Source organism: Anomaloglossus baeobatrachus, chromosome 9 (assembly GCF_048569485.1).
Source record: "Anomaloglossus baeobatrachus isolate aAnoBae1 chromosome 9, aAnoBae1.hap1, whole genome shotgun sequence".
In the NCBI taxonomy this organism is placed as follows: domain Eukaryota; kingdom Metazoa; phylum Chordata; class Amphibia; order Anura; family Aromobatidae; genus Anomaloglossus; species Anomaloglossus baeobatrachus.
Genome location: NC_134361.1, coordinates 17,398,229 through 17,470,317, shown reverse-complemented (window position 1 = coordinate 17,470,317; position 72,089 = coordinate 17,398,229). Strand labels below are relative to the sequence as shown.

General features: G+C 52.0%; 5 protein-coding genes across 9 annotated transcripts in view; 3 read left to right on the top strand and 2 right to left on the bottom strand.

Annotated features, from left to right (window-relative positions):
* The window catches only part of MARK4 (microtubule affinity regulating kinase 4), a 41,180-nt gene extending 29,427 nt beyond the window's left edge, over window positions 1-11,753 (top strand). Inside the window, exons 13-18 of one of the 4 annotated variants that reach the window (XM_075323118.1) lie at window positions 1,053-1,267; window positions 2,467-2,570; window positions 2,627-2,881; window positions 4,767-4,846; window positions 6,707-6,751; window positions 9,084-9,241. In XM_075323118.1, the coding sequence (XP_075179233.1) occupies window positions 1,053-1,267; window positions 2,467-2,570; window positions 2,627-2,881; window positions 4,767-4,846; window positions 6,707-6,751; window positions 9,084-9,148 (764 nt within the window). In that variant the 3' untranslated portion in view covers window positions 9,149-9,241. Of the gene's footprint in view, window positions 1-1,052; window positions 1,268-2,466; window positions 2,571-2,626; window positions 2,882-4,766; window positions 4,847-6,706; window positions 6,752-9,083 lie in introns of all 4 variants that reach the window. The other 3 variants (XM_075323119.1, XM_075323115.1, XM_075323117.1) reach the window with 3 other exon arrangements.
* Window positions 11,754-18,096: 6,343 nt separating this feature from the next.
* On the bottom strand, window positions 18,097-24,178 carry CKM (creatine kinase, M-type). The gene is made up of 8 exons (XM_075323114.1): window positions 24,074-24,178; window positions 21,823-22,035; window positions 20,817-20,971; window positions 20,482-20,614; window positions 20,226-20,397; window positions 19,805-19,928; window positions 19,528-19,717; window positions 18,097-18,555 (listed from the first exon to the last, which is right to left on the bottom strand). The coding sequence occupies exons 2-8, from the start codon at window positions 22,013-22,015 to the stop codon at window positions 18,377-18,379; spliced, it is 1,146 nt and encodes a 381-aa protein (XP_075179229.1). The 5' UTR covers window positions 22,016-22,035; window positions 24,074-24,178; the 3' UTR covers window positions 18,097-18,376.
* Window positions 24,179-51,159: 26,981 nt separating this feature from the next.
* Window positions 51,160-70,241, bottom strand: ERCC2 (ERCC excision repair 2, TFIIH core complex helicase subunit). 2 transcript variants are annotated; one of them, XM_075322410.1, is made up of 23 exons: window positions 70,095-70,241; window positions 68,183-68,282; window positions 67,825-67,902; window positions 60,617-60,679; window positions 60,430-60,543; window positions 60,245-60,361; window positions 60,042-60,158; window positions 59,844-59,967; window positions 59,679-59,775; window positions 59,400-59,533; window positions 58,607-58,775; window positions 58,361-58,479; window positions 58,214-58,283; window positions 57,953-58,022; window positions 57,769-57,870; window positions 57,602-57,665; window positions 57,414-57,535; window positions 57,230-57,322; window positions 57,090-57,162; window positions 56,814-56,884; window positions 54,555-54,698; window positions 52,423-52,566; window positions 51,160-51,485 (listed from the first exon to the last, which is right to left on the bottom strand). In XM_075322410.1, exons 1-23 carry the CDS (start codon window positions 70,097-70,099, stop codon window positions 51,393-51,395), a joined length of 2,283 nt encoding a protein of 760 aa, XP_075178525.1. In that variant the 5' UTR covers window positions 70,100-70,241; the 3' UTR covers window positions 51,160-51,392. The 2 variants fall into 2 exon arrangements, with proteins under 2 accessions (XP_075178525.1, XP_075178526.1); XM_075322411.1 differs by lacking the exon at window positions 68,183-68,282.
* Window positions 52,598-53,395, top strand: LOC142251322 (uncharacterized; the record flags this gene model as incomplete). Its single annotated transcript, XM_075324010.1, has 1 exon — window positions 52,598-53,395. A coding segment is annotated over one exon (798 nt), but the record flags the coding sequence as incomplete, so codon positions are not given.
* Window positions 53,432-54,505, top strand: LOC142250295 (uncharacterized). Its single transcript, XM_075322433.1, has one exon. It carries the CDS (start codon window positions 53,432-53,434, stop codon window positions 54,503-54,505), a length of 1,074 nt encoding a protein of 357 aa, XP_075178548.1.
* Window positions 70,242-72,089: the final 1,848 nt, after the last annotated feature.

The following is a 72,089-nucleotide window of genomic DNA, read 5'->3' as shown; positions in this document are numbered from 1 at the left end:
GACGCCGACACTGGGGGTACAGGATAATGACGCTGGGGGTACAGGATAATGACACTGACACTGGGGGTACAGGATACTGACACTGGGGGTACAGGATACTGACACTGTGGGTACAGGATACTGACACTGTGGGTACAGGATACTGACACTGTGGGTACAGGATACTGACACTGTGGGTACAGGATAATGACACTGAGGGTACAGGATAATGACACTGACACTGGGGGTACAGGATAATGACACTGGGGGTACAGGATAATGACACTGACACTGGGGGTGCAGGATAATGACACTGGGGGTACAGGATACTGACACTGACACTACGGGTACAGGATAATGACACAGACACTGGGGGTACAGGATAATGACACTGGGGGTACAGGATACTGACACTGACACTACGGGTACAGGATAATGACGCCGACACTGGGGGTACAGGATAATGACGCCGACCCTGGGGGTACAGGATAATGACGCCGACACTGGGGGTACAGGATAATGACACTGGGGGTACAGGATAATGACACTGACACTGGGGGTACAGGATAATGACACTGGGGGTACAGGATAATGACACTGACACTGGGGGTACAGGATAATGACACTGGGGGTACAGGATAATGACACTGGGGGTACAGGATAATGACACTGGGGGTACAGGATAATGACGCTAACACTGGGGGGACAGGATAATGACACTGGGGGTACAGGATAATGACACTGACACTACGGGTACAGGATAATGACACTGACACTGGGGGTACAGGATAATGACACTGGGGGTACAGGATACTGACACTGACACTACGGGTACAGGATAATGACGCCGACACTGGGGGTACAGGATAATGACGCCAACACTGGGGGTACAGGATAATGACGCCGACACTGGGGGTACAGGATAATGACGCCGACACTGGGGGTACAGGATAATGACGCCGACACTGGGGGTACAGGATAATGACACTCGGGGTACAGGATATTGACACTGACAACAGCCGCCATTTTGTGGATGGCGCTTCCCTTGTGATGATGTCATGCTTCCTCTATAGGTGGTCCTGCACCCACTCCCTCCCAAGCCAAGCGCAGTCCTCCTGGGGCAGTTGATGATGGCGCAGTCGGGGAGCGTCTTGCCCCCAGGAGGGGCAGTGGATCTGTGAGTGGGGGTAGCCGGCCTCCCCCTCCCTCCAGCCCTATGGTTAGCCACGCCCACAATCCGAACAAGGCGGAAATTCCTGAGCCACGCAAAGAGGCTCCACCCACAACTGTAAGGATATGACTTTGCTCACTTCTCACCATTTTCAAGAACTCTGCTTACTGCCAAGCTGTGCTGAAAACCCGCACTGATCTCATCCAGTTTGTGGTTTGCTACGATGTGTCAGTGCAGGATCCAGCTCACCATGGATTGTGCGGACACATTGTAACAAGCCGTCAGCTGTGAGAAGCTCTGGGCGGGTTCTCGGCCTATTCTGGGCGGGTTCTCGGCCTCCTGTGGGCGGGTTCTCGGCCTCCTGTGGGCGGGTTCTCGGCCTCTTCTGGGCGGGTTCTCGGTCTCCTCTGGGCGGGTTCTCAGCCTCCTATGGGCGGGTTCTCGGCTTCCTCTGGGCGGGTTCTCGGTCTCCTCTGGGCGGGTTCTTGGCCTCTTTTGGGCGGGTTCTCGACCTCCTGTGGGCGGGTTTTCTGCCCCCTCTTGGTGGGTTGTCGACCTGTTTTGGGCGGGTTCTTGACCTCCTGTGGGCGGGTTCTCGGCCTCTCCTGGGCGGGTTCTCGGCCTCTCCTGGGCGGGTTCTCGACCTCCTGTGGGCGGGTTCTCGGCCTCTTTTGGGCGGGTTTTCGGCCTCCTCTGGGCGGGTTCTCGGCCTCTTTTGGGCGGGTTCTTGGTCTCCTCTGGGCGGGTTCTCGGCCTCTTTTGGGCGGGTTTTCGGCCTCCTCTGGGTGGGTTTTCGGCCTCCTCTGGGCGGGTTTTCGGCCTCCTCTGGGCGGGTTCTCGGTCTCCTCTGGGCGGGCTCTTGGCCTCTTTTGGGCGGGTTCTCGACCTCCTGTGGGCGGGTTTTCTGCCCCCTCTTGGTGGGTTCTCGACCTGTTTTGGGCGGGTTCTCGACCTCCTGTGGGCGGGTTCTCGGCCTCCTCTGGGCGGGTTCTCGGCCTCTCCTGGGCGGGTTTTCGGCCTCCTCTGGACGGGTTCTCGGCCTCTTTTGGGCGGGTTCTTGGTCTCCTCTGGGCGGGTTCTCGGCCTCTTTTGGGCGGGTTCTCGGCCTCTCCTGGGCGGGTTTTCGGCCTCTTCTGGGCGGGTTCTCGGCTTCCTCTGGGTGGGTTCTCGGCCTCCATTGGGCGGGTTTTCGGCCTCTTTTGGGCGGGTTTTCGGCCTCCTCTGGGCGGGTTCTCGGCCTCCTCTGGGCGGGTTTTCGGCCTCCTCTGGGCGGGTTCTTGACCTCTGTCATGTGCTGATTTCTCTCTGTCTGACAGATGAACACTCCCCCGGGTGTGATGGGGCGCAGGAACACGTATGTGTGCACAGACCGCCACGCTTCAGAGCGCCATTCCCTGCTCCATAACGGAAAGGAGAACAGGTAAGTGTTGGGCTGGCGGGATGTGACCGGATGACGCCGCTCCTTCTGACCGCCAGCTCTGTCTTGTCACTCAGCTCCACTCCTTCTCGCCCGCCCGCACCGTCGCCCTCTACGCAGAGCATCGCAGAGCGCAGCTGCCTGTCCCGAGGATCCAATGTCCGCAGCACTTTCCACGGCGGCCACGTCCGAGATCGGAGGGGTCAGAATCCACCTCCCAGCTCACCGACGCACCCCCACGAGGGGCTAAATCAGAGCCGATCCCGAGCCACCTCCAACCTGTTCAGCAAGCTGACCTCCAAACTGACCCGCAGGTAAGGCAGAATATGGAGGGGCCCGGGAGACCCCGACAGACCGACCCCGGCGAAATAGGTGACGTGTTAGTGTAGATGAAGGCATGATGGGAGTATCCGCGAGGTGGGCCGCACTGTGCTGAACATGAGGACCCCTGGGGCAGATATAACTGCGACCAGACAGGACGGCAGATGTTCGGCCCAGTCTGCGCCCGCTGCGGCCGTCGGGTACACATGTGCTGCTGACTTTACACCCTCTTAGTCCTTACACGGTACATTACCTCCTGTCCTCATTGCTCAGATCGCCCCTATCCCTAACCCAAAAATGTAAAAAAAAATTCTATTTGGTGTCGTCCTATTCCCAAAAAATTGCAATCTTTAAACTATAAAATAATAAAAAAAAGCCAGAGATTAGATTTGTCGGTCCCCAGGAACAGGAGGAAAGCATGAAATTTGGCCACAACGGGAAAGGGTTAAACTTGCTTTTCCCTACAGATCCAATGTCGGTTTTATCACTTCCCAGAGCGTCAGGGGGCTGCAAAGTCCCAAATGTGCAAAGGTGTCTCTGGGGGGTCCGGACGCGCCTCTGCCGTCTCATCCTGTGGGTACAATCACACCCGGCCATGTCCGAATATCGCCATTGTACCCACAGGATGAGACGGCAGAGGAGCGTCCGGACCCCCCAGAGACACCTTTGCACATTTCGGTGGTCAGTGCGGTTGTATTTCGGCCTCACCTGATCAATAGTCTGAGACTGACCGGAAGGGTTTTACGGGATCACAAGAGGAGGTTTCAAAAAATGGTACAAATTCTTCCAGCGGTGTGTAAACTTATCAGAACAACTGCACATTGTGCCTGCTTCTCTTAGTTGTGTTGCACCCGGTGAGCACAATTTCATTGTACCCGCGGCTGTCAGTTGTATTGTACATACTGCGCTCGGTTGCATTGTACCCGCTTTCAGTTACATTATACCCGCTGCGCTCAGTTGCATTATACCCGCTGCGCTCAGTTGCATTGTACACGCTGCGCTCAGTTGTATTGTACCCGCTGCTATCAGTTGTATTGTACATACTGTACTCAGTTGCATTGTACTCTCTGCTTTCACTTGCATTGTGCCTGCTGCGCTCAGTTGCATTGTACCCGCTTTCAGTTGCATTGTACTCACTGCGCTCAGTTGCATTATACCCGGTGCGCTCAGTTGCATTATACCCGCTGCGCTCAGTTGCATTATACCCGCTGCGCTCAGTTGCATTGTACCTGCTTTCAGTTGCATTGTTCCCATTTTCAGTTGCATTGTACCCGCTGCGCTCAGTTGCATTGTACCTTTCAGTTGCATTGTTCCCATTTTCAGTTGCATTGTACCCACTGCGCTCAGTTGCATTGTACCTGCTTTCAGTTGCATTGTACCCGCTGTGCTCAGTTGCATTGTTCCTGCTTTCAGTTGCATTGTACCTGCTGCACTCAGTTACATTGTTCCCACTTTTAGTTTTATTGTTCCCATTTTCAGTTGCATTGTACCTGCTGCGCTCACTTGCATTGGACCTGCTGCGCTTAGTTGCATTGTTCCTGTTTTCAGTTGCATTGGACCTGCTGCGCTGCGCTCAGTTGCATTGGACCTGTTGCGCTCAGTTGCATTGGACCTGTTGCGCTCAGTTGCATTGGACCTGTTGCGCTCAGTTGCATTGGACCTGCTGCGCTGCACTCAGTTGCATTAGACCCGCTGCGCTCAGTTGTGTTGAAATCTCGGTATCTGTAGGTGGGTGACACAGTTGGGGGACACTAGTGGACTGTACTGGCCGTTGCTCCCCTTTCTGCTTTCCTCCTTTCCTATCACCTGCCTTCTGATAGTTTTTCTCCCCCCTCCCCTCTGTCTTTCCCCCCTTTCCTTTTCTGGCTTTCTCTCCAGGGTCGCTCTTGACCCCTCTAAGAGACAGGCGTCTCACCGCTGTGTGTCTGGAGTGTCTCTCCCTCAGGACAGCAAGATCAGTAAGTGTCTCCCTGTAATAATCCGTGGGCCGAATCCTTCGTCTGGTGGACTCCATTGTCCTGCAGCCACGTAACAACCTTCTGCCCCAAAAAGTGCAACGTGACTGGGTGAGGAGGGGCGCTCCAGCTCTGTGCCTGGTGTCCATGAGAAGAAAGGTGTAGGCCTGTGTGTGGCCCCATATCGCCTGGCCTTGTAGTCCACTCTCGGGTCTAGTCCTTAAAGGTATTAGTGGTGTCCGGCCGTGTGGTCCGCGCCCGGGTCTGGTCCTTACAGGTATTAGTGGTGTCCGGCCGTGTGGTCCACACCCGGGTCTGGTCCTTACAGGTATTAGTGGTGGTCGGTCGAGTGGTCCATGCCCAGGTCTGGTCCTTACAGGTATTAGTGGTGTTCGGTCATGTGGTCCGCGCCCGGATGTGGTCCTTACAGGTATTAGTGGTGTTCAGTCATGTGGTCCGCGCCCGGATGTGGTCCTTACAGGTATTAGTGGAGTTCGGTCATGTGGTCCGCGCCCGGATGTGGTCCTGACAGGTATTAGTGGTGTTCAGTCATGTGGTTCGCGCCCAGCTCTGGTCCTTACAGGTATTAGTGGTGTTTGGCCGTGTGGTCCGCGCCCAGGTCTGGTCCTTACAGGTATTAGTGGTGTTCGGTCATGTGGTCAGCGCCCGGATGTGGTCCTTACAGGTATTAGTGGTGTTCGGTCATGTGGTCAGCGCCCAGGTCTGGTCCTTACAGGTATTAGTGGTGTTTGGCCGTGTGGTCCGCGCCCAGGTCTGGTCCTTACAGGTATTAGTGGTGTTCGGTCATGTGGTCAGCGCCCGGATGTGGTCCTGACAGGTATTAGTGGTGTTCAGTCATGTGGTTCGCGCCCAGGTCTGGTCCTTACAGGTATTAGTGGTGTTTGGCCGTGTGGTCCGCGCCCAGGTCTGGTCCTTACAGGTATTAGTGGTGTTCGGTCATGTGGTCAGCGCCCAGGTCGGCTTCTTTATTATGGTGATATTGGCCACTTTTTGCTCATGAATCTCTCATCTGCTCTCGTGGCTCCAGGATCTTCATTCTTGGTCTTGTTCTTTTGCCTTTCTCTTTGCCCATAAGATGGGAATGATGATACATCACAGCACGACCGCCCTCATTTCCTTCACCCCCATATTTTTACCATCGCCTCCCCGCACCATTACACCATCTGCTACTACATAATGCAAAATAACACCTGCTCCTCCTCCTGCACCATTATACCATTACTGCACCATTATACTATCACACCTCCTCCCTGCACTATTATACTATCACACCTCCTCCTCCTTCCTGCACCATTATACCATTACTACACCATTATACTATCACACCTCCTCCCTGCACCATTATACTATCACACCTCCTCCTCCTTCCTGCACCATTATAACATCACACCTCCTCCTCCTCCTGCACCATTATACCATTACTACACCATTATACTATCACACCTCCTCCCTGCACTATTATACTATCACACCTCCTCCTCCTTCCTGCACCATTTTATCACCATTACACTGAGTGTTGATCAAGTTGTTCTTGGTGAATTTGAGAAGAACCTTTTGGTTCTCTTGGATTTTCGGACTCGTGCTCCACATTAGAGGTGATCGCAGATGGTCGCTGTGACTTCTGGTGCAATTGATGACGTGTGAAGCTGACGCTGTGGAGCGGTCCAGTTGGTGAATGATGGTGTCACCATTGCTCTCCTAAGTCCTGCGGTTCCCCCTCTGCCTGCATCACCCAGTATAACAGCCCCATATTTCCTGTAGGGCCCGGTGTGAGGGTCAAGCTCTAGGACGGGTCCATTAACCTTGTCTAATTCTTCATGGTATCATCACCTTTATTTCCAGGGTCACAGACGAATCTGAGAGAGTCCGGAGACCTGAGGTCACAAGGCAAGTACTCATCTATTCCTTACTACCACCCCATTATATCAGGAGATAACGCAGCCTCCACCATGGAGCAGTAGTGAGGGGAGGAGATAATGGAGCCTCCACCATGGAGAAGTAGTGAGGTCATGAGATGACGCGTCTCCACCATGGAGCACTAGTGGGGTCAGCAGATGCTGGGGCCTACACCATGGAGCAGTAGTGAGGTCAGCAGATGATGGGGCCTCCACCACGGAGCAGTAGTGAGGTCAGCAGATGATGGGGCCTCCACCACGGAGCAGTAGTGAGGTCAGGAGATGATGGGGCCTCCACCATGGAGCATTAGTGAGGTCAGGAGATGATGGGGCCTCCACCATGGAGCAGGAGTGTGGCCAGCAGATGCTGGGGCCTCCACCATGGAGCATTAGTGAGGTCAGGAGATGATGGGGCCTCCACCATGGAGCAGGAGTGTGGCCAGCAGATGCTGGGGCCTACACCATGGAGCAGTAGTGGGGTCAGCAGATGCTGGGGCCTCCACCATGGAGCAGTAGTGTGGCCAGCAGATGCTGGGGCCTCCACCATGGAGCAGTAGTGTGGCCAGTAGATGCGGTGGCCTCCACCATGGAGCAGTAGTGTTGGCAATAGATGCTGGGGCCTCCACCATGGAGCAGTAGTGTGGCCAGCAGATGCTGGGGCCTCCACCATGGAGCAGTAGTGAGGTCAGCAGATGCTGGGGCCTCCACCATAGAGCAATAGCGTGGTCAGCAGATGCTGGGGCCTCCACCATGGAGCAGTAGTGAGTTCAGGAGATGATGGGGCCTCCACCACAGACCAGTAGTGTGGTCAGCAGCTGCTGGGGCCTCCACCATGGAGAAATAGTGTGGTCAGCAGATGCTTGGGCCTCCACCATGGAGCAGTAGTGAGGTTAACAGGTGATGGGGCCTCCACCATGGAGCAGTAGTGAGGTCAACAGGTGAAGGGGCTTCCACCATGGAGCAGTAGTGAGGTCAGCAGGTGATGGGGCCTCCACCATGGAGCAGTAGTGAGGTTAGGAGATGATGGGGCCTCCACCACAGACCAGTAGTGTGGTCAGCAGATGCTTGGGCCTCCACCATGGAGCAGTAGTGAGGTTAGCAGGTGATGGGGCCTCCACCATGGAGCAGTAGTGAGGTCAACAGGTGATGGGGCTTCCACCATGGAGCAGTAGTGAGGTTAGCAGGTGATGGGGCCTCCACCATGGAGCAGTAGTGAGGTCAACAGGTGATGGGGCCTCCACCATGGAGCAGTAGTGAGGTCAGCAGGTGATGGGGCCTCCACCATGGAGCAGTAGTGAGGTCAGCAGATGCTGGGGCATCCACCATGGAGCCATAGTGAGGTCAGCAGATGCTGGGGCCTCCACCATGGAGCAGTAGTGAGGTTAGCAGGTGATGGGGCCTCCATCATGGAGCAGTTGTGAGGTCAGGAGATGATGGGGCCTCTACCATGGAGCAGTTGTGAGGTCAGGAGATGATGATGGGGCCTCCACTATGGAGCAGTTGTGAGGTCAGGAGATGATGATGTGGCCTCCACCATGGAGCAGTAGTGAGGTCATGAGATGACGCGTCTCCACCATGGAGTACTAGTGGGGTCAGCAGATGATGGGGCCTCCACCATGGAGCAGTTGTGAGGTCAGAAGATGATCGGGCCTCTACCATGGAGCAGTTGTGAGGTCAGGAGATGATGATGGGGCCTCCACTATAGAGCAGTAGTGGGGTCAGCAGATGATGGGGCCTCCACCATGGAGCAGTAGTGTGGTCAGCAGATGATGGGGCCTCCACCATGGAGCAGTAGTGTGGTCAGCAGATGATGGGGCCTCCACCATGGAGCAGTAGTGGGGTCAGCAGATGATGGGGCCTCCACCATGGAGCAGTTGTGAGGTCATGAGATGACGCGTCTCCACCATGGAGCAGTAGTGTGGTCAGCAGATGATGGGGCCTCCACCATGGAGCAGTAGTGGGGTCAGCAGATGATGGGGCCCTCCACCATGGAGCAGTAGTGTGGTCAGCAGATGATGGGGCCTCCACCATGGAGCAGTAGTGTGGTCAGCAGATGATGGGGCCTCCACCATGGAGCAGTAGTGGGGTCAGCAGATGATGGGGCCTCCACCATGGAGCAGTAGTGGGGTCAGCAGATGATGGGGCCTCCACCATGGAGCAGTAGTGTGGTCAGCAGATGATGGGGCCTCCACCTTAGGGCACAGTCAGTCGACTGTATGACTTAGAGCCAGCGTGGCAGTTGTGTTGGCAGTTGTGTCCAGCAGGGCAGCCATTTTCCCCCTGTGCTCCCTTCTTTTCATTTCCCTTTCTCTCTCTTTCTGCAGTAGCTATATACCTTGGAATAAAGCGTCGGCCCACTCCGGCCTGCTCCGACCTTCCGGGGATGTGACAAAATCCACCCGGCGCCCCCCCTTGAATTCGCCAGCCCCCTCAACTGCTCCCAGTGAATCTTACCCAGTGGGAAGACCTCGGCCCTTACCAGGCAAGCTCCGCCCACTTGTCACCGTTGGGACGCTGGGACTTTAAGAAGGGGATATATTCGTTCCGTGGAGTCCTCTAGGATGCTGCTGTAGCTTTTTGAAGCTGGGACAAGCCCCATCGGGGGTGAAGCACGACTAGTCTGGGGCAGCCACCCCCTCCTGTACTGTTGGGACGCTGTGCCTTTAAGACGGACGCCTCCTGGTCTGGATTGCTGCACCTGTAGGGATTTGTCTGAGGATCTGTGGCCGAAGCAGGAGGACGACGTCCACTCCACCCATGAGACGCCCCTTCTGGACGTGCCATGCCCACTCATGTACTGAGAGCCGTGCCATCAGTGGCGGGGGAGGGGCGGTGATTTTTACTCGGGGTTTTGCGCAGTGTGAACCTGATGCTGGATCCGAGACCTTATTAACAGTTTCCTTCCCAAATTCTCTCCCATCTCTGGCTCCGCCCACTCAAATAACGGACAATATATTAGCCCCTCCCCCGACATATGTGCTATGTTAACCGGTTTTCCATGACACTTCCCAGCCCCGCACTTTCGTCACCCCCTGATGAATCAGAAGCTCCTCCCCCTGCGCTCATAGACCGCCCGTCACGCGGAGGGCCGGTGTGTATATAATGATATGTGCAGGTCACGCAGATGCCTGGTGGGGGGAGGTGTTATTTGGGTGCTGCCATCCTCAAATATAATATCGCCTGGTGTAGTGCCCACCTACCAAACCCAGCACTGGATTGTTCTGCACCCTCCTCATCACTGTAACCCCGTCTCCATCTAAAACCCACTTGCTTTACTGCATCTTCATCACTGCTGCAAAACCACCGCCTAGCCTTGAAATATCACTGCACCGCCATTACTGCAAAAGCTCTGCTTACACCCCACCCCGACACTGCTGCACTGCACCCTCCTCATCACTGCAGCCTCCGACATCATCTGCACCCTACACCCGAAACTGCTGCACTGCACCCTCCTCATCACTGCAGCCTCCGACATCATCTGTACCCTACACCGATACTGCTGCCAGCACCCTCCTCATCACTGCAGCCCCCGGCACCATCTGCACCCTACACCCGAAACTGCTGCACTGCACCCTCCTCATCACTGCAGCCCCCGACACCATCTGTACCCTACACCCGAAACTGCTGCACTGCACCCTCCTCATCACTGCAGCCCCCGACACCATCTGCACCCTACACCCAAAAACTGCTGCACTGCACCCTCATCACTGCAGCCCCCGACACCATCTGCACCCTACACCCGAAACTGCTGCACTGCACCCTCCTCGTCACTGCAGTCATCCCCGGCACCATCTGCACCCTACACCCAAAACTGCTGCACTGCACCCTCATCACTGCAGCCCCCGACACCATCTGCACCCTACACCCAAACGGCTGCACTGCACCCTCCTCATCACTGCAGCCCCCGACACCATCTGTACCCTACACCCGAAACTGCTGCACTGCACCCTCCTCATCACTGCAGCCCCCGGCACCATCTGCACCCTACACCCGAAACTGCTGCACTGCACCCTCCTCATCACTGCAGCCAGCCCCGACACCATCTGCACCCTACACCCCGAACTGCTGCACTGCACCCTCCTCATCACTGCAGCCCCCCGGCACCATCTGCACCCTACACCCGAACTGCTGCACTACACCCTCCTCATCACTGCAGCCCCCGACACCATCTGCACCCTACACCCGAAACTGCTGCACTGCACCCTCCTCATCACTGCAGCCCCCGACACCATCTGCACCCTACTCCCGAAAACTGCTGCACTGCACCCTCCTCATCACTGCAGCCCCCGACACCATCTGCACACTACAACCCAAAACTGCTGCACTGCACCCTCCTCATCACTGCAGCCCCCGACACCATCTGTACCCTACACCCAAAACTGCTGCACTGCACCCTCCTCATCACTGCAGCCCCCGACACCATCTGCACCCTACACCCGAAACTGCTGCACTGCACCCTCCTCATCACTGCAGCCCCCGACACCATCTGCACCCTACTCCCGAAACTGCTGCACTGCACCCTCCTCATCACTGCAGCCCCCGACACCATCTGCACACTACACCCAAAACTGCTGCACTGCACCCTCCTCATCACTGCAGCCCCCGACACCATCTGTACCCTACACCCAAAACTGCTGCACTGCACCCTCCTCATCACTGCAGCCCCCGGCACCATCTGCACCCTACACTGCTGCACTGCACCCTCCTCCTTAGAGATGAGGGAACCTGAGGTTCGATGTTTGGGTTCGGAAACCGACTTCCAAAAAAACAAGGTTTGGGTTCAAAGTTCGAGTGAGTTACGAGTGCAAACCACTGAAGCGATCAGCGCGGAGCTCGGGTGTGAGGGATGCTCAGCCGGTGTGAGCCGTGCGCAGTGTGTGATCGGCTCGCACTGGGGGTAACATCAGCGCGATCAGATATCAGATATAGGGTGCAACAAAAACAAAAAAATATGTGTGTGTATATATATATATATATATATATATATATATATACATATTAAAAAATCCTGACCACCCGCCCCCGGAAGTGTTCTGCTTCTGGCTGGCAGCACGTGGATGGAGCCACGAAATGCCCAATTACTGACTTCCATTGAGGTTTGAATCAAGTCGGGGTCAAAACCAAACTTTTTTAAGGTTCGACTGTTCCTACAGAACTGAACTTCCAAAGGTTCGCTCATCTCTACTCCTCCTCATCACTGCAGCCAGCCCCGACATCATCTGCACCCCACACCTGATACTTCTGCCCTGCACCCTCCTCCTCATCACTGCAGCCAGCCCCAACATCATCTGCACCCCACACCTGATATATCTGTCCTGCACCCTCCTCTTCATCACTGCAGCCAGCCCCAACATCATCTGCACCCCACACCCAAAACTGCTGCCCTGCACCCTCCTCTTCATCACTGCAGCCAGCCCCAACATCATCTGCACCCCACACCTGATATATCTGCCCTGTACCCTCCTCTTCATCACTACAGCCAGCCCCAACATCATCTGCACCCCACACCCAAAACTGCTGCCCTGCACCCTCCTCTTCATCACTGCAGCCAGCCCCAACATCATCTGCACCCCACACCTGATATATCTGTCCTGCACCCTCCTCTTCATCACTACAGCCAGCCCCAACATCATCTGCACCCCACACCCAAAACTGCTGCCCTGCACCCTCCTCTTCATCACTGCAGCCAGCCCCAACATCATCTGCACCCCACACCTGATATATCTGCCCTGCACCCTCCTCTTCATCACTACAGCCAGCCCCAACATCATCTGCACCCCACACCTGATATATCTGCCCTGCACCCTCCTCTTCATCACTGCAGCCAGCCCCAACATCATCTGCACCCCACACCTGATACTTCTGCCCTGCACCCTCCTCTTCATCACTGCAGCCAGCCCCAACATCATCTGCACCCCACACCTGATATATCTGTCCTGCACACTCCTCTTCATCACTACAGCCAGCCCCAACATCATCTGCACCCCACACCCAAAACTGCTGCCCTGCACCCTCCTCTTCATCACTGCAGCCAGCCCCAACATCATCTGCACCCCACACCTGATATATCTGCCCTGCACCCTCCTCTTCATCACTACAGCCAGCCCCAACATCATCTGCACCCCACACCCAAAACTGCTGCCCTGCACCCTCCTCTTCATCACTGCAGCCAGCCCCGACATCATCTGCACCCCACACCCGATTATATCTGCCCTGCACCCTCCTCCTCATCACTGCAGCCAGCCCCGACATCATCTGCACCCCACACCCGATTATATCTGCCCTGCACCCTCCTCTTCATCACTGCAGCCAGCCCCAACATCATCTGCACCCCACACCTGATATATCTGCCCTGCACCCTCCTCCTCATCACTGCAGCCAGCCCCGACATCATCTGCACCCCACACCTGATATATCTGCCCTGCACCCTCCTCTTCATCACTGCAGCCAGCCCCAACATCATCTGCACCCCACACCTGATATATCTGCCCTGCACCCTCCTCTTCATCACTGCAGCCAGCCCCAACATCATCTGCACCCCACACCTGATATATCTGCCCTGCACCCTCCTCCTCATCACTGCAGCTAGCCCCAAAATCATCTGCACCCCACACCCGATATATCTGCCCTGCACCCTCCTCTTCATCACTGCAGCCAGCCCCACATCATCTGCACCCCACACCCGATTATATCTGCCCTGCACCCTCCTCCTCATCACTGCAGCCAGCCCCGACATCATCTGCACCCCACACCCGATTATATCTGCCCTGCACCCTCCTCCTCATCACTGCAGCCAGCCCCGACATCATCTGCACCCCACACCCGATATATCTGTCCTGCACCCTCCTCTTCATCACTACAGCCAGCCCCAACATCATCTGCACCCCACACCCAAAACTGCTGCCCTGCACCCTCCTCTTCATCACTGCAGCCAGCCCCGACATCATCTGCACCCCACACCCGATATATCTGCCCTGCACCCTCCTCTTCATCACTGCAGCCAGCCCCGACATCATCTGCACCCCACACCCGATATATCTGTCCTGCACCCTCCTCTTCATCACTACAGCCAGCCCCAACATCATCTGCACCCCACACCCGATTATATCTGCCCTGCACCCTCCTCCTCATCACTGCAGCCAGCCCCAACATCATCTGCACCCCACACCCGATATATCTGTCCTTCACCCTCCTCTTCATCACTACAGCCAGCCCCAACATCATCTGCACCCCACACCCAAAACTGCTGCCCTGCACCCTCCTCTTCATCACTGCAGCCAGCCCCGACATCATCTGCACCCCACACCCGATTATATCTGCCCTGCACCCTCCTCCTCATCACTGCAGCCAGCCCCGACATCATCTGCACCCCACACCCGATTATATCTGCCCTGCACCCTCCTCTTCATCACTGCAGCCAGCCCCAACATCATCTGCACCCCACACCCGATATATCTGCCCTGCACCCTCCTCCTCATCACTGCAGCCAGCCCCAAAATCATCTGCACCCCACACCCGATATATCTGCCCTGCACCCTCCTCTTCATCACTGCAGCCAGCCCCGACATCATCTGCACCCCACACCCGATATATCTGCCCTGCACCCTCCTCTTCATCACTGCAGCCAGCCCTGACATCATCTGCACCCCACACCCGATATATCTGCTCTGCACCCTCCTCCTCATCACTGCAGCCAGCCCCGACATCATCTGCACCCCACACCCGATATATCTGCCCTGCACCCTCCTCTTCATCACTGCAGCCAGCCCCACATCATCTGCACTCCACACCCGTCACTTCCGCCCTGCACCCTCCTCATCACTGCAGCCAGCCCCGACATCATCTGCACCCCACACCCGATATATCTGCCCTGCACCCTCCTCTTCATCACTGCAGCCAGCCCCACATCATCTGCACCCCATACCCGATATATCTGCCCTGCACCCTCCTCCTCATCACTGCAGCCAGCCCCACATCATCTGCACTCCACACCCGATACTTCCGCCCTGCATCCTCCTCTTCATCACTGCAGCCAGCCCCGACATCATCTGCACCCCACACCCGATATATCTGCCCTGCACCCTCCTCTTCATCACTGCAGCCAGCCCCACATCATCTGCACTCCACACCCGATACTTCCGCCCTGCACCCTCCTCATCACTGCAGCCAGCCCCGACATCATCTGCACCCCACACCCGATATATCTGCCCTGCACCCTCCTCCTCATCACTGCAGCCAGCCCCAACATCATCTGCACCCCACACCCGATATATCTGCCCTGCATCCTCTTCCCACACCCGATACATCTGCCCTGCACCCTCCTCCTCATCACTGCAGCTAGTCCCCGACATCATCTGCACCCCACACCCGATACTTCTGCCTTGCACCCTCCTCCTCATCACTGCAGCCAGCCCCGACATCATCTGCACCCCACACCCGATATATCTGCCCTGCACCCTCCTCTTCATCACTGCAGCCAGCCCCAAAATCATCTGCACCCCACACCCGATATATCTGCCCTGCACCCTCCTCATCACTGCAGCCAGCCCCACATCATCTGCACCCCACACCCGATATATCTGCCCTGCACCCTCCTCCTCATCACTGCAGCCAGCCCCGACATCATCTGCACCCCACACCCGATATATCTGCCCTGCACCCTCCTCTTCATCACTGCAGCCAGCCCCGATATCATCTGCACCCCACACCCGATACTTCTGCCTTGCACCCTCCTCTTCATCACTGCAGCCAGCCCCAAAATCATCTGCACCCCACACCCGATACTTCTGCCTTGCACCCTCCTCTTCATCACTGCAGCCAGCCCCAAAATCATCTGCACCCCACACCTGATATATCTGCCCTGCACCCTCCTCTTCATCACTGCAGCCAGCCCCAAAATCATCTGCACCCCACACCCGATACTTCTGCCTTGCACCCTCCTCTTCATCACTGCAGCCAGCCCCAAAATCATCTGCACCCCACACCCGATACTTCTGCCTTGCACCCTCCTCTTCATCACTGCAGCCAGCCCCAAAATCATCTGCACCCCACACCCGATACTTCTGCCCTGCACCCTCCTCTTCATCACTGCAGCCAGCCCCAACATCATCTGCACCCCACACCCGATACTTCTGCCCTGCACCCTCCTCTTCATCACTGTAGCCAGTCCCCGACATAATCTGCACCCCACACCCGATACTTCTGCCCTGCACCCTCCTCTTCATCACTGCAGCCATCCCCAACATCATCTGCACCCCACACCCGATATATCTGTCCTGCACCCTCCTCTTCATCACTACAGCCAGCCCCAACATCATCTGCACCCCACACCCAAAACTGCTGCCCTGCACCCTCCTCTTCATCACTGCAGCCAGCCCCGACATCATCTGCACCCCACACCCGATTATATCTGCCCTGCACCCTCCTCCTCATCACTGCAGCCAGCCCCAACATCATCTGCACCCCACACCCGATTATATCTGCCCTGCACCCTCCTCCTCATCACTGCAGCCAGCCCCGACATCATCTGCACCCCACACCCGATTATATCTGCCCTGCACCCTCCTCTTCATCACTGCAGCCAGCCCCAACATCATCTGCACCCCACACCCGATATATCTGCCCTGCACCCTCCTCCTCATCACTGCAGCCAGCCCCAAAATCATCTGCACCCCACACCCGATACTTCTGCCCTGCACCCTCCTCTTCATCACTGCAGCCAGCCCCAACATCATCTGCACCCCACACCCGATACTTCTGCCCTGCATCCTCCTCTTCATCACTGCAGCCAGCCCCGATATCATCTGCACCCCACACCCGATACTTCTGCCCTGCACCCTCCTCTTCATCACTGTAGCCAGTCCCCGACATCATCTGCACCCCACACCCGATACTTCTGCCCTGCACCCTCCTCTTCATCACTGCAGCCATCCCCAACATCATCTGCACCCCACACCCGATACTTCTGCCCTGCACCCTCCTCTTCATCACTGCAGCCAGTCCCGGCACCACCTTAGCCTCACACCCACAACTGATGTACCCTGAACCGGTCCCAGCACCATCTAATCCGCATGAATGCAGTAAAGTGCCACCTGGGAGCCGCTGTAAATATTTCATCCCGGAGTCTACACTATAATGTTGCGGTCACTTCCTTTCTGGGGGAGATGATCTGCAGGCGCCTCGTCCTCTTTGGTTATTAATCTGAACCTCTCTAGATGTCACACAGTGATGAGGGTAATAGTCCAACAACTACAGTGTTCAGAATGGGGTCCAGGACCTCCTGACACCCACACAGTGCCGAAACTAGAAGCCAGAGCGCAGGCGGTGTCATGTACCCAGCACACACGCTCGTAGTGTAGAATGTCAGCAGTGAACCCTCCTCCTCAACAATGTACCCCAAAACTATTTATTAAAATCACCCTATGAAACCCAATCATGGTGTGTGTGTATTGTGCAGGCAGGAACGGGAGACGGGAGGGCGACCGCGTCCGGAGGTATGCAGAATAGTGAAAGGTTCATCTCTGCACGGACCACATTGAATAAGCACCATCAATGTGAATATCCTGGTAGAGCGCACCCTCTACAGATGTCAACCTGCTAATGCGTACCCTCTACGGGTGTCACCCTGGTATAGCGCACCCTCTATGGATGTCACCCTGGTATAGCGCACCCTCTACACAGGTCACCCTGGTATAGCGCACCCTCTACACGGGTCACCCTGGTATAGCGCACCCTCTATGGGTGTCACCCTGGTAATGGGAACCCTCTGCGGATGTCTCCCTGATATAGCGCACCCTCTACAGGTGTAACCCTGGTATAGCGCACTCTTCATGGGTGTCACGCTGGTAATGGGAACTCTCTAAGGGTGTCACTCTGGCAATGCTAACCCTCTATGGGTGTCACTCTGGTAATGAGAACCCTCTATGGGTGTCACTCTGGTATAGCGCACCCTCTATGGGTGTCACTCTGGTATAGCGCACCCTCTATGGGTGTCACTCTGGTAATGAGAACCCTCTACGGGTGTCACTCTGGTAATGAGAACCCTCTATGGGTGTCACTCTGGCAATGCGAACCCTCTATGGGTGTCACTCTGGTAATGAGAACCCTCTACGGGTGTCACTCTGGTAATGCGCACTCTCTACGGGTGTCACTCTGGTAATGCGAACCCTTTACAGGTGTCTCCCTGATATAGCGCACCCTTTACAAGCATCACACTGATATAGCACACCTTCTACGTGTATTAACCTGGTATAGTGCACCTTGGAGGTGTTTAGGGCCCATCACACATACATCTATCTCTCCGTGTTCCTGTTCACTTTACTATCACACATAGAAAAGTCAGAGGTGAAATTCTTCTTTATTGCCTTCTGCTGATATCGGGGGGGGTACATAGTAAATGGGGGGACCTGGTGTTTTACAATATATACAGTGAAACCATCAGGATGTGATGCCGCTCATCGAGGGGCCGTGCTGTGGGCAGTGATATCCCCTCTCTCTCCCCAATTTCTAATGCCATCCTATGAAGACGTCTCTTCCAACCTCTAATGATCTCAGTGGGGTCTCCTGGGCCCCCTCCGGTGGTGCGGGGACCTATAGGGCTCTGTCTCTGTTGTGTCCTTTACTTCTGTGCTGGAATCAAGTCATCAATGGATCCTCCCTTCTCCAGCTTCTTCTCCATCTCAACCATCAGTTTCACACCATCTACCACCATCTGGACCTGGTCCACCTCAGAGAAGCCCAGTCTGTCAGCATTGGAAATGTCAAAGGTGCCTCCGACTGCAGCGGTGTCGACTCCACCTGTGAAGAGAGAAGATTTAGATGAGACCCGTGGACGAGACCCTGAATCCAAAACACCGCAGACAGTCAGCTTTGCTTCATTGCTATCTCCTGCACATGTGGCTTGAGTCATAGATTTTTATTGACGTAATATAGGCCCCTGTCCACCCTGTATATGAACCTATATGAAGCCCTATCCACGCTGTGTGTGAACCTATACGGGGCCCCATCTTGTTATAAAACCTCTGTATAGAGCCCCATCTTCTCTGTGTAGAAACCTGTATACAGCCCCATCTTTTCGGTTTATGAACCTATATAGGGCCCATTTTCTCTGTGTAGGAACCTGTCTTTGTGTAGGAACCTGTACAGAGCCTCATCTTCTCTGTGTAGGAACCTGTATAGACCCCCATCCTCTCTGTGTAGGAACCAGTATAGGGCCCATCTTCTCTGTGTAGGAACCTGTATAGACCCCCATCCTCTCTGTGTAGGAACCAGTATAGGGCCCATCTTCTCTGTGTAGGAACCTGTATAGACCCCCATCCTCTCTGTGTAGGAACCTGTATAGGACCCATCTTCTCTGTGTAGGAACCTGTCTTCTCTGTGAAGGAACCTGTACAGAACCCCATATTTTCTGTTTATGAACCTGTATAGACCCCCATCCTCACTGTGTAGGAACCGGTATAGGGCCCATCTTCTCTGTGTAGGAACCTGTATAGACCCCCATCCTCTCTGTGTAGGAACCTGTATAGGACCCATCTTCTCTGTGTAGGAACCTGTCTTCTCTGTGAAGGAACCTGTACAGAGCCCCATATTTTCTGTTTATGAACCTGTATAGACCCCCATCTTCTCTGTGTAGGAACCTGTATAGACCCCCATCCTCTCTGTGTAGGAACCTGTATGGGGCCCATCTTCTCTGTGTATGAACCTTTATGGGGTCCTTCTATGAACCTGTCTCAAGAATGATTGTGTAGCAGTTGCAAGGACCACACTCACCAGTGCCTCTCTTCTGTAGACGGAGTCTGGTCAGGATCTCTTCAAATTTGGCGTGCTTGCTGAGGTTGGGGAGTTTGACGTGGACACCACCCCTGAGACCTGTGCCCAAGTTGGATGGGCAGGTCAGGATGTAACCGAGATGCTCGCTCCAGCTGAAGGGATGTCCAGCAGCCTTGAAGATCTCCTCAATCTATGAGGGATAACCACAGGTCAGAACTGGAGCCATAGAGAATCTGTTTGTAGAGGAGAATGGGAGTGTGGACGAGGGAGCTCTTACCTTTTGCAGACCAACACAGAAGCGCTGGAAGACCTCCTTCATGTTACCACCCTTCTGCATGGAAATGACTCTCAGATGGTCCTCTTCATTCACCCAGACCAAGAAAGTCTTGTTATCATTGTGCCTGGAAGAGAAGAGGACATAATGAGCCTTCGTATCCACAAGTTCTACCTGAGAACGGCCAGTGAGGGGGATTCTGAGATCTCCAAAAAGTTCTACAATGCTTGGTGACAAGTGCTCACATCATCCGGGGCACAGATGTTCAGGACAAGGTGAGAAATTAGTCTCTAAGTCATGTATGGTTCTGGAAACCTTCACATATGGGGAAGTATGACTATGAGCAGCCACCAAACAAGTCCTGTCCTGAGGCAGCTATGCAATGACCTGGATTGTCTCCCAGCCGGGGTGTGCAGTCACGTACCAGATACCGCGGGCATCGGGCCAGTCGCGAGCCATGCCAGCAGCCAGAAGCAGGGGAGACACAGGCTTGTCAAACAGGAAGTGGTCATCGATGAGCTGCTGCTGCTCGGCATCACTCATGTCCTTCAGGGGGTAGTATTTGCCCTTGAATTCTCCTGACAGGCTGTTGAGAGCTGGAAAGAGAGACTGGGATTATTTCTGTGGCCACATGCTGGCTGTCTGCCCACGCTTTGACCCACCGTCTCCTGATCACTTACCCTGGATGGACAGCTTCTCAATGGCGCGGCGCTCACCACGGCTGCAGTGGGGGGGCAGGGTGTATCCCTTGATGCTGCGACCAGTCCTCACACGGCTGCTCAGGACATAGTTTGGGTCCAGATCATCACCTCCCTGCAAAAAAACAAGTAGAGATTTCAGTTTGAGGCCTCTCCTCACCTCCACTCCAAGTTCTCCATCAACTGGACTTGACAAAATTGGGGAATTTTAGGGGGCACAATATCCCAAAAGGTAACCAGTCCTGTGCTGACACATTGTAAGACTATAATGACCGGAGCCAGGCACATTATATTGTGCCGTCACCACCACTTCTTACCTTCAGGTTGCTGAAGTTGAGGTCAGTCTTGTGCTTGTCTGTGGGCTTGTAGCCGTTGTGACGATCCTCAATGACTGGGTCCAACAGATCCTTGAACACTTCATAGCATTCTTCATCTCCAGCAACGCAGCCGACAGTCATGATGAAAGGGTGTCCTAAAGGGAGAAAAGTCAGAGGGGTGAGCTCCGGGGGCATATCATATGTTACTATACTATAGAGCTGCTGAACTGGGGGCTCCTCTCGGATGAATTCTGAAGAAGGACCTTACATCTTACATTACGGATTCGGCCTTTATTGTTATCTTGTCTTATTTACCTGTCACAACCACAGATGCAATATTTAGTAGAGTGACTGGAGTATAAGACCTGGTGTAACTCAAGAAGAGTAGGAGGCACGCGGAGATTTACTAAGGCGAAAACTAGAATTGCTCCAGATTTCTGTTTAACACACTTTTTAGTAGGGAATAATTTTGCGAAAAAAGGATAATGCCTTAAAGGGATTCCATCAGCCCAAACCGACACTATAAACTAAACATATAACCTTGTATGGGATATGCTTGGTGTACCCTGAGCTTTGCCAAAAAGCTCAGCGCACAATTCCACCCATCGAGTTTGCATGTCCCACCTTCCTCACTTGTGATTGACGGCATGGACTTGTCTGGAGCTCAGGCTGAAACCAAGTCCATCACCAGGGAGGGTGACGGGGCATGCAAAATCAGGGGGAAGAAAGTAGCACTGAGTCTCTTGGCCAACCTAGAGGTGGCATAAGAAAAAAAAGTCTCCTTATCTAACAAGATGACCAAAATCTCTTAATTTGTGAGCACTAAAATGTGGCTCATGTTCTGCCCCCTCTGGTCTAAGTGGAAGACTGTAGTAATAACTCTGTCCCTCATGAAGCCGGGTCTAGGAGCCCTAGATGGTCCTTGGTCTCTGGGTTGAGGACCTTCCTGATCGCTCTCGGCCCTTCACGGTGTGGGACATCTAAAGAGCAGAACAGTACAACTTACCGGGGTTGTCCACACCGGTCTGGATGATATCGTCCAGGGTGAAGCCGCTGGGTGTCTGCTTGTCTCTGAGCTTCTTGTAGATGTCAACAGTCAGGGCTTTGGCCATGTGGTTGTTGTGTTTGGAGAGGTCGGGAAATTCCTCCTCTACTGAGAAGTTCAGCTTGAAGTTGTTGTGGGTGTTTCCGAAAGGCATGATGAGAGTTTGGGCTGGACCTGCGGAAAAGAAGGGTCAGTGAGCGGACGACACCAGTGCAGGTGAAGGGATCGGGGCTAGAGGATCGATAGGGATCCATGGACCTGATGCATTTTGGGCACCCGGCGCCCTCCTCCTGGCAGCTGCACATGTGTACGTGAGACCCCTCACTCTTTGTAGTAGCCGGAGGGTCATGTTATGTAACAGTTGTGGTGTAGGGTGTCGCCTAGTGCGTGAGTCCCCCACAAGTGACCGCCTGTCAGTGCAGTGACAGCACATTCTCAGTATATATAGATCTCACAGCCGGCTGACAGGTGGCGGCAGCTGGTGACATGAGATGGGCAGGAGAGGCTGGTACCGGGTGGGGGGTGTAGGGGGGGCAGTCAAATGGTAGTAAACAGCAAGAACATTGGGGTGGGGTTCTGGTTACTCCCCCAACTATTCAATTCTCCCGTCCCATAAGAGGCAGTAGGAATTCTGCAGAGATGGAGAAGACTCCGGTCATAAGCAGAACATGCTCTGCAATGACGGCAAAATGCTCTGCACTGAGGGCAATATGCTCTGCATAGGAGTAAAGTGCTCTGCAGTGGAGGTGACATACTCTGCAATATTTTGCTTTTTTCCCAAAATTTAAAAATAGGAAATGTCCTGCAGGTCAGTGTATTAGATGGTGTAGGGGGAAATTTGGAGTTTAGTGTTGAAGCACGGGCGGGGGAAGGGGGGGGTTTCGGCTCTGCAGCCGCTGGTTGGGTTTGGTGGAGGGATTAGTGTTGGTGCAGATTTAGTTCTGCAGCTATTGTTGGGGTTGGTGCAAGAGTTAGTGGTTGGGTCAGGGCTGGGTTTTGTGCATTGAGCGACTTTATTTTGAGGGGGTTAATGCAGGGTTACCTCTGTAGCCTGTACTAGTATTGGTGCAGGGGTTAGTGGTTGGCTTAGAGGTGGGTTTAGTGGCAGTGAGGGGGTTATTTGTGCCGTCAAACTAGGGGTTAATACCAGTGCAGGGATTTATGCAGAATTAGCTACAATAGGTGACAATGTCAGTTTTGGTGTTGGTGTCAATACAGGGTTAACTACAACGTGTTGGTGCAGGGGTTAGTTATGCATTCAACGTTGGGGTTAATGGGCAGCACGATGGCTCAGTGGTTAGCACTCTAAGGCGGCTCAGTGGTCAGCACTGTATGGCAACTCAGTGGTCAGGACTGTACGGCAACTCAGTGGTCAGCACTGTACGGCAACTCAGTGGTCAGCACTGAATGGCAACTCAGTGGTCAGCACTGTACGGCGACTCAGTGGTCAGCACTGTACGGCGACTCAGTGGTCAGCACTGAATGGCAACTCAGTGGTCAGCACTGTACGGCAACTCAGTGGTCAGCACTGAACGGCGACTCAGTGGTCAGCACTGTACGGCGACTCAGTGGTCAGCACTGTACGGCGACTCAGTGGTCAGCACTGTACGACGGCTCAGTGGTCAGCACTGAACGGCGACTCAGTGGTCAGCACTGAACGGCGACTCAGTGGTCAGCACTGAATGGCGGCTCAGTGGTCAGCACTGTACAGCGGCTCAGTGGTCAGCACTGCAGTCGTGCAGAACTGGGGTCTGGGGTTCAAATCCCACTAAGGAAAACGTGCATGGCATTTGAATGTTCTCCCCGTGTTTGCATGGGTTTCCTCCGGGGTCTCCAGTTTCCTCCCACACTCCAGACATAGTGATAGGGAATGTAGATTGTGAGCCCTAATGGGGACAGTGATGATAGTGTCAGTAAATGGCTGTGGAATTAATGGCGCTATATAAGTGAGTATAATAAGTACATGATGCCGCGGCGCTAGTTCTGCAGTCAGTGTTTCTCTATTGGACAGAAGAGAACATTTTGCGGTGCTCGGGGGCTGCAGAACGCCCGGGGGACCCTCTTACTTGTAAAAATCCCCATTAATTTAAAAAATTAAATAGTTGCAAAGTTCTGCAGCCCCCGCTGTTCTCTGCAGCCCCCGCTGTTCTCTCCATCCGCAAAGCGTTAAATAGTGGGTGTCTCTGGCAAGAAAGAGGTTAAGATGCGTTACCTGCTGTAGAGACGGAGCAAACTTCAGGGTGACCCGTCGCCCTGTCCCCAAATCTCCCAATATATAATGGCCAGAGCCGTGCTATTGGCCACAGCTGAGAGGTGTGAAACACGTCATAGTGATGTCATCAGGACGGCCGCGCGCTGATTGGCTGCTGCTCCGTCTGTGAAGATGCCTTTATCTGGAGGAGAAGAGCTCAGTTTACATGGAGTTATTATTAGAGGGGACGGTGGGGGGGGGGACTCCCCTGCAGGGTGATATTCTCCACAGAGGATGCCCACTCTGTCACCTTGCATGTGGCGGCTGATACCTCTGGGAGAGGGTGGCTGATAACTGCGAGAAGAAAGAGTCCATGCAATTAATGTTATCAATGGAACTGGAATGATGCTGATCCAAAGAGCTGACAATCTACATGTGGTCTGTGCATTCTGATAATAGCGGGTCACACTTCTAGAAGTGAGGCCCTAAACCCCTGCACCTACACCTTCCGCCTACACCTGCACCTACTCCTGCACCTGCACCTACACCCTGCGCCTACACCTGCACCTGCGCCTACACCTGCACCTACACCCTCCGCCTACACCTGCACCTACGCCTACACCCTCCGCCTACACCTGCACCTACACCCTGCGCCTACACCTGCACCTACACCCTGCGCCTACACCTGCACCTACACCTGCGCCTACACCTGCACCTACACCCTCCGCCTACACCTGCACCTACGCCTACAACTGCGCCTACAACTACACCCTCCGCCTACACCTGCACCTGCACCTACACCCTGCGCCTACACCTGCTCCTACACCCTCCGCCTACACCTGCACCCTCCGCCTACACCTGCACCTACACCCTCCGCCTACACCTGCACCTACACCCTGCGCCTACACCTGCGCCTACATCTGCACCTACACCTGCGCCTACACTTGCACCTACACCTGCGCCTACACCTACACCCTCCGCCTACACCTGCACCTACACCTGCGCCTACACCCGCACCTATACCCTGCGCCCTACACCTGCGCCTACACCTACACCCTCCGCCTACACCTGCACCTACACCCTCCGCCTACACCTGCACCTACGCCTACACCCTCCGCCTACACCTGCACCCTGCACCTACACCTACACCTGCGCCTACACCCGCACCTACACCTGCGCCTACACCTACATCCTCCGCCTACACCTACACCTGCGCCTACACCCTCCGCCTACACCTGCACCTATACCCTGCGCCCTACACCTGCACCTACACCCTCCGCCTACACCTGCACCTACGCCTGCGCCTACACCTACACCCTCCGCCTACACCTGCACCTACACCCTGCGCCTACACCTGCACCTACACCCTCCGCCTACACCTGCACCTGCGCCTACACCTGCACCTACACCCTGCGCCTACACTTGCGCCTACACCCTTCGCCTACACCTGCGCCTACACCCTCCGCCTACACCTGCGCCTACACCTACACCCTGCACCTACACCTGCGCCTACACCTACACCCTACACCTGCGCCTACACCCTGCACCTACACCCTACACTTACACCTGCGCCTACACCTGCACCTACACCCTGCGCCTACACCCTACACCCTACACCTGCACCTATACCCTATACCCTGCAGGGCCACAAAATGCATCATCACAGGCCATCCTGCTTTATAACAAATGTTGTACCTACTACCAAGGAGGCCTAATGAGTGCTGCGAGGCCATAAGAGCAACAGCCGAGCAATGTACTCTTGCTTCATCACAAAAAGTCAAAGCATTTTAATTTTTATTTTTTCATATATCTCTGTATACAGGTAGCTCCCCCTAGTGGTGGCTGCAGACAGAATCATCATGTATCTCTGTATACAGGGAGCTCCCTCTAGTGGTGGCTGTAGACAGGATCTTACCATGTATCTCTGTATACAGGGAGCTCCCCCTAGTGGTGGCTGCAGACAGGATCTTATCATGTATCTCTGTATACAGGGAGCTCCCCCTAGTGGTGGATGTAGACAGATCTTATCATGTATCCCTGTATACAGGGAGCTCCCCCTAGTGGTGGATGCAGACAAGATCTTATCATGTATCTCTGTAAACAGGGAGCTCCTCCTAGTGGTGGATGCAGATAGATCTTATCATGTATCTCTGTATACAGGGAGCTCCTCCTAGTGGTGGATGCAGATAGATCTTATCATGTATCTCTGTATACAGGGAGCTCCCCCTAGTGGTGGATGCAGATAGATCTTATCATGTATCTCTGTATACAGGGAGCTCCCCCTAGTGGTGGATGCAGACAGGATCTTATTATGTATCTCTGTATACAGGGAGCTCCCCCTAGTGGTGGATGCAGACAGGATCTTATTATGTATCTCTGTATACAGGGAGCTCCCCCTAGTGGTGGATGCAGATAGATCTTATCATGTATCTCTGTATACAGGGAGCTCCCCCTAGTGGTGGATGCAGATAGATCTTATCATGTATCTCTGTATACAGGGAGCTCCCCTAGTGGTGGATGCAGATAGATCTTATCATGTATCTCTGTATACAGGGAGCTCCCCCTAGTGGTGGATGCAGATAGATCTTATCATGTATCTCTGTATACAGGGAGCTCCCCCTAGTGGTGGATGCAGATAGATCTTATCATGTATCTCTGTATACAGGGAGCTCCCCTTAGTGGTGGATGCAGATAGATCTTATCATGTATCTCTGTATACAAGGAGCTGTCCCTAAAGCTGGGTTCACACATAGCGACAGCGACAACGACGTCGCTGTTACGTCACCATTTTCTGTGATGCAACAGCGACCTTGTAAGTCGCTGTTATGATCGCTGCTTAGCTGTCAACACACAGCAGACGCAGCAGCAATCATAACGACACGCGTCGCTGTGCTACATGTGCAGAGAGCAGGGAGCCGCGCACACTGCTTAGCGCTGGCTCCCTGCACTCCTAGCTACAGTACACATCGGGTTAATTACCCGATGTGTACTGCAGCTACATGTGCAGGGAGCCGGCACTGGCAGCTAGAGCGGCGGACACTGGTAACGAAGGTAAATATCGGGTAACCAGGGAAAGGTCTTCCCTTGGTTACCCGATGTTTACCCTGGTTACAGCTTACCGCAGCTGCCAGGTGCCGGCTCCTGCTCCCTGCTCGCTTCATTTCGTCGCTCTCTCGCTGTCACACACAACGATGTGCGCTTCACAGCGGGAGAGCGACGACCAAAAAATGAAGCTGGACATTCAGCAACGAGCGGCGACCTCACAGCAGGGGCCAGCTCGTTGCTGGATGTCACACACAGCGAGAGCGACGGGACGTCGCTGGTACGTCACAGAAAATGGTGACGTAGCAGTGACGTCGTTGTCGTCGTCGCTGTGTGTGACACCACCTTAATGGTGGATGTAGACAGATCTTATCATGTATCTCTGTATACAGGGAGCTCTCCCTAGTGGTGGCTGCAAACAGGATCTTATCATGTATCTCTGTATACAGGGAGCTCCCCCTAGTGGTGGCTGCAGACAGGATCTTATCATGTATCTCTGTATACAGGGAGCTCTCCCTAGTGGTGGCTGCAAACAGGATCTTATCATGTATCTCTGTATACAGGGAGCTCCTCCTAGTGGTGGCTGCAGACAGGATCTTATCATGTATCTCTGTATACAGGGAGCTTCCCCTAGTGGTGGCTGCAAACAGGATCTTATCATGTATCTCTGTATACAGGGAGCTTCCCCTAGTGGTGGCTGCAAACAGGATCTTATCATGTATCTCTGTATACAGGGAGCTCCCCCTAGTGGTGGCTGCAGACAGGATCTTATCATGTATCTCTGTATACAGGGAGCTCCCCCTAGTGGTAGCTGCAGACAGGATCTTATCATGTATCTCTGTATACAGGGAGCTCCCCCTAGTGGTGACTGCAGACAGGATCTTATCATGTATCTCTGTATACAGGGAGCTCCCCCTAGTGGTAGCTGCAGACAAGATCTTATCATGTATCTCTATATACAGGGAGCTCCCCCTAGTGGTGGCTGCAGACAGGATCTTATCATGTATCTCTGTATACAGGGAGCTCCCCCTAGTGGTGGCTGCAGACAGGATCTTATCATGTGTCTCTGTATACAGGGAGCTCCCCCTAGTGGTAGCTGCAGACAGGATCTTATCATGTATCTCTGTATACAGGGAGCTCCCCCTAGTGGTAGCTGCAGACAGGATCTTATCATGTATCTCTGTATACAGGGAGCTCCCCCTAGTGGTGACTGCAGACAGGATCTTATCATGTATCTATATACAGGGAGCTCCCCCTAGTGGTGGCTGCAGACAGGATCTTATCATGTATCTCTGTATACAAGGAGCTCCCCCTAGTGGTGGCTGCAGACAGGATCTTATCATGTATCTCTGTATACAGGGAGCTTCCTCTAGTGGTGGCTGCAGACAGGATCTTATCATGTATCTCTGTATACAGGGAGCTACCCCTAGTGGTAGCTGCAGACAGGATCTTATCATGTATCTCTGTATACAGGGAGCTCCCCCTAGTGGTGACTGCAGACAGGATCTTATCATGTATCTATATACAGGGAGCTCCCCCTAGTGGTGGCTGCAGACAGGATCTTATCATGTATCTCTGTATACAAGGAGCTCCCCCTAGTGGTGGCTGCAGACAGGATCTTATCATGTATCTCTGTATACAGGGAGCTTCCTCTAGTGGTGGCTGCAGACAGGATCTTATCATGTATCTCTGTATACAGGGAGCTCCCCCTAGTGCTAGCTGCAGACAGGATCTCATCATGTATCTCTGTATACAGGGAGCTCCCCCTAGTGGTGGCTGCAGGCAGGATCTTATCATGTATCTCTGTATACAGGGAGCTCCCCCTAGTGGTGACTGCAGACAGGATCTTATCATGTATCTCTGTATACAAGGAGCTCCCCCTAGTGGTGGCTGCAGACAGGATCTTATCATGTATCTCTGTATACAAGGAGCTCCCCCTAGTGGTGGCTGCAGACAGGATCTTATCATGTATCTCTGTATACAGGGAGCTCCCCCTAGTGGTGACTGCAGACAGAATATTATCATGTATCTCTGTATACAGGGAGCTCCCCCTAGTGGTGACTGCAGACAGGATCTTATCATGTATCTCTGTATACAGGGAGCTCCCCCTAGTGGTGGCTGTAGACAGGATCTTATCATTTATCTATATACAGGGAGCTCCCCCTAGTGGTGGATGCAGACAGGATCTTATCATGTATCTATATACAGGGAGCTTCCTGGCGGCCTCAATCAGTCAAGTTGCTATCATATATCATTAACTTTTCTGTGTATCATCTCCAGGGCATCCAGAACTGAGTAACAAACTCCTGATGAGGCGGCACTAATGCTTTAGTAAGTGGTAATATAATGCGGCCTATCCTGCTGGCAATGGAAGCGGCAGACTGATACTGTTATATAATCTGCATGTGCACCCAGATCATGTAACTTTTGGGAATGAAACTGCAGCTCTGTGTGGGACCCCGCAAACCATAGGAGCTTACACTCTACAGGAGAGAGGGCCCCGCTGACCATAGGAGCTTACACTCTACAGGAGAGAGGGCCCCGCTGACCATAGGAGCTTGCATTCTACAGGAGAGAGGTTCCCGCTCACCATAGGAGCTTACACTCTACAGGAGAGAGGACCCCACTGACCACAGGAGCTTGCATTCTACAGGAGAGAGGTCCCCGCTCACCATAGGAGCTTGCATTCTACAGGAGAGAGGGCCCCGCTGACCATAGGAGCTTGCATTCTACAGGAGAGAGGGCCCCGCTGACCACAGGAGCTTGCATTCTACAGGAGAGAGGGCCCCGCTGACCATAGGAGCTTGCATTCTACAGGAGAGAGGGCCCCGCTGACCACAGGAGCTTGCATTCTTCAGTGGAGAGGTCCCTTATTGCTGAGTTTCCTGTTCAGGCCGGGGTGCTGTAACGCTGACACCCTCAGCACTTGTGAGCACATATTTTATACTGACACACAGATGTGGGGCTGTCAGTCTTGCCAGCTCCGTCCCTTCCCCCCGGACGGTCGTGTCCCTAGGTCTCCTGTAATCCATTATATCCTAGCAGCTGCTACCGGCGCTGAGCCACCCTGCGGGGGGATGGGGTCAGCGTGTGACAACCTGCTGCGCTATATGAGGGGTCATTCACAGAGAACAGCGCGGATCGAGGTTCACGTCTAATTTAGGGCACCAGGGTGGGGGTGGGGGGGTTGTTTAGTGACAGCAGAACATTTTCACTTTCTTAATTGCGAGCAGTCGCGGTGTCACATGACCTGATCTCGCCACGGCCATGTACTGAGGTCGGAGGTCCTTATGATTACATAGGGGATCGTTTTTTATGAGGTCGTGGCCGGATGTGACTACATTCCCGGTGGTCGCAGGGGCCATTCGCCTTTCATCCATACTGTCCAACCGTCCCGGGTCCAGCATGACAGTCTCAAATTTGGGGAGTTGTCCCAAGATCACAGATACAGGTGAACACAACGGTGGAGCAGGGAGCCGTCAGATCTCTGCTACACCTTCACGACCATGAAGGGAGTGAAGGACCTTCAGGTCATGTGACTGGCAGCACGGAGCAGCTCCTCCCCCGAAGAGCGGGACACACTAGTGACATGACAGAGCTGCACTCTGATTGGTGCGTCTCCACATTTACTGACAGAGGCCACACCCAGGTTATAGGACAATAGAGAGGTCACATCCAAGTTATAGAGCATTACAGAGGCCATTCCCACATTCCTCCCAACCATTACAAGTTCAGTGGGTCGGTCTCATCTTAAACTCTATCAGTCCTCAAGAGCCGTCAGATCCCTGCTCCACCATTCCACTAGAATGGAGGCTGAAGGACCTTCAGGTCACATGACCTAGCAGCTCAGTAGCAGAGGAGCAGGGATGTGACAGGGCACAGGTAAGTGGGGGACACTGTGGAGGCACCATGTAGAGGGGACTATGTGTGATCACTAATGGGCTTCTCTAGAAGAATATTCTCTGTGGGGACATATAATGGCCGGGGCTTAGCGCTGCAGTACACGTTTAATATCTACCAACATTGTGATGTCTACAGACACAAGTCACATAGAGCAAAGCAGAAGCTCCGACCGATACAAAGAGTGAGGCAGAAGACCCTGGGAGCCACTATAAAAGCTAATGGAAACTATATTTTTCAGCTCCTAATTGGCCAGAGGATCCATCAGCTGAAAGAGAACCATTCCTATACAGTGTCGTTATGGAGGGTGGCAGGGTAGAAATATGAATGGTAGAGAGTCGGCTGCTGAGACCCCACAGATCCAGAGCGAGGACCCTGCGGTGAGTGGAGAGCTGGCTAGATGTGTGTATGACGGCAACCACTCTGGGATCTCCGCTCACACCCTACGGGTGACACCAATGGCCGCTCTGTGACTGCGGCCTTGAGCAATATGTGATGGGTATTTACCCGGAATTAATTATATCTGTAGGTTTACATGGGACTGCGCTGTGAGCTTTGTCTCTCTGGTGTCACACAAAGGAATCCAGAAGGTGAAAGGTCAGAATCTAATAGGAGCAGAGACCCTGACACAAGGCTTTATATATAAGTATATACCCCGGCAGGCGGCTGCTGTTACCTTAATAGTTTTTCTGTGTTTTTTTTGTGGAGCAGGATCTTTTTTGCAGTTGTTCATTTTATGTGACATTTTAGGACACATGATGGGATTGGGGGCAGGAGAAAAACAAGCCACAAGAAAGAATAGTCCGAGAACTTCACATAGTAAGGATGAGAAAGACACCTGTTTACCAAGAGCCCAGGGGTGAAGGAAGGAGAAGAAAGGGGGAGAGTATGGCGGCAAGAGGGTGAAGCAGTAAAAAGGGGAGAGGAAAATAATAAAGGGGAGAGAGAGAGGATAGAGGCAAGAGGGTGAAGAGTGAAAAGGGGAGAGGAAAAGAATAAAGGGGAGAGAGAGAGGATAGAGGCAAGAGGGTGAAGGAGTGAAAAGGGGAGAGGAAAATAATAAAGGAAGGGGAGAGGGAGAGAGGATAGAGGCAAGAGGATGAAGAGTGAAAAGGGGAGAGGAAAAGAATAAAGAGGAGAGAGAGAGGATAGAGGCAAGAGGGTGAAGGAGTGAAAAGGGGAGAGGAAAAGAATAAAGGAAGGGGAGAGGGAGAGAGGATAGAGGCAAGAGGGTGAAGGAGTGAAAAGGAGAGAAGACAAGAGTGAAGGGAGAGGGGGAGAGGATAGAGGCAAGAGGATGAAGGAGTGAAAAGGGGAGAGGAAAAGAATAAAGGAAGGGGAGAGGGAGAGAGGATAGAGGCAAGAGGGTGAAGGAGTGAAAAGGAGAGAAGACAAGAGTGAAGGGAGAGGGGGAGAGGATAGAGGCAAGAGGATGAAGGAGTGAAAAGGGGAGAGGAAAAGAATAAAGGAAGGGGAGAGGGAGAGAGGATAGAGGCAAGAGGGTGAAGGAGTGAAAAGGCGAGAGGAAAAGAGTGAAGGAAGGGGAGAGGGAGAGAGGATAGAGGCAAGAGGGTGAAGGAGTGAAAAAGGGAGAGGAAAAGAATAAAGGAAGGGGAGAGGGAGAGAGGATAGAGGCAAGAGGGTGAAGGAGTGAAAAGGGGGAGAGGAAAAGAGTGAAGGAAGGGGAGAGGAGAGAGGCAAGAGGGTGAAGTAGTGAAAAGGGGAGAGGACAAGAGTGAAGGAAGGGGAGAGGAGAGAGGATAGAGGCAAGAGGGTGAAGAAGTGAAAAGGGGAGGGGAAAACAGTGAAGGAAGGGGAGAGGGAGAGAGAATAGCGGCAAGAGGGTGAAGGAGTGGAAAGGGGAGAGGACAAGAGTGAAGGAAGGGGAGAGAATAGAGGCAAGAGGGTGAAGGAGTGAAAAGGGGAGAGCACAGGAGTGAAAAGGGGAGAGGACAAGAGTGAAGGAAGGGGAGAGGGAGAGAGGATAGAGGCAAGAGGGTGAAGGAGTGAAAAGGGGAGAGGAAAATAATAAAGGAAGGGGAGAGAGGATAGAGGCAAGAAGGTGAAGGAGTGAAAAGGGGAGAGCACAGGAGTGAAAAGGGGAGAGGACAAGAGTGAAGGAAGGGGAGAGGGAGAGAGGATAGAGGCAAGAGGGTGAAGGAGTGAAAAGGGGAGAGGAAAATAATAAAGGAAGGGGAGAGAGGATAGAGGCAAGAAGGTGAAGAAGTGAAAAGGGGAGAGGACAAGGATGAGGGAAGGAGAGAAAGGATGGAGCCAAGAGTGTGAAGGGGTAAACAGGGGAGAGGACAAGAGTGAGGGAAGGGGGATGGAGAGGGGGACGGAATGGAGGCAAGAGGGTGAACGTATTGAGAGGAGAGAGGCCAAAATTAATAGAACTGGCATGGAAGAGGTGGAGGGAATGGAAGGAAGAGGGTGAAGGAGTGAAAGATTGGATTGGGAGGGAGCACAGGAGTGGAGAAAGATAGAAATATACGTAATGGTGGAGGGATAAGTTCATGGGACAAAGGAAGGGGGAGAGAAGGTGAAGGTTGAAGGAGGCAGATTGAATGATTTAAATGAATTGTAGTGGAGAAAAATAGGGTAATGGATAAGGGAGCACCGAAGAGGGCGGGCTAGAGGAGGACTGGATGGGATGAAGGAAGGATAAAGCGAAGGGATGAAAGGAGATGAACTGTAGAGTAAAGGGGATTCTGAGAAAAATGTAAGTGAAGCAAGGAATGTGTACGGGGTAAAACCAGGGGTAGGGTAAAGGGATGGGGAACATAGAGGACAGGTGAAGGACTGTGCGTAGTGAAGGTAAAAAAGTCAGAAAGGAGGGAGTGAAGAAGGGAGTGGAGAGAGGAGTAGTAGGGAAGCGGCAGAAGACAAGAATAAAGGACGGGAAGAGGTTCAGGATAACAGAAGAGGACAGAGATGAAGAGGAAAGGACTGGGGTAAAGGAAAGCAATGGAGCGAGGAGATGGCGGGCAATGGAAGGTGAATAGTGAACATAGAGAAGACAATCGAAGCCGGAGAATGACGGTCTGGAAAGAAAGAAAAGGAGAGCATGACAATAATCAAAAGGTGATGAAGGGGAAGGGGCATGGGTGAATTAACCCCTTAACGACCACAGGCATTAATATTATGTTCTAGCAGTCATAGTGTTAATCCCCATGGGCTGCTGCACGCAGCCTGCGGCGATCAGCGCACATGTCAGCTGGTTTGTACAGCTGACATGTGCCTGCCAGGTGGAATCGCGTCCTGCCCGTGCCTTTTAACTCTTTAAATGGCGCTGTCAGTATGTGACAGCGCCATTATAATCGCGATCGCATTAAAACTTTACTTACAGCTCGACACTAGAAGTCACGTGACGTGATCACGTGGATCTGATGGTTGTCATGGTAGAACAGGGTCATGTGATGACTCCTGTAGCTCACATAACTAAGGTCCTGTAAGAAACAGCCGAGTGCTGCTTATTACAAGAGATGAGCTTTTCTCCTGATCTGAGCGGTGCTGCTCTGATCGTGAGAAAGGAACCAGCGATCAGACTGCTGATCCTTACTGACCCCTGGGGGACTCTTTAAAAAAAACAAAACAGAACATTACAGGTCACGGAAAATGGCGCAAAATGTACGCCACTTTTTTCAGACAAAATTCTGATTTCTTTTTAACCCCTTAGATAAAAGTAAACCTATACATGTTTGGTGTCTGCAAACTTTCACCGACCTGAGACATCACACCGACACATCAGTTTTACAATATTGTGAACACAGTGAATAAAATATCTCAAAAACAATAGTGCAATCGCATTTTTTGTTTGTTTTTTTCCAATTTTTCCGCATTTGGAATTTTTTTGCCATTTTCCAGTACACCATATGGTAAAAAAACATGGTTTATTTTCAAAGTACAGCTTGTTCCACAAAAAATGAGCCCTCACATGACCAGATTGACTGAAAAATAAAAATGTTACGTCTCTCAGAAGAATGGCGGAAAAAAACGGAAAACGCAAAAACAGCCGGTTGTGAAGGGGTTAAAGCAACATAAGGGAGAGAGAAGCTGGGACTGCACATCTGTGATTACACTAATGGATGCAAACCATCAGTGAAGCTTCCCACCTCCTGTAGTGATCCACTTCTGAGGTCACGATTCCACGGATTCACTGCTCTTACAGTAAAGACTGATCATTTCTTGAGACAGAATCTTCTTTCTTCCAGCAGAACGGTGCGCTCATACAGTTGAAAACAGAAGTTTCCAAGCTCTCTCAGAAAAACACATCCGCAGGTTTTGCCTCTGCCCTCTATAAAGACACATCTGCAGGTTTTTCCCCTCTGCTCTCTACACAGACACATCTGCAGGTTTTTCTCTCTGCTCTCTATACAGACACATCTGCAGGTTTTTCTCTCTGCTCTCTATAGACACATCTGCAGGTTTTCCCCTCCGCTCTCTATAGACACATCTGCAGGTTTTCCCCTCCGCTCTCTATACAGACACATCTGCAGATTTTTCCCTTCGCTCTCTATAAAGACACATCTGCAGGTTTTTCTCTCTGCTCTCTATACAGACACATCTGCAGGTTTTTCCCTCCGCTCTCTATACAGACTGTGAGACTCATGTGGGATTAGTGGATGAGGGCAGGTATATCTCACCCCGGTATCGGTCCTATGTGACTTAGCCTGGCCAGGATCACCTGGCTACTAATGGATTAATGGGAGGTGAAGGACGGAGGTAAAAGGAATCTGGGAAGTTGGGGGAGGGTCTCCATCTGGGAACGCAGTAAGTCTGTCTGTGTAGGAGACACTTGTGAGGAGCAGTGCTTTATGTCTGTATGGTTTAGCTGGAAGGGAGAAGCCCTCCAGTTGGTAGTTAGGATAACACCGTGTATAGTTAGTGCCGGACAGGCAAGGATTTATTTTGTTGGTGTTTTTTTTTCTTTTTGTTTATGCTTCACTGCAATAAACCTGACCAAGCGTCAGTTACACCTTGAATTCGGCTGTCTGCCTGAGGTGAATACGTGCCCTTTGAACCCAGCAAAGGCGATCCCGGAGCGTGTTATCACAAGACACATCTGCAGGTTTTTCTCTCCGCTCTCTATACAGACACATCTGCAGGTTTTTCCCTTCGCTCTCTATACAGACATCTGCAGGCTTTTTCCTCTGCTCTCTATACAGACACATCTGCAGGTTTTTCCCTTCGCTCTCTATAAAGACAATTCTGCAGGTTTTTCCCTCCGCTCAATATGAAGAGACATGTGCAGTTTTTCCCTCCGCTCTCTATAAAGACACATCTGCAGGTTTTTCCCTCCGCTCAATATGAAGAGACATATGCAGTTTTTCCCTCCGCTCTCTATAAAGACACATCTGCAGGTTTTTCCCTCCTCTCTCTATACAGACACATCTGCTGGTTTTTCCCCTCCTCTATACAGATACATCTGCAGGTTTTTCCCCTCGTCTCTCTATATAGACACATCTGCAGATTTTTCCCTCCGCTCTCTATATAGACACATCTGCAGATTTTTCCCCTCCTCTCTCTATACAGATACATCTGCAGGTTTTTCCCCTCCTCTCTCTATATAGACATCTGCAGATTTTTCCCTCCGATCTCTATATAGACACATCTGCAGGTTTTTCCCCTTCTCTCTCTATACAGATACATCTGCAGGTTTTTCCCCTCCTCTCTCTATATAGACACATCTGCAGATTTTTCCCTCCGCTCTCTATAAAGAACCAAAATTATTTCTATTTGTCAAATGCCAGAATACTGAGAGAGAGAGAGAGAGAGAATGATTTCAGGCATTTTTCTTCCTTTCTGCACAGTGAAGTTCTCTCCATGTCACTAGTATTTGGTGACATTGCCCTTACACTGTGTGACTTGGGGGAAACGTTTTGGATCCTTCCACAGCTTCTCACAATAGTTGGTGGAATTTGGGCCGATTCCTCCTGACAGATCTGGTGTAGCTGAGCCATGTTTGGAGGTCGCCGCTCGCTTTGGCCTTTTCAGCTTTGCCCATACATTTTCCATGGGATTGAGATCAGGGCTTTGTGATGGCCACTCCAAAACATTGACTTTGTTCTCCTTAAGCCACTTTGTAACCAGTTTGGCAGTAGCTTCAGGTCATTGTGTATTTTGAAGACCCATTTCCACCCAAGCTTTAAGTTCCTGGCTGATGTCTTGAGATGTTCTTCAGTATTGCCACATAATCTTCTTTCCTCATGATCTGAAGTCACCAGTCCCTCCTGCAGCAAAACAACCCCACAACATGATGCTGCCGCCCCGTGTATCACAGTTGGGATGGTGTTCTTAGACTTCAAACGTAACGATGGTCATTATGACCAAACAGTTCAATTTTAGTTTAGTCAGATCATAGGACATGTCTCTAAAAATTAAGCTCTTTGTTCCTGTGTGAATTAGCAAACATTAATCTGGCTTTTTAACGTTTCTTTTTGGAGTAATGGCTTCTTCCTGGCAGAGTGGCCTTTCAGCCCATGTTGATACAGTACTTGTTTCACTGTAGATAATGACACAATCTTACCAGCTTCCGCCAGCATCTTCACAAGGTCTTTTGCTTTTGTTCTTGGTTGATCTGCACATGTCTGACCAAAGCACGTTCATCTCTGGTACACAGAACCCGTCTCCTTCCTGAGCGGTATGATGGCTGCACATTCCCATCTTGTTTGTTCTTGTGTATAATTGTTTGTACAGATGAACGAGGCATCTTCAGGTATCTGAAAATTGCACCCAAGCATGAACCAGACTTGTGCGAGTCCACAATTCTCATCCGGAGATCTTGGCTGGTTTCTTCTGACTTTCCCATGATGCTACACAAAGAAGCCGTGTGTTTCAGGTGAGCATTACAATACATCCACAGGTGTGTCTCTAATTAACCCAGATGTTGTCAATAAACCTATCAGAAGCTTCCAAAGACATGACATCATCATATGGACTGTCTAAGGGCACTTTGCACACTAAGACATCGCAGGTGCGATGTCGGTGGGGTAAAATCGAAAGTGACGCACATCCGGCGGCGCAGGCGATATCGTAGTGTGTAAAGCCTTCTTGATACGATTAACGAGCGCAAAATCGTCGTAATCGTATCATCAGTGTAGTGTCGGTCATTTCCATAATTTGGAAATGACTGATGTTACGATGTTGTTCCTCGTTCCAGCGGCATCACACATCGCTGTGCAATTGCTAGCAATATCGTAGCGTGTAAAGCCCGCTTTACTCTTAGTGTATGGAAACTTCTGACTCTGCAGAAAGTAATAAAAATGCCTGAAAACATTCTCATTATTCTGGCATTTGGCAAATAGAAATAATTTTGGCTCCTAATTGACCTAAAACGGAAAAGGTTTATTCTGATTTTATGTCAGATAGTGAGAAAAACCTGCAGATGTGTCTGTATAGAGAGTTGAGGGAAAAACCTGCAGATGTGTCTTTGTAGAGAGCGGAGGGAAGCACCTGTAGATGTGTCTATATAGAGAGCGAAGAGAAAAACCTGCAGATGTGTCTTTGGAGAGAGCAGAGGGAAAAACCTGCAGATGTGTCTTTTTAGAGAGCAGAGGGGAAAACATGCAGATGTGTCTTTATAGAGAGCAGAGGGAAAAACCTACAAATGTGTCTTTATAGAGAGCAGAGGGGAAAACCTGCAGATGTGTCTTTATAGAGAGCGGAGGGAAAAACCTGCAGATGTGTCTATTTAGAAAGAGGAGGGAAAAACCTGCAGATGTATCTTTATGGCGAGCGGAGGGAAAAACCTGCAGATGTGTCTATATAGAGAGCGGAGGGGAAAACCTGCAGAAGTGTCTATATAAAAAGTGGAGGGAAAAACCTGCAGATGTGTCTTTTTTAGATAGTGTATATAAACTTCTGGTTTCAACTTTATACATTATACATTTTATCATCTTGTGCTCTCCTGCAGTTATCCACTCCTGAGTTGTTTCTTCCCTAAATTTACTGCTCTAACAGTAAAGAATACTGGTAATTTCTGTGGAAAAAAAAATCCTTAATTTTCCCCAAAGTAAGGGGCTCTCTTGTATTATTACACATTCCTACCACTTAGTGGATGCCCTCATCCCCGTCTATAGGTGACTACTCCACAGATTTACTGCTCTTACAGTAAAGAAGTAATTTCTAGACACAACCTTTATTCCACCATCAGACGTTTCTATTTTATACACCACCTTGTAATATTTTGTCATTGTCCATGACATTATCCTGCGGCCTTAGCGGCAGCTTCCTGGCATGGTGCAGTTCTGTGGCTTCCCCTGATCCCTCCTCACTATGGCGTCTCCTGGAGTCTGCTCAGCTGGTAATTGATAATGGTCTCCCATAGACTGTATTACATTACACGGCCCCATCCTACACCCCGCGGAGGCTGCAGAGCCCGACCTTGCCTCTGTTTATACCTTTCTGCTGTTTCACCAGTGCAGACTTATCCTGTGCATATGTCTGGGGTTGTGCTCGCATGGCTCGGGGGGCACAGGTCGGGCATGTGGGGGGCAGTGAGCTTGCATTTGAGCCTCCAGCTGTGATCCTCCTTCTAAGTCCTGCAATCTGTATCTGTCTGCTTGGGGCTTAATTTAGACTCCTGACTCTGCCAAGTATTGAGTGTCCGGTGGGTGCCAACCACTGACGGCCCACACAATATACACCACGCACAGCAGAAAAGTTTTCATCCCCCCCCCCTTTAATTGTGTAACATTGATTGACAGGATGATTATTTATTACACTACAATTCTAAATGTTAGTGCCTTTACCCCTTTATACCTGCCCCTGCTCCGCACCTCACCCAGTCCGGCCATCAAACGGTGCAAAAGACACACGAAACCAGAGAAAACCACCGGCATCCCAGTCCGACCATACAGCCCTGTGCATGTAAACCAGTGCACAGAAATTCCCAGATCCTCCATCATGTGATGTTCGGGGGGGACATTGTCCTGTGTCATGAGGTGGGTCACTATAACACGGGGGGGGCAATTTATTTCTCCAAGGAGCAATGTGGAGACCGAGACTGTGTATGAAGCCCGCACCGGCCAAACCTAACTATTGTATATTAATATCTATCACTTAATGCTGAGCAGAATTATTTGACTTGTTGCTACTATTAATACCTGATAGGAGAGGCATTCCTGTAGAGGCATCTTACCTGCAGCCGGGAATCCAAACCATCATTTACTGCTTTTTATGAAATCTGTAAAAGCTGTAAATCATCCGGCTCCTGTTATTCAGTCCTTGTATCTTGATCAACAGCTCCCAACAAAATATGATGCCCCCACAGCTCCCAACAAAATATGATGCCCCCACATCTCCCAACAAAATATGATGCCCCCACAAGTCCCAACAAAATATGATGCCCCCACAATTCCCACACACAGTATGATGCCCCCACAAGTCCCAACAAAATATCATGCCCCCACAAGTCCCAACAAAATATGATGCCCCCACAGCTCCCAACAAAATATGATGCCCCCACAAGTCCCAACAAAATATGATGCCCCCACAGCTCCCAACAAAATATGATGCCCCCACAGCTCCCAACAAAATATGATGCCCCCACATCTCCCAACAAAATATGATGCCCCCACAAGTCCCAACAAAATATGATGCCCCCACAGCTCCCAACAAAATATGATGCCCCCACAATTCCCACACACAGTATGATGCCCCCACAGCTCCCAACAAAATATGATGCCCCCACAAGTCCCAACAAAATATGATGCCCCCACAGCTCCCAACAAAATATCATGCCCCCACAAGTCCCAACAAAATATTATGCCCCCACAATTCCCACACACAGTATGATGCCCCCACAAGTCCCAACAAAATATGATGCCCCCACAGCTCCCAACAAAATATGATGCCCCCACAGCTCCCAACAAAATATGATGCCCCCACAGCTCCCAACAAAATATGATGCCCCCACAATTCCCACACACAGTATGATGCCCCCACAGCTCCCAACAAAATATGATGCCCCCACAAGTCCCAACAAAATATGATGCCCCCACAGCTCCCAACAAAATATGATTCCCCCACAAGTCCCAACAAAATATGATGCCCCCACAGCTCCCAACAAAATATGATGCCCCCACAGCTCCCAACAAAATATGATGCCCCCACAGCTCCCAACAAAATATGATGCCCCCACAAGTCCCAACAAAATATGATGCCCCCACAAGTCCCAACAAAATATGATGCCCCCACAGCTCCCAACAAAATATGATGCCCCCACAGCTCCCAACAAAATATGATGCCCCACAGCTCCCAACAAAATATGATGCCCCCACAATTCCCACACACAGTATGATGCCCCCACACACAGTATGATGCCCCCGCAGCTCCCAACAAAATATGATGCCCCCACAAGTCCCAACAAAATATGATGCCCCCACAGCTCCCAACAAAATATGATGCCCCCACAAGTCCCAAGAAAATATGATGCCCCCACAGCTCCCAACAAAATATGATGCCCCCACAGCTCCCAACAAAATATGATGCCCCCACAGCTCCCAACAAAATATGATGCCACCACAAGTCCCAACAAAATATGATGCCCCCACAGCTCCCAACAAAATATGATGCCCCCACAGCTCCCAACAAAATATGATGCCCCCACAATTCCCACACACAGTATGATGCCCCCACAGCTCCCAACAAAATATGATGCCCCCACAGCTCCCAACAAAATATGATGCCCCCACAAGTCCCAACAAAATATGATGCCCCCACACAGTATGATGCCCCCACAGCTCCCAACAAAATATAATGCCCTCATAGCTCCCAACAAAATATGATGCCCCCACAGCGCCAACAAAATATGATCCCCCACAGTACCTACACACAGTATTATGCCCCCACACACAGTATGATGCCCACATAGTTCCCACACACAGTATTATGCCCCCACACACAGTATGATGTCCCCACAGTTCCCACACACAGTATTATGCCCCCACACAGTATGATGCCCCCACAGTTATCACACACAGTATTATGCCCCCACACACAGGATGATGCCCCACAGTTCCCACACACAGTATTATGCCCCCACACACAGTATGATGCCCCCACAGTTCCCACACACAGTATTTTCCCCCCACACACAGTATGATGCCCCCACAGTTCCCACACACAGTATTATGCCCCCACACACAGTATGATGCCCCCACAGTTCCCACACACAGTATTATGCCCCCACACACAGTATGATGCCCCCACAGTTCCCACACACAGTATTATGCCCCCACACAGTATGATGCCCCCACAGTTATCACACACAGTATGATGCCCCCACACATTTCTCATGCACTGTATGATGCCCCCCGCACAGTATGATGCCCCCATATAGTATGATATCACTACACAACCCCTCAAACGGTATGATCTTCCCACAAAGCTCTCTACACAGTATCATGTTCCAACACTATCCCCTACACAGCCCCCTCACACAGTATTATGTCCCCAAACAGGTTAAATGCTTAGTATAATGTCTGTATGTAGACATAAAACTGTGTGAGGGGGTTGTGTGGGGACATAATACTGTGTACTGAGGCTATGTGGGGATGTCACAGTGTGTGAGGCTTTTTGAGGACATTATACTGCACGAGGGGCTGTGTGGTGACATCATACCGAGCATGAAGGTTGTGTGGGGACACAGCCTCCAACGAGATTATGTCCCCACACAGCCCTCTCACACAGTATAATGTCCCCACACAGCCCCTCATGCAGTATAATGTCCCCACAAAGCCCCCAACACAGTATAACATCCTCACATAACCTCAGTACACAGTATTATGTCCCCACAAAGCCCCCTCACACATTATTATGCCCCCACACAGAATGATATTGTCCACCCAGGTCCCATGCGCAGTGTAATGCCCACACACAGCCCACATTTGCAGTATAATGTCCCCACACAGACCCCACGTTTAGTATGATGTCACTGCGTAAAGCTGTTTGGCTGTCCTGAGGGCCACACTTTGCTCTCGTCTGCCCTAGTGCATTATATGCATCACAGGTTTTATGTCACCTACTATAGATATCACAACATGCTGCCCGTGCCAAGTACAAAAGTCATTTAAAGGGCATCTCCTACTTAAATATCACATTTGTTGTACAGATCATAAAAATTAACAATATTAATCATTTACACACATCCAGTCAAGGGTCCTAGATCACCTTACATAGAATGGTGTCATCTAATGAGCAGAGTGCTAGAGGACACACATGCTCAGTTGCTCCAACCCATGTGCCGAGTCGCGGTGAACACACACGCACTGCCACCTCCACCTAAAGAGCCAAGTCTCGGTGGACACACATGCTCAGCCACTTCAACCTAATGAGTTGACTCCCTGTAAACATACATGCTCAGCCACCTCCACCTAATAGGCCGAGTTCTGGTGGACAAACATGGTCACCCACCTCCACCTACTGTGCGAGTCCCGGTGGACACACATGCTCAAGTTGGCTCCACCCATTGTGCCGAGTCGTGGTGAACACAGATGGTCAGCCACCTGCACCTAATGAGCCGAGTTTTGGTGGACACACATGCTCAGCCACCTCCACTTAATGAGCAGAGTTTTGATGGACACACATGCTCAGTCACCTCCACCTAATGAGCCGAGTCCTGGTGGACACACATGCTCAGTGACGTCCACCTAATGAGCTGAGTCCTGGTGGACACACATGCTCAGTGACGTCCACCTAATGAGCTAGTCCTGGTGGACACACATGCTCAGTGACGTCCACCTAATGAGCCGAGTCCTGGTGGACACACATGCTCAGTCACCTCCACCTAATGAGCCGAGTCCTGGTGGACACACATGCTCAGTCACCTCCACCTAATGAGCTGAGTCCTGGTGGACACACATGCTCAGTGACGTCCACCTAATGAGCTGAGTCCTGGTGTACAACCCTCTGTTCAGTGCTTATCTTTTAATACTGTGAGCACTGTGGAAATGACATCGTATATCTTCACTACTCTAGGTCCATCAGCTGCCAGAAGGGGCAGGAGACAGATTCTGTCCACAACCTGCTTCCAGCATTGGTACCAATGGCATTTATTCTCTTTCCGTTCGGTTGTGTACGACCCTTGGGCACTGCACATGCCATTTCTCCCTTTCTTCCCCGTTTTCCAAGGCTTCTTTCAGTTGCTTGATCTTCATTCCTGGATTATTTGTGGCGGTATCCAGCCTTCAGTCCCAATACAATGCAGAAATATACACCCTTTACATGCCAGGATCAGTAGAGGCAGCCATGACTGTGAACCTGCCCGTCAATCCATGCGAGTATGGCGGGGAAGACTCATTGTGACCGGCGTTGTCTAGATAAGGGCATGGTGGAGTCAGACCTTTCAAAGTGCTTTACGACAGTTTCCTGGCCTTGATGAATCTCGGCTCATGTGTCTCGTGTATTTTTGGAATGCTCCTATACGCCAAACCTCACACAAGTTTTTGGAGGAAGTTTAGTTGGGTGACAGATATTCCAGCCCCTTGGGTTACATTAAAGATCGCAACGTGTGCAAAACCTCATCAGTGCAAAGCATGAGATCTGATCTGGCTGTAACTGGCAAGGCTCATTAAAGGGTGATATTGACTTTTAGGATTGCTATACCTAATAGGTGGTGCTTGGCAATTATCATATTGAATTTCCCATTGGAGCATTGTATGGCTTATAAGCCTCCTCACGTTCGCAAATCACTCTCCACAAGGAGTAATGTTACCCCTTACATCACAAATGACACCACTGAGCAGTCACACTGGTGAGAAGTTCGCACTAACAACAGATTTTATCATGAGAAGAGTCGCACAATTAGAAACTAGGAGCAGTGAAAGGAGCCGGTGACGAGGACGTCCCAACGACGAGGAGCGACAATGAAACGTCTGAGTATTGAGAAAAGTCAGAAAAGTGACGAGTGTCGCATTATTGGGGGTATGCGGATATTAGGAGGAAGGCCGCGGCTCGCTACTGCCACCTACAGGACATTACCAGGAGCCGCTCCGCACAGGAAGTAGAACAATCCCATAGAACACTCAGCCTGGAACATGTTGGGGCTTTTCTCGGGGTTCCATGTTGGGGCTCAGTGGGTGTCGCGCTTTTCGGGGACATCTGCAGGTCACACACAAGGTGACATTGGAGCAAGTGGCACTGAGTGCAGAAGGGGTCACTGTGAGGCAAATCCCGGGATATGAAGATGAATTATGACTCCAGTCATAATCCCTCATCACTCCCTGGCAGTGCCCCCTCCCTTCTTGTTCTCAGTGTTCCACTTACACCTCCATGGCCATGTCCTGTGATATGGAGATGAGGTGGTGTGGGAACAATGGACACAGGATGACTCCCTGCCGTCACCCTGTAGTAGGAGCTGCTAGCTAGTTAGCAAGGCTATGGAAATAGCCAGACAGAACGACTCCAGTAAAAAATGGTTCATATCTCGCAAGCCATATTTCCGATAAATATGGCAACCATAAAAATGGTGTCTCCGCATGCGGACGATGCCGGCACACCCTTTTTATGGGAGCAGGACATTGGGAAATGCCCCAGGCGTGATATCAGCCAATGGGGAACTGGCAGACAGGTCATGAGTCCCCTCGTTCTGTAGCTAAATTCATAACTGTCACAATGAGAGCATTGGCGTCCGCCTACGACGCTCCCAGGCAAAGTTATGGCCCATATTCCATGTTGTGGATTGTCCATAACTCAAGCCAGGGGTGGAGCAGTGCTCCCTCTGAGGTCACTAAGGTAGGAGGGGACCTGGATGTGCCCAGGTTGATAACCCTACTTCGGCCATTTTCCAGTGTTCTTTCGCTGGGGGTCACGTGTAGGAAACATCTGTGGGAGTTCCTGGAAACCTGGTCTACAGCGCCCCCCTGTGGCCAGACGCACAAGGTAACTGATTGAATTGCATACCTGTTTGTAAAACATGCTTTATCTGTAACTGTACTCTGACCTATGTATATTCTGTAGATTCCCTATTGTATATATTGTAGTTTCTAGTGTGCTTTAGGCTGATTAAATTATATAATTAATCTTGGGCTGTTCTGTTATCTCGATCTTGAATCCCACGTCTGTGTGTTCGGCTAATAGTTACCGTGAAGCGGTTGGTGGCAGCGAGTTGTGCCAAGGATTATTGTGGGGAGGCCAGTGAGATTCAGGGAGGTTTTATATATTCCGCCCGCGGAGGTCGGGGGAATATATACCCTACTCTCACCGGGGACCCTTCAATAATCGGCATAAGTAGTATAGCGGCCTCCTTGCTTATTGTCGGGCAATTCCATAATTGGCCTGACTATAAGAGGGGCGCTAGAGAGCGCGTCACGTGCTCTGTCTGTCGGTCGGGAGGTATAAAGGAGGGGTGACCCCCACTTGTTACCCCCCGATTGTGACGTACTGGTAGCCAGCGCGGGGGATTTCTGAGTGACCCCCCCGGTGGTTTGTGACATATTGGTGGCAAGCGGTGGGATCGAGATAATAGTGTGTGTGAGTGTGAGACCCATACTCCCAGACACTAAAGACTGCCTGCAGCAGCTGTGGCTGCTGGGGTCTTCAGACTAGCTCAACACTAGAGTGTCAGAGTGCAGATACTGTAAGGTGTGTGGAGGCATCAGGTGTCAGTTCTGTGTCAGTGACCAAAAGTCTGCAAGAATGGCTGATGGCACCAGGAGCAGAGCTATGCAACTGGCCAATGCTAAGGCAGGAGCCGAAGAGAGGGAGGACGGTGCTGTGGACAGCAATGAGGAGGTTGCCCACGAGTCCTCCAGGAGCTCGACGCCAGAAAACCGTTCTGCAGAGGACAGCGCACAAGCTGGCAATTATGGACAAGATGAGGAGCAGCTCACCCAAGGGTCCTCAACGAGCCAGATGCCAGCCCTCCGCTCTGCAATGGACAGTGAATCACCAGGCTCCGCAGCGTGCCGCAGATCACCACGTGCCATTCCACCGAGCCTGGGAGGCTCGGATAGCCTTCTTCAAATGGCTATGGCCCTTCTCCAGGCTGGAGACCAGAAGGGCTACAAGGAACTCCTGGCAGAGCGCAGGGCAGAGCGGCAGGCAGCGCGTGACGCTGAGGCTGCGGAGCGGCACGCAGAGCGTGAGGCTGCGGAGCGAGAGCGGCAGGCAGCGCGTGAAGAGCGAGAGCGACAGGCAGACCGTGACTACCAGCTGCAGCTAGCTCAGCTCCGGCCCTCATCAGCCACACGTGACCTTCGAGACACCAAACTTCCAAAGGTCCGTGTTGAGGACTTCCCAGTGCTGGAGAAGGATGGAGACTTGGACTCTTTCTTGACTGCTTTTGAACGGACTTGCCTGCAGCACCATCTGGACAAGGACCAGTGGGCCAAATACCTGACCCCCCGTTTAAGGGGTAAGGCCCTGGATATCCTTGGGGACTTGCCTGCTGAGGCAGATCAGGGCTACGACACCATCAAGCGGGCCCTGATCCAACAGTACAACCTCACTCCAGAGTCCTACCGCAAGAAGTTCCGGAGCCTACAGAAGGGACCAAAGGACTCCTGGGCTGACCACCGGCGGGCACTTGCCCGAGCTGCCGACCACTGGACCCAAGGCCTGCAGCTTTCCACCGGACCGGAGATCCTGGACTTGTTCATCACGGAGCAACTCTTGTGGAACTGCGCTGAGGATCTCCGCCAGTTCATCCGAGACCAGAAGCCAAAGGGGTCCACGGCTACAGCTGCCCTGGCCGATGACTACACCAACAATCGGGCTCCTGAAGCCAGGAGAGCAGCCACCAGCAGCACCTGGAGAGGGGGTAAGATGAATTCTGCGACTGCCCCACCTGCCCCTAGACTGCAGGGGGTGTCCCCCTCAACTCCCCTCTCCAGGCCCGTGGCAGAACCAAGACGGTGCCACCAGTGCAACCTACCTGGACACTTCAAGGCCATGTGCCCTCAGCGTCCCAAGGCCCCGGCTCCGTCCCCGTCCCAAGGGCCGCCCAAGGTGTATTGTGTGGGTGGGGGTGGTGGTAGGTCCCTGGACAGCTTCCAACCTGTCACCGTCGGCCGGTCTGTGACCATAGGACTGCGAGACAGCGCCTCGGAGGTGACTCTGGTGCGGCCTGAGATGGTGTCCCCCCAAGACTTGATCCCTGGAAAAACCCTCGCTGTCTCCGGGATTGGAGGCATTGACCCGGCGCTGCCTGTTGCTGACATTTATGTGGACTGGGGCGCAGGGCGAGGGGTGAGGGAGGTGGGGGTAACTGATCGGATCCCCGCAAACGTGCTACTTGGGACAGATTTGGGGCAGATAACCTCCCAGTTTGGGCCCCAACCAAGGGCTGAACCTTCAGCCAGTACTGACATGCCTCCGGACAATGTTAATGTGTTATCTATGAATGATGTAAGGGAGGAGGGAGTGAACTCTGATATTTCTGCTTGCATAGACGCCATAGACACACACACAGCTGCAGCTGTGACAGGGGAGGGGGTCAGAGAAAGGTGTGACAATGCCTCTACAAGTAATCAGCCTGTGAGCTGGGATCTGTTGCCCTCTGCAGGGATAAGCAGAGAGCAGGGTGCTGCAGGGGGAGGACCAGTGTGTGGGGTGGGGGCTACCACAGCAAATGTGGGGTCCCCAGAGATTTCACAGCGGGGTTCTGTTGCTGCAGGAGGGGAACAGGCAGGTGAGATTGGGGCCGGTCCAGGAGCGGAAGTGCTCCCAGGTAAGATCTCGGTGCATGGTTCCCCCACAACCGGGGTGTCAGGAAGCCAGGTAGGTCTGCCTGAACCGGCGACTTGGTCAGGAATGGAGGAGGAGCAGGCACGACCCACGGTCGCAGCGGCTGTGGCCGCTGTCACCCGCAGTGGGAGTGCTGGAAGCCAAGGGGCCTCCCGGAGGTCCGATAGCTCTTCCCCTTCTGACCAAGTGGCAGCCGAGTCAGGTGGAGGCCGGGACACAGGTCCCGGGGTACTGACCGAAGATGTGACAGTCTCGTCGATTCTGGCCACATCTAGTCAGGGGTTTCAGGCAGCGTTAGAAGCTGACGACAGCCTGAAAGCTCTTAAGGAGCAGGCGGCACAGCCTCCCTCGGACTCGGACCCGGAGCGAGTGGTCTGGGACCAAGGACGGCTGTACCGGGCCACGGTCCAGCAGGGTTCACCGGAGGCGTGGCCCAGGGACCGACAGTTGGTGGTACCCTATCCGTTCCGGACGGAGTTGTTGCGGATCGCACATGAGATTCCGATGGCCGGACACCTAGGGATCGCTAAGACCAAGGCCAGGTTAAACCAGCATTTCTACTGGCCAAAAATGGGGGCCGATGTGGCTGCCTACTGCCGTTCGTGTGAAACCTGTCAGAGAGTGGGGAAGGCGGGGCCACGCCCCAAAGCCCCACTAGTATCTCTGCCAATCATCGATGAGCCTTTCAGGAGGGTGGCTGTGGATCTGGTCGGCCCGCTGGCCATCCCCAGCAGCTCCGGGAAACGCTTCCTACTGACGGTAGTGGACTATGCCACCCGGTACCCAGAAGCAGTGGCCTTGTCGTCCATTCGGGCTGACAAGGTGGCCACCGCATTGCTGGAGATTTTCTCCCGAGTGGGTTTTCCCCAGGAAATGCTCACTGACCGGGGGACCCAATTCATGTCCCAGCTGATGGAGGCCCTCTGTAAGCAAGTCCAGGTGCGACATCTGGTGGCCAGCCCGTGCCATCCACAGACTAATGGCCTGTGCGAGCGGTTCAATGGCACCTTAAAGCAGATGCTTAAGATGTTGGTCGACTCCCATGGGCGTGACTGTGAGGCAAATCCCGGGATATGAAGATGAATTATGACTCCAGTCATAATCCCTCATCACTCCCTGGCAGTGCCCCCTCCCTTCTTGTTCTCAGTGTTCCACTTACACCTCCATGGCCATGTCCTGTGATATGGAGATGAGGTGGTGTGGGAACAATGGACACAGGATGACTCCCTGCCGTCACCCTGTAGTAGGAGCTGCTAGCTAGTTAGCAAGGCTATGGAAATAGCCAGACAGAACGACTCCAGTAAAAAATGGTTCATATCTCGCAAGCCATATTTCCGATAAATATGGCAACCATAAAAATGGTGTCTCCGCATGCGGACGATGCCGGCACACCCTTTTTATGGGAGCAGGACATTGGGAAATGCCCCAGGCGTGATATCAGCCAATGGGGAACTGGCAGACAGGTCATGAGTCCCCTCGTTCTGTAGCTAAATTCATAACTGTCACAATGAGAGCATTGGCGTCCGCCTACGACGCTCCCAGGCAAAGTTATGGCCCATATTCCATGTTGTGGATTGTCCATAACTCAAGCCAGGGGTGGAGCAGTGCTCCCTCTGAGGTCACTAAGGTAGGAGGGGACCTGGATGTGCCCAGGTTGATAACCCTACTTTGGCCATTTTCCAGTGTTCTTTCGCTGGGGGCACGTGTAGGAAACATCTGTGGGAGTTCCTGGAAACCTGGTCTACAGCGCCCCCCTGTGGCCAGACGCACAAGGTAACTGATTGAATTGCATACCTGTTTGTAAAACATGCTTTATCTGTAACTGTACTCTGACCTATGTATATTCTGTAGATTCCCTATTGTATATATTGTAGTTTCTAGTGTGCTTTAGGCTGATTAAATTATATAATTAATCTTGGGCTGTTCTGTTATCTCGATCTTGAATCCCACGTCTGTGTGTTCGGCTAATAGTTACCGTGAAGCGGTTGGTGGCAGCGAGTTGTGCCAAGGATTATTGTGGGGAGGCCAGTGAGATTCAGGGAGGTTTTATATATTCCGCCCGCGGAGGTCGGGGGAATATATACCCTACTCTCACCGGGGACCCTTCAATAATCGGCATAAGTAGTATAGCGGCCTCCTTGCTTATTGTCGGGCAATTCCATAATTGGCCTGACTATAAGAGGGGCGCTAGAGAGCGCGTCACGTGCTCTGTCTGTCGGTCGGGAGGTATAAAGGAGGGGTGACCCCCACTTGTTACCCCCCGATTGTGACGTACTGGTAGCCAGCGCGGGGGATTTCTGAGTGACCCCCCCCGGTGGTTTGTGACAGTCACTGATACCTAACCTGAAAATATCACCGGGGCAAGAGACAGAAATGTGTAGAGCGGGAGCGAAGGGGGAGACGTCCTCAATCCTGGGGTGCACGCGATCAGTCACACACTGCGCCAATGACAGCAGCCCAGTAATGACCAGTACAGCACTGGTGAAAAATGGAGCAATTTATTCTATATGTAAAAACTTATACAGAAACCACCACGAAGTCCACCGCAGAGGCCACCACAGAGGACACTACAAGAGCCACCACAGAGGCCACCACCACAGGCACCACTATCCACAGGTCACGTCCTGGACACAAGTCAGGACTGGAGGATGACCTGGGGTCTCATCCGGCAGTCGAGGTCCCTCACACATCCAGCTCACGTCTCCGGAGGTCACACCTGATGAGCGATCTCCTGGATCTTCTGAAGCATCTCCTCCGACTGCAGCTGTTCCAACGTCAACAGAGACAAACCAAGCTGGTCCTCCTACAGAAGAGCGAGAGAACATGAGCAGAGGAGATGAGCAGAGAGCGAGGACATTAGCAGTGAGCGAGGACATTAGCAGTGAGCGAGGACACGAGCAGAGACAGAGGACACGAGCAGAGAGCGAGGACACGAGCAGAGAGCGAGGACACGAGCAGAGAGCGAGGACACGAGCAGAGAGCGAGGACACGAGCAGAGAGCGAGGACGTGAGCAGAGAGCGAGGACGTGAGCAGAGAGCGAGGACGTGAGCAGAGACAGAGGACATTAGCAGTGAGCGAGGACATTAGCAGTGAGCGAGGACATGAGCAGAGACAGAGGACATGAGCAGAGGACATAAGCAGAGAGCGAGAACATGAGCAGAGAGCAAGGACATGAGCAGAGGACATGAGCAGAGGACATGAGCAGAGACCGAGGACATGAGCAGAGACTGAGGACATTAGCAGTGAGCGAGGAAATGAGCAGAGAGCAATGACATTAGCAGAGACAGAGGACACGAGCAGAGACAGAGGACACGAGCAGAGACAGAGGACACGAGCAGAGACAGAGGACACGAGCAGAGACAGAGGACACGAGCAGAGACAGAGGACACGAGCAGAGACAGAGGACACGAGCAGAGACAGAGGACACGAGCAGAGACAGAGGACACGAGCAGAGACAGAGGACACGAGCAGAGACAGAGGACACGAGCAGAGACAGAGGACACGAGCAGAGACAGAGGACACGAGCAGAGACAGAGGACACGAGCAGAGACAGAGGACACGAGCAGAGACAGAGGACACGAGCAGAGACAGAGGACACGAGCAGAGACGGAGGACACGAGCAGAGACGGAGGACACGAGCAGAGACGGAGGACACGGGCAGAGACAAAGGTCAGTATCAAATGCATAACACATAATGTCCTCTATCGCCTCTGTAGAAGGTTTAAAATAAATAACTCGCCCTGCGGAAAGGCTGCGCCATTTCCCTCAGGAAGTGTCGGGAGAGGTGAATGCACTCGTCCACCGTCAGGTTCAGGTTGGCGTCTGTCAGATGTTCCTGAATCCACAGAGGAAGTTTTCCCTTCTTATCGGAGCGTGCGTATCTCTGTGAGGGAGACACAGATCATCACATATACACATGGGCGGAGCCATACTGCCAGCAGCTATATTACATGTACACATGGGCAGAGCCATACTGCCAGCAGCTATATTACATGTACACATGGGCAGAGCCATACTGCCAGCAGCTATATTACATGTACACATGGGCAGAGCCATACTGCCAGCAGCTATGTTACATGTACACATGGGCGGAGTTATCCTGTCAGCAGCTATATTACATGTACACATGGGCAGAGCCATACTGCCAGCAGCTATATTACATGTACACATGGGCAGAGCCATACTGCCAGCAGCTATATTACATGTACACATGGGCAGAGCCATACTGCCAGCAGCTATATTACATGTACACATGGGCGGAGTTATCCTGTCAGCAGCTATATTACATGTACACATGGGCGGAGTTATTCTGTCAGCAGCTATATTACATGTACACATGGGCAGAGCCATACTGCCAGCAGCTATATTACATGTACACATGGGCGGAGTTATTCTGTCAGCAGCTATATTACATGTACACATGGGCAGAGCCATCCTGTCAGCAGCTATATTACATGTACACATGGGCGGAGTTATCCTGTCAGCAGCTATATTACATGTACACATGGGCAGAGCCATACTGCCAGCAGCTATATTACATGTACACATGGGCAGAGCCATACTGCCAGCAGCTATATTACATGTACACATGGGCGGAGCCATCCTGTCAGCAGCTATATTACATGTACACATGGGCAGAGCCATACTGCCAGCAGCTATATTACATGTACACATGGGCGGAGCCATACTGCCAGCAGCTATATTACATGTACACATGGGCGGAGTTATCCTGTCAGCAGCTATATTACATGTACACATGGGCAGAGCCATACTGCCAGCAGCTATATTACATGTACACATGGGCGGAGCCATCCTGTCAGCAGCTATATTACATGTACACATGGGCAGAGCCATACTGCCAGCAGCTATATTACATGTACACATGGGCGGAGCCATCCTGTCAGCAGCTATATTACATGTACACATGGGCAGAGCCATACTGCCAGCAGCTATATTACATGTACACATGGGCAGAGCCATACTGCCAGCAGCTATATTACATGTACACATGGGCGGAGTTATCCTGTCAGCAGCTATATTACATGTACACATGGGCGGAGTTATTCTGTCAGCAGCTATATTACATGTACACATGGGCGGAGCCATACTGCCAGCAGCTATATTACATGTACACATGGGCGGAGTTATCCTGTCAGCAGCTATATTACATGTACACATGGGCAAAGCCATCCTGTCAGCAGCTATATTACATGTACACATGGGCAGAGCCATCCTGTCAGCAGCTATATTACATGTACACATGGGCAGAGCCATACTGCCAGCAGCTATATTACATGTACACATGGGCGGAGCCATCCTGTCAGCAGCTATATTACATGTACACATGGGCAGAGCCATACTGCCAGCAGCTATATTACATGTACACATGGGCGGAGCCATCCTGTCAGCAGCTATATTACATGTACACATGGGCAGAGCCATACTGCCAGCAGCTATATTACATGTACACATGGGCGGAGCCATACTGCCAGCAGCTATATTACATGTACACATGGGCGGAGTTATCCTGTCAGCAGCTATATTACATGTACACATGGGCGGAGTTATTCTGTCAGCAGCTATATTACATGTACACATGGGCGGAGTCATCCTGTCAGCAGCTATATTACATGTACACATGGGCGGAGTTATTCTGTCAGCAGCTATATTACATGTACACATGGGCGGAGTCATCCTGTCAGCAGCCACATAACATGCCATTGCTTAGTGTGGCCGGGATAAAGAAAACCATTGGCGATGCCGTTTATACTGCGTCGGGATTAATGATTTGTCTTGCAGGACCCCAACTCCATGCAGATTAGGCCACATTAGGAATAACAGATCCATGAACAGCCGGAGGGGTCACATTACCTTATCAGCAAACAGCATGATCCCGTAGTCCGTCTTCCCGCGGATGGCTCGGCCGACGCACTGCGCCGCGTGTCTCATTGCATCAAACGTCAGGAAATCATTCTCGCGCAGGTGGAACTGATCTCGCAGGAACTGGAGGCGAGCCTGGAGGAGGAGACAAGACGTCACACTGCGCGAGGAGGAGACAAGACGTCACACTGCGCGAGGAGAAGACGAGACGTCACACTGCGCGAGGAGGAGACAAGACGTCACACTGCGCGAGGAGGAGACAAGACGTCACACTGCGCAAGGAAAAGACGAGACGTCACACTGCGCGAGGAAAAGACGAGACGTCACACTGCGCGAGGAGGAGACAAGACGTCACACTGCGCGAGGAGGAGACCAGACGTCACACTGCGCGAGGAGGAGACAAGACGTCACACTGCGCGAGGAAAAGACGAGACGTCACACTGCGCGAGGAAAAGACGAGACGTCACACTGCGCGAGGAAAAGACGAGACGTCACACTGCGCGAGGAAAAGACGAGACGTCACACTGCGCGAGGAAAAGACGAGACGTCACACTGCGCGAGGAGGAGACAAGACGTCACACTGCGCGAGGAGGAGACAAGACGTCACACTGCGCGAGGAGGAGACAAGACGTCACACTGCGCGAGGAAAAGACGAGACGTCACACTGCGCGAGGAAAAGACGAGACGTCACACTGCGTGAGGAAAAGACGAGACGTCACACTGCGCGAGGAAAAGACGAGACGTCACACTGCGCGAGGAAAAGACGATACGTCACACTGCGCGAGGAGGAGACAAGACGTCACACTGCGCGAGGAGGAGACAAGACATCACACTGCGCGAGGAGGAGACAAGACGTCACACTGCGCGAGGAGGAGACGAGACGTCACACTGCGCGAGGAGAAGACGAGACGTCACACTGCGCTAGGAAAAGACGAGACGTCACACTGCGCGAGGAAAAGACGAGACGTCACACTGCGCGAGGAAAAGACAAGACGTCACACTGCGCGAGGAAAAGACAAGACGTCACACTGCGCGAGGAAAAGACAAAACGTCACACTGCGCGAGGAGGAGACGAGACGTCACACTGCGCGAGGAAAAGACGAGACGTCACACTGCGCGAGGAAAAGACGAGACGTCACACTGCGCGAGGAAAAGACGAGACGTCACACTGCGCGAGGAAAAGACGAGACGTCACACTGCGCGAGGAAAAGACGAGACGTCACACTGCGCGAGGAGGAGACAAGACGTCACACTGCGCGAGGAGGAGACCAGACGTCACACTGCGCGAGGAGGAGACAAGACGTCACACTGCGCGAGGAAAAGACGAGACGTCACACTGCGCGAGGAAAAGACGAGACGTCACACTGCGCGAGGAAAAGACGAGACGTCACACTGCGCGAGGAAAAGACGAGACGTCACACTGCGCGAGGAAAAGACGAGACGTCACACTGCGCGAGGAGGAGACAAGACGTCACACTGCGCGAGGAGGAGACAAGACGTCACACTGCGCGAGGAGGAGACAAGACGTCACACTGCGCGAGGAAAAGACGAGACGTCACACTGCGCGAGGAAAAGACGAGACGTCACACTGCGTGAGGAAAAGACGAGACGTCACACTGCGCGAGGAAAAGACGAGACGTCACACTGCGCGAGGAAAAGACGATACGTCACACTGCGCGAGGAGGAGACAAGACGTCACACTGCGCGAGGAGGAGACAAGACATCACACTGCGCGAGGAGGAGACAAGACGTCACACTGCGCGAGGAGGAGACGAGACGTCACACTGCGCGAGGAGAAGACGAGACGTCACACTGCGCTAGGAAAAGACGAGACGTCACACTGCGCGAGGAAAAGACGAGATGTCACACTGCGCGAGGAAAAGACAAGACGTCACACTGCGCGAGGAAAAGACAAGACGTCACACTGCGCGAGGAAAAGACAAAACGTCACACTGCGCGAGGAGGAGACAAGACGTCACACTGCGCGAGGAGGAGACGAGACGTCACTCTGCGCGAGGAGGAGACAAGACGTCACACTGCGTGAGGAAAAGACGAGACGTCACACTGCGCGAGGAGGAGACGAGACGTCACACTGCGCGAGGAGAAGACGAGACGTCACACTGCGCGAGGAGAAGACCAGACGTCACACTGCGCGAGGAGAAGACCAGACGTCACACTGCGCGAGGAGAAGACCAGACGTCATACTGCGCGAGGAGAAGATGCAATCAGCCACAGGGTCCGAGCACGCACCTTCAGGATCCGGCTCTGGGTGTAGACGTACGGGACCCCGAACATGATCACAGCTCGGCCGTAATGGTGGACTGTGGGGGAGGAGCAGACGCAGGGTCACATGATGTAATACAGAGGCCACAGTCACGTGACACAATACAGAGGCCACGGTCACATGTCGTAATACAGAGGCCATAGTCACGCGACGTAATACAGAGACCACGGTGACGTACAGAGGCCACGGTCATGTGACATAATACAGAGGCCGCGGTCACATGACACCTATCCGCTACTCACCGAAATCGATTCCTTCAGACACTTTTCCCCGAGCGACAGACAGTAAGATGGCTCCACGTCCGTTCTCACAGGCCTGAAATTATAACTGAAGGTGAGACGCCGGACCCCTTTGGAGCCTCGGGCCCCGTCCCTGACCTCACCTCCTGATACTTCTCCAGGGCCACACTGGTCTCGGCCCCATCCTGGGTCTCTATGAAGATCAGCTTGTTCCTCTGGATGTTCTCCAGGATTCCCTGGTGGGACACAATGGATGATAGTAATGGTTAGCGGCTCTCGCTGACCCTGGGGGGCATCTACTGACCCCGCACATTAGGAGTAACCCACCTGCTCGTACCACGAAGCCACAATGTTCTCCATATACTGGTAACTGGTGAAAAATCCCACTATCCCATCAGGGACCACAGCGGACATCTCCAGGAGAAGATTCCCATAATTCCTCATGACGGCTGTGGGGTCAGAGGTCAGTCATATGACGCATCGCGACCATGGAGACACAGGACACAATCTCTTACCCAGATCCTCCCTCGTCTCAAACTTGGAGCTCATCGAGACTTGGTCGTTTCCTCGGGCGACAACCTGCGGAGATCGTACAGATGGTGACATTATGGTCTGGTTGCCATGGTTACCATCCTTCCTGGCGGTGCCCCTCTCCTCGGACCATGTCACGCATGCTTATTACCATCGGACACAGGCAGACCCGGGCCAGTGTCATAGTGAACGTTGCCATGGTTACAGGCCGGAAGTCCAGAATTTTAGGGTAGATGTCCAGTGGGGAGAGGGTCTGTGGGAGGGAGACAGGAGTTACAGGTGAGGAGACGTGTGTTGGGGTGCGCAACAACGCAAGGTACGTGAGCGCCTCGTACCCCAGATGTGATGACGACGGACTGAAACCTCTGGAACACTGGCTTTATAGCGAGCGACGAGTCCAGGCAGCTGCAGAGGAGAAGAAAACACGTGTGAGACGCAACCACGGGGGCTCCGGGCCAAATAGAAGAACCTAACACCTAAGGATCAGGGAAGAGGAGCAGCCATAGGACATACAACAGCCCCCGCAGCCCACCGGTGCCCGCGGATCCTCACAACTGCCCACCCCCCACCAGCTGGAGTCTATAGACTGGGGTCACCTGAAGTGCAACACCGGGTTACTGATCGTTGGCGTCCGGTCTTCAAATGGCTCAATGATGATCATGAAACCTGAGGGACAAAGGTCCAAATGTGAGGAGCAGAGACGAGGCAAATCTCGGAGGACGGGACGGCACCCGGACTCTCACCTTTAGTGTATGTGCTGACGAGCGTGGCAAAGTTAGTGATGAGGATGAGAGGAGACAGGTCCGTGATGTCTGCAATCTCCAGCGTCCGTGTGAGCGAGCGCAGCCGCTCCGCACAGAACCTACAGCATCAGAGGCAGCGCTCATTACAGGAAGGAGGATGGGGAACCACATCGGGGGGAGGGGGGAGAGACAGAGGACGGGAGGAACAGACTGACACATCATTCCTGATACAACTGACCCACTCACCTCATCGGCTTCCGCTCTATGCAAACCTTCTCATAAAGGTCTCGCAAAAAGGCGGCCGGGCCCTCCTGGGTCACATGCCCTGAACGCAGACGAGACTTGACATAGCCAATTAGACGTCGCAGGAAGCCCAGGAAGTGCAGGGCATTGCGGATACAGCCGGGGACGGCCTCTGCCAGAGAAATGAGGGTGACCTTGGGGTTACGGGATTCCATACTGGTCTCACGTTGTGGCTATAAGTTTACAGGAACTTGAGGCTACGATAGCATTGTGCATGTCACCGTATACAAGCAGTGGTCACCGTATACAGGCAGTAGTCACCGTATACAGGCAGTGGTCACCGTATACAGGCAGTGGTCACCGTATACAGGCGGCGGTCACCGTATACAGGCAGTGGTCACCGTATACAGGCAGTGGTCACCGTATACAGGCGGCGGTCACCGTATACAGGCGGCGGTCACCGTATACAGGCGGCGGTCACCGTATACAGGCGGCGGTCACCGCATACAGGGGGCGGTCACCGTATACAGGCGGTGGTCACTGCATACAAGCGGCGGTCACCGTATACAGGCGGCGGTCACCGTATACAGGCGGCGGTCACCGTATACAGGCCGTAGTCACAGTATACAGGCAGTAGTCAGCGTATACAGGCAGTGGTCATCCTATACAGGCAGTGGTCACCATATACAGGCGGTGGTCACCGTATACAGGCGGTGGTCACCGTATACAGGTGGTGGTCACCGTATACAGGCGGTGGTCACCGTATAAAGGCGGTGGACCCCCCCGCCCAACTCACCTTGCAGGATCTCATCCGGTAGCACAGGATTCGCCAGGTAAACATCCGTCTCACGGGCAACCGTGGCCTCGCGGAGACCCTCCACCAACCGAGCGTATTCTTGCTTCAGTTTCTGTTCATCAGTTTCTTTAATCCTGACAATGAAGCAGCGACTCAGAGACCCCTGAGCGATCCCCATTATCTTCATCGCCTGCTCCATTAACCCTGCTATAACCAGCCGCCCCCATCCCCTCCCACATTACACCATTTACTCCCCCGTTGTGTCCCCCGCTCGCTCACTTTTGGATGGCGGTGTTCAGGGTGTCGATGTTGCTCTGGCAGCGCTCCAGTGTTCGGCGTGTGATGGTGACGCTCATGGAGTCAATGCAGACATTATCTATGGAGGAGGCAGGAAAGTTTAATGAGGGTCACAATGAGGCGAATAAACAAAAAGAGGCGACTCACCGATGTTATGCGCCTCATCAAAAACAACTACAGATTTCTTCGCCAGTTCCCGGGACACCTGATCGGCGATTTTGGGGTCCAGAAGGTAATGATAACTGTATACGATGACATTACACTGAGCCAACTGAGGGGAGACAGAGAGGATGAGCGGAGGTGGTCCGGAGGGGGCTGCACAGGTCCAAAACTGCACATACTCACAGCATGACGAGCCAGGTAGTATGGACACCACCCGCGCTGCCTCCCCAGCGTCCGGAGGTCATCAAGATTGTAAATCCCGGGAGGAAGGGGAGACTCCCTGCCGATCGCATCAAACTCCTGCGAGCAAAAAAGAGAAAATATGCTGCACGAGAAGACGGGACTGTATCTCCAGCCAAACCGGACCCCGGGCTCATCCATCTTACCTCATAGAAGCGACAAGAGGGGACGCTGGGGTCTCGCTGCCTCTGAGCCCTCACAAAGGAAGCCGTGAGGCTGTGGCATCTCCCGTCAATCTCTTTGCCAAATCGGAGAGCGCTTACCTATAAAGACAAAAAACTGGAATAACGAGGAGAAAGCGCGGCCGGAGGAGCCAGGAGCGCGCACCCACCTCCGGGTTCACACACAAATTACGTCTGGAGCTCAGAGCCAAGGCCAAGAAGTTCAGCTTCTCCCCAGTCTGAGCCTGTATGTAGTCCGTCAGCTTCCGCAGCTCCTCCACCACCTGCGAATAGTGACCATGTCATGAGTAACATGACCAATGCTGCCCAGGGATGGCGGCCACCGCCGGACCTCACCTTCTCTATCTCTGGGACGGTCCGCGAGCAGTACACCAGCTTCGTCACTTCCAAAGGATATGTCTAGAAAACAGCATCAGACATCAGGAGAACAAGCAAGAACATGGGTCCCCTGCTTATCACAGGGGTATGAGGAGGGCCTGATACCCATCATACACTCTATATATAGTGCACACAGAGGGATGAGGAGGGCCTGATACCCATCATACACTCTGTATATAGTGCACACAGAGGGATGAGGAGGGCCTGATACCCATCATACACTCTGTATATAGTGCACACAGGGGTATGAGGAGGGCCTGATACCCATCATACACTCTGTATATAGTGCACACAGGGGGATGAGGAGGGCCTGATACCCATCATACACTCTGTATATAGTGCACACAGAGGGATGAGGAGGGCCTGATACCTATCATACACTCTGTATATAGTGCACACAGGGGTATGAGGAGGGCCTGATACCCATCATACACTCTGTATATAGTGCACACAGAGGGATGAGGAGGGCCTGATACCCATCATACACTCTGTATATAGTGCACACAGGGGTATGAGGAGGGCCTGATACCCATCAAAAACTCAGTATATAGTGCACACAGAGGGATGAGGAGGGCCTGATACCCATCATACACTCTGTATATAGTGCACACAGAGGGATGAGGAGGGCCTGATACCCATCATACACTTTGTATATAGTGCACACAGGGGTATGAGGAGGGCCTGATACCCATCATACACTCTGTATATAGTGCACACAGGGGTATGAGGAGGGCCTGATACCCATCATACACTCTGTATATAGTGCACACAGGGGTATGAGGAGGGCCTGATACCCATCATACACTCAGTATATAGTGCACACAGGGGTATGAGGAGGGCCTGATACCCATCATACACTCTGTATATAGTGCACACAGAGGGATGAGGAGGGCCTGATACCAATCATACACTCTGTATATAGTGCACACAGGGGTATGAGGAGGGCCTGATACCCATCATACACTCTGTATATAGTGCACACAGGGGTATGAGGAGGGCCTGATACCCATCATACACTCTGTATATAGTGCACACAGGGGTATGAGGAGGGCCTGATACCCATCATACACTCTGTATATAGTGCACACAGAGGATGAGGAGGGCCTGATACCCCTCATACACTCTGTATATAGTGCACACAGGGGGATGAGGAGGGCCTGATACCCATCATACACTCTGTATATAGTGCACACAGGGGTATGAGGAGGGCCTGATACCCATCATACACTCTGTATATAGTGCACACAGGGGTATGAGGAGGGCCTGATACCCATCATACACTCTGTATATAGTGCACACAGGGGGATGAGGAGGGCCTGATACCCATCATACACTCTGTATATAGTGCACACAGGGGTATGAGGAGGGCCTGATACCCATCATACACTCTGTATATAGTGCACACAGGGGGATGAGGAGGGCCTGATACCCATCATACACTCTGTATATAGTGCACACAGGGGTATGAGGAGGGCCTGATACCCATCATACACTCTGTATATAGTGCACACAGGGGGATGAGGAGGGCCTGATACCCATCATACACTCTGTATATAGTGCACACAGGGGTATGAGGAGGGCCTGATACCCATCATACACTCTGTATATAGTGCACACAGAGGAATGAGGAGGGCCTGATACCCATCATACACTCTGTATATAGTGCACACAGGGGTATGAGGAGGGCCTGATACCCATCATACACTCTGTATATAGTGCACACAGGGGTATGAGGAGGGGCCGGTACCTATCATACACTCTGTATATAGTGCACACAGAGGAATGAAGAGGGCCTGATACCCATCATACACTCAGTATATAGTGCACACAGAGGGATGAGGAGGGCCTGATACCCATCATACACTCTGTATATAGTGCACACAGAGGTATGAGGAGGGCCTGATACCCATCATACACTCTGTATATAGTGCACACAGGGGTATGAGGAGGGCCTGATACCCATCATACACTCTGTATATAGTGCACACAGGGGTATGAGGAGGGCCTGATACCCATCATACACTCTGTATATAGTGCACACAGGGGGATGAGGAGGGCCTGATACCCATCATACACTCTGTATATAGTGCACACAGGGGTATGAGGAGGGCCTGATACCCATCATACACTCTGTATATAGTGCACACAGGGGTATGAGGAGGGCCTGATACCCATCATACACTCTGTATATAGTGCACACAGAGGGATGAGGAGGAGCCGGTACCTATCATACACTCTATATATAGTGCACACAGGGGTATGAGGAGGGCCTGATACCCATCATACACTCTGTATATAGTGCACACACGGGTATGAGGAGGGCCTGATACCCATCATACACTCTGTATATAGTGCACACAGGGGTATGAGGAGGGCCTGATACCCATCATACACTCTGTATATAGTGCACACAGGGGGATGAGGAGGGCCTGATACCCATCATACACTCTGTATATAGTGCACACAGGGGTATGAGGAGGGCCTGATACCCATCATACACTCTGTATATAGTGCACACAGGGGTATGAGGAGGGCCTGATACCCATCATACACTCTGTATATAGTGCACACAGAGGGATGAGGAGGGCCTGATACCCATCATACACTCTGTATATAGTGCACACAGAGGGATGAGGAGGGCCTGATACCCATCAAAAACTCAGTATATAGTGCACACAGGGGTATGAGGAGGGCCTGATACCCATCATACACTCTGTATATAGTGCTCACAGAGGGATGAGGAGGAGCCGGTACCTATCATACACTCTATATATAGTGCACACAGGGGGATGAGGAGGGCCTGATACCCATCATACACTCTGTATATAGTGCACACAGGGGTATGAGGAGGGGCCGGTACCTATCATACACTCTGTATATAGTGCACACAGGGGTATGAGGAGGGCCTGATACCCATCATACACTCTGTATATAGTGCACACAGAGGGATGAGGAGGGCCTGATACCCATCATACACTCTGTATATAGTGCACACAGAGGGATGAGGAGGGCCTGATACCCATCATACACTCTGTATATAGTGCACACAGGGGTATGAGGAGGGCCTGATACCCATCATACACTCTGTATATAGTGCACACAGGGGTATGAGGAGGGCCTGATACCCATCATACACTCTGTATATAGTGCACACAGAGGGATGAGGAGGGGCCGGTACCTATCATACACTCTGTATATAGTGCACACAGGGGTATGAGGAGGGCCTGATACCCATCATACACTCTGTATATAGTGCACACAGAGGGATGAGGAGGGGCCGGTACCTATCATACACTCTGTATATAGTGCACACAGAGGAATGAAGAGGGCCTGATACCCATCATACACTCAGTATATAGTGCACACAGAGGGATGAGGAGGGGCCGGTACCTATCATACACTCTGTATATAGTGCACACAGAGGAATGAAGAGGGCCTGATACCCATCATACACTCAGTATATAGTGCACACAGAGGGATGAGGAGGGCCTGATACCCATCATACACTCTGTATATAGTGCACACAGGGGTATGAGGAGGGCCTGATACCCATCATACACTCAGTATATAGTGCACACAGAGGGATGAGGAGGGGCCGGTACCTATCATACACTCTGTATATAGTGCACACAGAGGAATGAAGAGGGCCTGATACCCATCATACACTCAGTATATAGTGCACACAGGGGGATGAGGAGGGCCTGATACCCATCATACACTCTGTATATAGTGCACACAGGGGTATGAGGAGGGCCTGATACCCATCATACACTCTGTATATAGTGCACACAGAGGGATGAGGAGGGCCTGATACCAATCATACACTCTGTATATAGTGCACACAGGGGTATGAGGAGGGCCTGATACCCATCATACACTCTGTATATAGTGCACACAGGGGTATGAAGAGGGCCTGATACCCATCATACACTCTGTATATAGTGCACACAGGGGTATGAAGAGGGCCTGATACCCATCATACACTCTGTATATAGTGCACACAGGGGGATGAGGAGGGCCTGATACCCATCATACACTCTGTATATAGTGCACACAGGGGTATGAGGAGGGCCTGATACCCATCATACACTCAGTATATAGTGCACACAGAGGGATGAGGAGGGCCTGATACCCATCATACACTCTGTATATAGTGCACACAGGGGTATGAGGAGGGCCTGATACCCATCATACACTCTGTATATAGTGCACACAGGGGGATGAGGAGGGCCTGATACCCATCATACACTCTGTATATAGTGCACACAGAGGGATGAGGAGGGCCTGATACCCATCATACACTCTGTATATAGTGCACACAGGGGTATGAGGAGGGCCTGATACCCATCATACACTCTGTATATAGTGCACACAGGGGTATGAGGAGGGCCTGATACCCATCATACACTCTGTATATAGTGCACACAGGGGTATGAGGAGGGCCTGATACCCATCATACACTCTGTATATAGTGCACACAGGGGTATGAGGAGGGCCTGATACCCATCATACACTCTGTATATAGTGCACACAGGGGTATGAGGAGGGCCTGATACCCATCATACACTCTGTATATAGTGCACACAGGGGTATGAGGAGGGCCTGATACCCATCATACACTCTGTATATAGTGCACACAGGGGTATGAGGAGGGCCTGATACCCATCATACACTCTGTATATAGTGCACACAGAGGGATGAGGAGGGCCTGATACCCATCATACACTCTGTATATAGTGCACACAGAGGGATGAGGAGGGCCTGATACCCATCATACACTCAGTATATAGTGCACACAGGGGTATGAGGAGGGCCTGATACCCATCATACACTCTGTATATAGTGCACACAGGGGTATGAGGAGGGCCTGATACCCATCATACACTCTGTATATAGTGCACACAGGGGTATGAGGAGGGCCTGATACCCATCATACACTCTGTATATAGTGCACACAGGGGGATGAGGAGGGCCTGATACCCATCATACACTCTGTATATAGTGCACACAGGGGTATGAGGAGGGCCTGATACCCATCATACACTCAGTGGAAAGAGGAGGGATCAGTACCTATTATACTACAGGATATAATGAATACAGAGGGATGAAAAGCGGCCGGCACCCATCATACACTCAAGTGTAAGATGCACAGAGATGAATGAGATGGGGCTGGAACATATAATACACTCAGTATATAGTGCACACAGAGGGATGAGGAGGCAACAGTGTCTATCATACACTAGTATATAGTGCACACAGAGGGATGAAAAGCGGCCGGCACCTATCATACACTCAGTATATAGTGCACACAGAGGGATGAGGAGAGGCCGATACCTATCATACACTCTGTATATAGTGCACACAGAGGGATGAGGAGGGGCCAGGACCTATCATACACTAGTATATAGTGCACACAGAGGGATGAGGAGGGGCCGGTACCTATCATACACTTAGTATATAGTGTACACAGAGGATGAGGAGGGGCCAGTACCTATCATACACTAGTATATAGTGTACACAGAGGATGAGGAGGGGCCAGTACCTATCATACACTAGTATATAGTGCACACAGTGGGATGAAGAGGGGCCGGTACCTATCATACACTCTGTATATAGTGCACACAGAGGGATGAGGAGGTACCAGTACCTATCATACACTAGTATATAGTGCACACAGAGGGATGAGGAGGGGCCGGTACCTATCATACACTTAGTATATAGTGTACACAGAGGATGAGGAGGGGCCAGTACCTATCATACACTAGTATATAGTGTACACAGAGGATGAGGAGGGGCCAGTACCTATCATACACTAGTATATAGTGCACACAGTGGGATGAAGAGGGGCCGGTACCTATCATACACTCTGTATACAGTGCACACAGAGGGATGAGGAGGTACCAGTACCTATCATACACTAGTATATAGCGCACACAGAGGGATGAGGAGGCACCAGTACCTATCATACACTAGTATACAGTGCACACAGAGGGATGAGGAGGGGCCGGTACCTATCATACACTAGTATATAGTGCACACAGAGGGATGAGGAGGGGCCCAGTACCTATCACACACTAGTATATAGTGCACACAGAGGGATGAGGAGGGGCCGGTACCTATCATACACTAGTATATAGTGCACACACAGGGATGAGGAGGGGCCCAGTACCTATCACACACTAGTATATAGTGCACACAGAGGATGAGGAGGGGCCGGTACCTATCATACACTAGTATATAGTGCACACAGAGGATGAGGAGGGGCCGGTACCTATCATACACTAGTATATAGCGCATACAGAGGATGAGGAGGGGCCGGTACCTATCATACACTAGTATATAGTGCACACAGAGGGATGAGGAGGGGCCCAGTACCTATCACACACTAGTATATAGTGCACACAGAGGATGAGGAGGGGCCGGTACCTATCATACACTAGTATATAGTGCACACAGAGGATGAGGAGGGGCCGGTACCTATCATACACTCAGTATATAGTGCACAAAGAGGATGAGGAGGGGCCGGTACCTATCATACACTAGTATATAGTGCATACAGAGGATGAGGAGGGGCCGGTACCTATCATACACTAGTATAAAGTGCACACAGAGGATGAGGAGGGGCCGATACCTATCATACACTAGTATAAAGTGCACACAGAGGATGAGGAGGGGCCGGTACCTATCATACACTAGTATACAGTGCACACAGAGGATGAGGAGGGGCCGGTACCTATCATACACTAGTATATAGTGCACACAGAGGGATGAGGAGGGGCCAGTACCTATCTTACACTAGTATATAGTGCACACAGAGGATGAGGAGGGGCCAGTACCTATCTTACACTAGTATATAGTGCACACAGAGGCTGAGGAGGGGCCGGTACCTATCATACACGCAGTGCACACAGAGGATGAGGAGGGGCCGGTACCTATCATACACTAGTATATAGTGCATACAGAGGATGAGGAGGGGCCGGTACCTATCATACACTAGTATATAGTGCACACAGAGGATGAGGAGGGGCCGGTACCTATCATACACTAGTATAAAGTGCACACAGAGGATGAGGAGGGCCGGTACCTATCATACACTCAGTATACAGTGCACACAGAGGATGAGGAGGGGCCGGTACCTATCATACACGCAGTGCACAGACACTGACCCTTTGGTAGGCCACAATCAGTGACAGCAGTGACACCGTCTTCCCAGTCCCCGATGGCATCTCCAGGACCCCATGACCCTGCAAGAAAAAAGTACAGGACAAGTGAGGCGAGTGCCCGTCACATGACCACTGGATCAGCCAATCATGGCCATTATTTATTATATAGTTATTTATATTCCGCTGCAGAAATCATCACTGTCTCCAGCGCTGCTGACAATCAAAGCTCCCAATGATCGAATCAGTGCGAAAAGAGGAAGAAACCGAGAAATCAGAGGAAACGACAAACGCTGGATCATAATCATCATCATCATCATCACTACCTGCGATCTCCGCCACCAAACACCCCTCCCCCCATCACCTTGGCATCCAGGGTCCTCTTCAGCTCCAGCATATAAGAGTACTGCTCCGGATAGATGTATTCATAGGGGAAGTGCACCAGCAGCCCCTCAATGTTCAGCCTGGAGCGGAGCACACAGTACACTCAGAATACAGTATATACCGCTGTATATAGGGGTGTACATCACTCTACGGTATATATACAGTACAGATCAAAAGTTTGGACACACCTTCTCATTCAAAGAGTTTTCTTTATTTTCATGAGTCTAAAAATTGTAGATTCACATTGAAGGCATCAAAACTATGAATTACCACATGTGGAATGAAATACTTAAAAAGGTGTGAAGCAACTGAAAATATGTGTTATATTCTAGGTTCTTCACAGTAGCCACCTTTTGCTTTGATTACTGCTTTGCACACTCTTGGCATTCTCTTGATGAGCTTCAAGAGGTAGTCACCGGAAATAATCTCCCAACAGTATTGAAGGAGTTCCCAGAGATGCTTAGCACTTGTTGGCCCTTTTGCCTTCACTCTGTGGTCCAGCTCACCCCAAACCATCTCGATTGGGTTCAGGTCTGGTGACTGTGGAGGCCAGATCATCTAGTGTAGCACCCCATCACTCTCCTTCCTAGTCACATAGCCCTTACACAGCCTGGAGGAGGGTTTGGCGTCAATGTCTTGTTGAAAAATAAATGATGGTCCAACTAAACGCAAACCGGATGGAATAGCACGCCGCTGCAAGATGCTGTGGTAGCCATGCTGGTTCTGTATGCCATCAATTTTGAATAAATCCCCAACAGTGTCACCAGCAAAGCCCCCCCCCCCCCACACACACATCATCATCACACCTCCTCCACCATGCTTCACGGTGGGAACCAGCCATGTAGAGTCCATCCGTTCACCTTTTCTACAAAGACACGGTGGTTGGATCCGAAGATCTCAAATTTGGACTCATCAGAGCAAAGCACAGATTTCCACTGGTCTAATGTCCATTCCTTGTGTTCTTTACCCAAACAAGTCTCTTCTGCTTGTTGCCTGTCCTTAGCAGGGGTTTCCTAGCAGCTATTTTACCATGAAGGCTGCTGCACAAAGTCTCCTCTTAACAGTTGTTCTACAGATGAGAAGGTGTGTCCAAACCTTTGGTCTGTACTGTATACAGCTGAATGTAGGGGTATACAGTATAATACAGTATATATACAGCTGTATATGGGGTATATAGTATAATACCGTAAATGTACAGCTGTATATAGGGATATACAGTATAATACAGTGTATATACAGCTGTATATAGGGGTATAGAAGTATATATATATATATATATATATATATATATATATATATACACAGCTGTATATAGGGGTATACAGTATAATACAGGGTATATACAGTTGTATATAGGGGTATACCATATAACACAGTATATATAGAGTTTTATATAGGAGTATACAGAATAATACAGTGTATATACAGCTGTCTATAGGGGTATACAGTACAATACAGGGTATATACAGCTGTCTATAGGGGTATACAGTACAATACAGGGTATATACAGCTGTATATAGGGGTATACAGTATAATACAGGGTATATACAGCTGTCTATAGGGGTATACAGTATAATACAGGGTATATACAGCTGTCTATAGGGGTATACAGTACAATACAGGGTATATACAGCTGTATATAGGGGTATACAGTATAATACAGGGTATATACAGCTGTCTATAGGGGTATACAGTATAATACAGGGTATATACAGCTGTATATAGGAGTATACAGTATATTACTGGGTATATACAGAATAATACAGTGTATATACAGCTGTATATAGGGGTATACAGTATAATACAGTGTATATACAGCTGTATATAGGGGTATACAGTATAATACAGGGTATATACTACACTATTACACATTGTGGATTTTCACCGCTTACTTCATTGCTGCTGATGACTCCGCCTCTACCGCACAGGTCACGCCCACCGATAGTGCTTTACACTGATTGGTTACTTGGGGGCATACACTGGCACGAGAAACGCTGTGGGCTCACGATTGCTGGTCGCCATTTTTGTTTATGGCAATATAAAACTGCAAAGGAAGAGAGTGAAGTCATGTGACTCTGTCACCTATAACCCGGATATAGCGCAAAAATAAGGCTTCAGGAAAATGGTGGCGGATATGCCGCGATGCATGATGGATCTCAGAGCTGTAGTTCACCAGGGCTAAACCGATTATAAGGGCGGGGGAAAACGAGCGAAACCAAACACCTGGGCGGGGGGGCGTGAACTAAACCAATTATAAGGGCGGCGGGGAAGAGCTGAACCAAGTTCATGGGCAGGGGTGTGCAAACCTCCCAGTGGTAAGGTCAGGCGGATTGTGGGTCAGAATCTGCACCTTGTGCCAAAATCCACGAGAAACACCTAAGATCAAAACATTCTTTTCTATAAGAAAATTGTGTTGCCATTGTTACGGCTTCATGAGTTTTATATTATATATATATATATATTTTTTTACAATACTGTTTTGAAAGCGTCACTTTTTCTGTGCATTTTTCGGTCAGATTCCCTCTTGTAACCACCATGCGCAGCCCTCCACCACACACCACCTCCACAACCGGACTCACCACATACAGCCCTCCACCACACAACCGGACCCGCCACATACAGCCCTCCACCACACAACCGGACCCGCCACATACAGCCCTCCACCACACAACCGGACCCGCCACATACAGCCCTCCACCACACAACTAGACCCGCCACATACAGCCCTCCACCACACAACTAGACCCGCCACATACAGCCCTCCACCACACAACTAGACCCGCCACATACAGCCCTCCACCACACAACTAGACCCGCCACATACAGCCCTCCACCACACAACCTGACCTGCTACATATAGCCCACCGACACATACAGCCCTCCACCACACAACCGGACCCGCCACATACAGCCCTCCACCACACAACTAGACCCGCCACATACAGCCCTCCACCACACAACTAGACCTGCCACATACAGCCCTCCACCACACAACTAGACCTGCCACATACAGCCCTCCACCACACAACCTGACCTGCTACATATAGCCCACGACACATACAGCCCTCCACCACACAACCGGACCCGCCACATACAGCCCTCCACCACACAACTAGACCCGCCACATACAGCCCTCCACCACACAACTAGACCCGCCACATACAGCCCTCCACCACACAACTAGACCCGCCACATACAGCCCTCCACCACACACCACCTCCACAACCGGACCCACCACATACAGCCCTCCACCACACAACTGGACCCGCCACATACAGCCCTCCACCACACAACTAGACCCGCCACATACAGCCCTCCACAACCTGACCCGCCACATACAGCCCTCCACCACACAACTAGACCTGCCACATACAGCCCTCCACAACCTGACCTGCCATACAGCCCTCCACCACACAACTAGACCTGCCATATACAGCCCTCCACCACACACCTCCTCCACAACCGGACCCGCCACATACAGCCCTCCACCACACAACTAGACCTGCCACATACAGCCCTCAACCACACAACCGGACCCTCCACATACAGCTCTCCACCACACAACTAGACCTGCCACATACAGCCCTCCACCACACACCACCTCCACAACCTGACCCGCCACATACAGCCCTCCACCACACAACTAGACCTGCCACATACAGCCCTCCACCACACACCACCTCCACAACCGGACCCGCAACATACAGCCCTCCACCACACAACTAGACCTGCCACATACAGCCCTCAACCACACAACCGGACCCTCCACATACAGCTCTCCACCACACAACTAGACCTGCCACATACAGCAATCCGACACAACCTGACCTGGTACATATAGCCCTCCGCCACATACAGCCCTCCACCACACAACCGGAGCCGCCACA

What these genes read in the sequence shown, in the direction of transcription:
- ERCC2 (XM_075322410.1), bottom strand. An exon ending in CGTCAGCACATACACTAAAG is followed by an intron (nt 58,284 to 58,360) that starts GTGAGAGTCCGG and finishes TTTGTCCCTCAG; the next exon opens with GTTTCATGATCATCATTGAG. An exon ending in CCGTCGTCATCACATCTGGG is followed by an intron (nt 57,871 to 57,952) that starts GTACGAGGCGCT and finishes TCCCTCCCACAG; the next exon opens with ACCCTCTCCCCACTGGACAT.
- CKM (XM_075323114.1), bottom strand. Translation starts at nt 22,015, where the DNA reads ATGCCTTTCGGAAACACCCACAACAACTTCAAGCTGAACTTCTCAGTA. An exon ending in TCTGTGTTGGTCTGCAAAAG is followed by an intron (nt 19,718 to 19,804) that starts GTAAGAGCTCCC and finishes TATCCCTCATAG; the next exon opens with ATTGAGGAGATCTTCAAGGC. An exon ending in TCTACAGAAGAGAGGCACTG is followed by an intron (nt 18,556 to 19,527) that starts GTGAGTGTGGTC and finishes CTCTCTTCACAG; the next exon opens with GTGGAGTCGACACCGCTGCA.
- LOC142250295 (XM_075322433.1), top strand. Translation starts at nt 53,432, where the DNA reads ATGTACACATGGGCAGAGCCATACTGCCAGCAGCTATATTACATGTAC.